General features: G+C 39.6%; 2 protein-coding genes and 2 pseudogenes across 2 annotated transcripts; all 4 read left to right on the top strand.

Annotated features, from left to right (window-relative positions):
- The first annotated feature begins 37,851 nt into the window (after positions 1–37,851).
- LOC149255957 (uncharacterized) lies at positions 37,852–38,376 on the top strand. The gene has a single exon (XM_089455165.1). The coding sequence runs from the start codon at positions 37,852–37,854 to the stop codon at positions 38,374–38,376; it is 525 nt and encodes a 174-aa protein (XP_089311291.1).
- A 12,898-nt stretch (positions 38,377–51,274) lies between these two features.
- Positions 51,275–58,907, top strand: LOC149255955 (nuclear pore complex protein NUP88-like). The gene is made up of 2 exons (XM_089457342.1): positions 51,275–51,740; positions 58,831–58,907. The coding sequence occupies exons 1-2, from the start codon at positions 51,284–51,286 to the stop codon at positions 58,905–58,907; spliced, it is 534 nt and encodes a 177-aa protein (XP_089313468.1). The 5' UTR covers positions 51,275–51,283.
- Positions 53,110–53,667, top strand: LOC149255956 (18.1 kDa class I heat shock protein-like; annotated as a pseudogene).
- Positions 58,908–69,249: 10,342 nt separating the features above from the next.
- LOC149255954 (21.7 kDa class VI heat shock protein-like) lies at positions 69,250–69,809 on the top strand (annotated as a pseudogene).
- Positions 69,810–72,089: the final 2,280 nt, after the last annotated feature.

Genomic DNA, 72,089 nt, shown 5'->3' with positions numbered 1-72,089 from the left:
ATCCTCTGATACCAAATGTTATGAAACCAGCTCACAAAAACATAGAAAAGATAGATCAACAACTTAGAAATCAGCCTCTTCGAGGGGGAAACCTCCTTTACATTACACAAATGAACAATTCTTGGATGATACAAATGACAATACCTCCTTTCTATATATAGGAATCTAAGGGGTCATAATATAATCAGAGTCGAAACAATAATAATGTAAGGGCACAACAATAACAATAGTGGGTTTCTATGGGGCACAATAATAACAATATGGGCACTACATGGGCACAACAATATAATAAGGGCATTGCACTAATAACAATGTGTTACACTAACATATACCCAAGATGGCACCACACTTCGAGAAAACATAGCAGTTTTTCAATAGTGTCCTCAATGAAGATTTTATGTTTACCCATCAATATCATATTAAGCTTTAGGATATGTCCATTAAGTTGGAATATATCCTTTAGATCAATATGCAACAATCATAAGTGTCCCCCAAACACTATTATGATAAAGTGCAAACATTTAGCTGGTGCTCATTTTTATAGATTGGTCTTCTTGATGATGATCTTACTTTCTCTTTTTGTTTCAGCTTGGATGTTTATGATGACAATGGAAACAACATAAATTATACACAAGAAGTACATGGTACTTGTATGATGTCAAGCTCAAAAGTCACTAGCATGGCACATTCATCTGAATCATTCTCCTTAAGCTCACCAACAAAATTTTGTATCCTTTTGGCATCAAACTTCTTCATACATTCTCTATTTGCAACTTAAAGCAGGCATGTTGGAGCTTTGTATTTCTAGTTATGCTATGGGTGCCCATGGTGATTTGGATATCTTTGCTAGTTGTCTTGAAGAGTACTTTTGGCTGTGAAAAAACACCCCTCTTGATGCCAATGTAATGTCATGGTGGGACTATCAAATCACAACAATGGGAATCATAAATGTGAAACTTGAGTACATGAAGGAAGTATTTACAACACCTCATTGGATAGTGAGAATTTATAAAGATAATCCACCTCATTTCCACTATAAAACTATCTCAAGGTTCATTTTCTAGGCCATTCACTGTTAGTCTCATAGTTGGCCCACAATCATTACGGGGTATCTCTATCCTTAGACCCTTGTTCATCATGGTTATGGGTCACCTAAAAACCCAATATTATGGGTCAACCACACGAAACCCTTGCCATCGAAGTCCATTTTATAGGCTGCACACTGTCAGTATCACTGTGGGCTCATCAACATTATAAGGTATCTCTATCCTTGGATCTTCGTGCATCATGGTTATGGGTCATCGACAAACCCATGGTTAAACGTCATCCACAAACCCGTGGTTATGGGTTTACCACACAAAACCTTCTCTTCAACAAAAGATTCTCAGGAGGGGACTCTACACAAATGAGACCATTACTTCCTAAGGAGGGAGGAATGATATGAATGGAAAGTCTCATCCACCCATGGTAGTTACCCATATTATTTTCCCATGGTATTTACCCATGGTAGTTACCCATGTTATTTTCCCATGGTAGTTACCCATTATAGTTTCCCATGGTATTTGCCCATGGTATCGAACCATGGTAATTACCCATGTATTATAACTCAAAAGGCTATAAATTTGGGTGTCAATTTATAAAAGGACATAAGGGTCCACACAATGTAGCTGTAACATATTTTCCCTTATTTTAATAAAAGGTTTCTTTGTGTGTTCTCTATGTTTTCTTCTTCTCTTCATGTTCTCAGATCTTGTCTCCCAATATTCAGGTCACTACAGGTTTATAAATAAGCTTTATTGAGAATCTTGGTTGTATACCCTATTTGTACAAGCACAAAAAAGTTATAGTCTTTCTTTAATGCAATAAGACAGATTCTAGTTCAAAATCAACTCATCCTTTCCCATGCATTTTTTTTTTTTTTTTGTAATTAGTATTTTAGCAGTGCTTTAATCATGTTGTCATTGCTAGTTAAATGATCATTTTGTATGCATGAGATATATATTGGTTCATAGGGGATATTAACATCATTTTCCATGCATAAACACTATCTCCTCCAACACTCTTCCTCCCATTTTCATTTGTTTCTCCAAAGTATCTACACACAAAAAATTACATTACAGAGCTACAAGAGATTGTTAGTTTTCCTTTTCCCTCGTGAAAGATGGGCTACTTAGTATATCTAAACTTGGAAAGGTCCCTTACACTTTTTTAAAACTTCCTACGACCCTCTCCCACCATCATACCACTTCTAGAACCCTTAGATCGCTCTTGAATGAAATCATGTAGCAATACAGGGCATCCTATAGCAATCATGTAGCAATCTTGTAGCATTTAACATAATTCATCATAACACACCCAAATTTCCCTATAAAGCTTATTTTTTTCTTCTCATCACTCCAAAACATCCTCTAAGCCTCGAAAAAAAATTTGAGAAGACCAAACCCCCTTTTTATATCTTCATTTCATCATTGTAGTTCTACTTTTGCAACTAGGGTTCATTGTTTTGTTTATGAGTTAAGTAGCATAAAATAGTTTGCATTGATCACTTTTGAGCATTTGATGGTGTTTGAAAATAAGGTAGAGTGTACCTTGATTGAAATAGTATATATTTGATATATTGCAAGATAGATTAGAGTCACTACTTTCATGCAACTAACTTAGGCTTACTTTCCTGTTATTTATCTTCTGAAAAACAGTTTAGGATTTTTTTCTAGACTTTCTTTAAATGCAAATAAATTAGTGTTTCTTTAATGTAGTAGGACAAGTAATGCTTCAATTTTCTCTTTGCTTGCAAAGTTAATTTCAATAGTTTCCCTTCTTTGGAATTTTGCGAAAATGGTCTCTGCACATTTTAGTTTAATTCATTGTTTCAGAGCAGCTTAATTAGAATCTTCCTTACTGTGCATATAGCATTTTCACCTCTTAAGTTTGTACAAATTCCATATTAATAAATTAAAGCCGGTATCCATAGGATTTGCAACATTCTTGTTGTAACACCAAGACTCATCATAAGCCATGGGTCAACCTAGAGGAGACATCAGTGCCCCTTGATCAGATTAGCTCCACCCATGCTCAACTCCAACTATGCTTGTTCACATGGCCATGAGTTGTATTGACCCCATGAATATTTGAAGAAGTCAATGTTGAAAATAATACAAAGGAAAGGTGTTACGAGGCATTTATCCCTTTTAGCCTAGTAGACACACTAATGACTTTTGACTTGGTGATATTTATGAGTTATATTAATGTCATGGGTGGAAGAGATGCTTAAAAGTGGTTTACCGTGTATTTTTTCTAATATTAAAGTCACTTGCACTTTATAAAGTGATTTAATGTGTAAAGTACATAGTTCACTTTTCTAATATTAAAGTGAATTGAGAAAATCACTTTATGAGAAAATTTAAAAAATGTATACAACTTGAAAAAGGTACTAGGAGGATTTTAAGTAATGTGGCCAATGTATGAGGGGGGTCATTTTGGAAAAGTGATCTCAACCACACATTTTGAGATTTGGAAATTAAAGCTCAACCATTGAACCCTAGGGTTAGGGATTAAATTTTTTCCAAAAGACAAAAGGAGAAAAGGGAGGTTCATTCTTCACTTCACACTTGAGAGAAGGAGAGGAGAAGAGGAGAGGATAAATTCAAGGAGAGTTTGCATCTTGAGTAGGAGAGCTCGAATTTGTAGGAAATGGAGGCATCTACACAAGCACAGAAATCGAGGAGCAAGATAGCCATAGAGGAGCATGAAAATTGAGGCAGAGAGAGGCATAAATTTTGAGGCTAAGGGTTGCATGATTTTTGAGGAGATAGCTGCGTGAATTCTGAGAATTATGGGCACGAAACTATGAGAAGGAACAACATAGAAATTTAGGCATTGTCAACATAAATTTTGAGGCACTACTGTCACCTTTAGGCATGAATTTCAAGGAACCTTCAAGGTAGTTTTCGAGGCTACCTAGAACAGAAATTTTTAGGACACTAGGGCATAGAAATTGAGATAGAATAACACAAAAATTGAGGTTGTTGTAGCACATATTTTGAGAATGATTTATGAGCACAAAAATCGAGGAGATGAGTTGTGTAAAAATGCAGAAAATTTTGGGCACTCAAAATTGTGAAAATCTGAAAAATATCAGTAGGCACAATTTTCCATATTTGCATTTAATGCTTCAACTGAAGGGAGATAAGTACTATGTTTAATTTTTATGTACTTAGACTAATTTCTCAAGCAATAAAATCCTCCTTTGAAGATTAGTTTTCCCCAAAAGGTTATGGGGTTTTTCTGGGGTAAGTGTCGCTCATTCTTAAAATGCTTGCATAAATTTTGATTTAATTATAGCTGAGAAGGACATGAGAAAAGTGAAATGCTTTGCTTATGGGAAGATGGGTCACTATGTCGTATAGTGTCCCAACAAGAAGGGTATGAAGAAATAAGGAGTTGTAGCTATAGTAGATGTGGATGAGTTTGCAACTATGTTTGAATCAGAGTGTGCTTTGGTGGTGAGTTTAGCCACTCATGTCACATATTCACATGCATGGTTAATAGATAGTGGAGCATCTTGCCATATGACAAGAGTTAGAGATCACTTCACGAGCCTTTTGGAGGATGACATTGACTTGGAGGTTGTGCTTGGGGACAACTCCAAATTCAAGGCGATAGGTATGGGGACAGTATCATTTCAGAGGGAGTCATTACCTCCTCTGAAGGTGACAGATGTTCTTTATGTTCCAGGGTTGAAGAAGAGTTTGATATTAGTTTCTGGCTTGGAGGATAGGGGTTGTGAAGTGTTTATCCATAAGTGACAAGTGATATTGTATCCTATAGGATCTAGTATCACATTTTCTTAGGTGATTGGAGCTCATAGTAGGGGACTATACAAACACATGTTTCAACCTCTTCAAGCTTAGGTGGCTTAGACTAGTAGTAGTGGTTTATGAGAGTTGTGGCATAGGAGGATGGCCCACTGGCACCTTGGAGCTTTCAAGATGTTGAGGGAGATGGTTACCAGGTTGTCATACTTCAACACTGATCGTCATGATCTGTGCATTCGGTGTTCTTTAGGAAAATACACCAAGACATATTTCAAGAGAAGTGACAACAAAGTTGCAGGTGTCCTTCATTTGATTCATTCTGATGTATGTGGTCCCATGCCTCATGTATCATTGAGTGGATATTAGAACTATGTGACTTTCATTGATGACCACTCGAGGAGGACATGGATTTTCTTTCTGAAGACTAAGTATGAGGCCTTCCGATGATTCCAAGAGTTTAAGGCTCCTATGGAGAACCAGACAGGGAGGAAGATCAAGATGTTGATATCATACAATGGGGGTGAGTACACTTCAGCAGAGATGAGAGAATTTTGTGGGAGTGTCGACATAAAAGGGGAGCTCATTGTGCCTTATAAACCTCAGCAGAATGGGGTTTCAGAGAGGAAGAACAAGACCATTGTGGGTGCAGCTAGAGCGATGTTACATGATCATAGTTTACCTTTTGGACTGAGGTGGTTAACAATGTTGTTTATTTGCAGTTTTGGAGCCCACACGGAGTCTTGGGGAGCACGACCGTTGAGGAGATATATGCAGGCAAGAAGTTGGAGGTTGGGAACATCTAGATTTGTGGGTGCCTTACATATTTACACGTCCCTAGGGAGAAGAGGACGAAACTGGAACCCAAAACAGAGAGAGGTATACTAATGGGTTGTAGTGAGACCATCATAGCCTACTACATATTCCTTCCTACACAGAGGAAGATTGTCTTGAGGCGGGATGTGAGATTTAAGGAGGAGAGGGCTTTGAGGAGTTCTCGGGAGATTGATCAAGTAGAGTAGAAGGCTCCTCAACAAGAGGCCACACCACAAGTTTCAGGAGCATTAGGTGGTACACCAGGATTAGGAGGTCCACCTTCTTCAGGGGTGAAAAATTTACATAGCATAAATATTCCTCGTACTAGATCACCTGGTGTAGATTCATCAGGAATCGTATCTCAGATTTCGGGATCTCATTTGGTTAGCTCAGATCCTTCCTCGCTAGGAGGAAAGGCACAAGATGAGGATTTTCCCATACCTCCACGGGAGACTACTGTAGAGAAGAGGAAGATAATATGGATTCAGGAGACCCTCAAGGAGGCTCAGGAGGTAGTGGGGAGACCCAAGTGATCAATGAGGGAGAGAAGACTACCAGAGAAGTTGGGTGGCTTTGTGGCAGACGTTGTAGAGACAAAGAGAGATTGTTTTGAGGAGGCTACTAGAAAATAGATATGGAGGGATGCCATGATCGAGGAATATTTTTATATCATGAAGAATGATATTCAAGAGGTAGTGCCACGTCCTGATGGAATTTAGTTGTGACTTCTAGGTGGCTCTACAAGATCAAGCATGTTGCATATGACAGCGTTGAGAAGTTCAGAGCTCGGTTTGTGGTATGGGGGTTCTCATAGATAGAGGGATTTGAATATGAGGAGACGTTTGCACCAGTTGCTTGTTATAGTTCAGTTTGTGGAGTGGGGGTTCTCATAGATAGAGGGATTTGAATATGAGGAGACCTTTGCACCGGTTGCTTGTTATAGTTCCATTAGAGTAGTTATATCCATAGCAATTGAGATGGGATAGAGGATTCACCAGATGGATGTGAAGACCACCTTTCTAAATGGTGTTATACAGGAGGAGGTGTACATTGAGTAGCCTGAGGGATTTGAGTTGCATGGGAGTGATTCTCATGTATGTACAATGAAAAAAGCCTTGTATGAACTGAAGTAGGTTCTGAGGGTATGGTACGAGAGGATAAATACATACTTGCAGAAACTGGGTTTCTAGAAGAGTGATGTAGATCTTAACCTACACTTTATTTTGATAGGTAATGATCCACTCATTCTGGTATTGTATGTGGATGACTTTTTTATTATAGGGGAGGACAATCTCATCCAACATTGCAAGTTATATCTTGATTCAGAGTTTGATATGATTGATATGGGGCTGATGCATTACTTCTTGGGGATGGAGGTTTGGCAGGAGCATGGGCACATCTTTGTGGGCTATGGCATGTATGCAGGAGATATATCAAGGAGATTTCATATATATGGTTTTAGGCCTATGACTGCTCCTGTGATCACCAATTGGAAGAAGTTGCATGATGTTGATTCTGAGTTGGTGGATCCCACCTTGTATCGTCAACTAATCGGTTCATTGATGTATCTGGTCAACACTAGACCGAATATTTGTTTTGCATTCAATACATTGAGTCAGTATATGATGGAGCCTAAGAGAGTACACTGGGTGTCTGCAAAACATGTGTTGAGATACTTGTAGGGTACAATGGATTGTGGGTGGGACTATGTTAGATGCGATGGGGTTAGATTGATTGGTTGCACGAACTGAGATTGGGATGGTAGTGTAATGACCGGAAGAGCACTTCCAGATGTTGCTTCTCATTAGGCTCGACAATTGTGTCATGGTTCAGTAGGAAATATAAGTCACTAGCGTTGAGCAGCATAGAGGCAGAGTACATGACAACTAGTCAGGCACGATGCAAGGCATTATGGTTTTGTAATATGCTTGATGGAATATTTGGTCAAATGCTAAGACCAACTACAATTTACTGTGACAATCAGAGTTGTATTAAACTCTCTGAGAATCTAGTATTTCATGATCGGTCAAAGCATATAGAGATCAAATACCACTTCATCAGAGACTGAGTTTAGCAAGAGGTTGTGAAGCTTGAGTATATATCTATTGATGAGCATGTAGTAGACATTCTCACCAAGTCTTTGCCAAGAGGCAAGCATGTCTTTTTCAGAGACAGGATGGGAGTGGTGAGCAATACCTTCCTCAATAAGAGGGAGTGTTGAAAATAAAACCATGGAAAGGTGTTACTAGGCTTTTATCCCTTTTAACCTAGTAGAGACATTAATGACTTTTGACTTGGTAACATTTATGAGCTATATTAATGTCATGGGTGAAAGAGATACTTAAAAGTGGTGTACCATGTACTTTTTCTAATATTAAAGTCACTTGTACTTTGTAAAGTGATTTTATGTGTAAAGTACATAGTTCACTTTTCTAATATTAAAGTGAGTTGAGAAAATCACTTTATGAAAAACTTACAAAAATGTATAAAACTTGAAACAGGTATTAGGAGGCTTTTAAGTAATGGGGTCAATGTATGAGTGGGGTCATTTGGGAAAAGTGATCTCAACCACACATCTTGAGATTTGGATATTAAATCTCAACCATTGAATCTTAGGGTCAGGGATTCATTCTTTTCCAAGGACAAAAGGAGAAAAGGGAGGTTCGTTCTTCACTTCACACTTGAGAGGAGAAGAGGAGAGGAGAAATTCAAGGAGAGCTTGTAGCTTGAGGAGGAGAGCTCGAATTTCTAGGCAGAGGCACCCACACCAACATAGAAACCGAGGAGCAAGGCAACCATAGAGGAGCACGAAAATCGAGGTAGGGAGAGACACAAATTTTGAGGCTAAGGGTTGCATGATTTCTGAGGAGATAGTTGATTGAATTCCGAGAATGATGGACATGAAATTTTGAGAAGGGAAAATGCAAAAATTGAGGCACAATCAACGCATATTTCGAGGCACTTTTGTCAACCACATGCACGAATTTTGAGGCACCTTTAATGCAATTTTGGAGGCTACCTAGAGCATGAATTTTAGGGCGACTAGGCCACATAAATAGAGACATAAAAACACATAAATAAAGGTTGTTTATGCAAAAATTTTAAGGTTGTTTTAGGCACAAAAATCGAGGCTATTGAAACACAGATTTCGAGGCTAATTTCTGAGCACAAAAATCGAGGAGTTGAGCTGTGTAAAAGGGGAGAAAATTCTGAGCACTTAAAATTGTGAAAATCTGAAAAATATCAGTGGGCACAATTTTCCAGATTTGCATTTAATGCTTTAGTTGAAGGGAGATAAGTATTGTGTGTAATTTTTATGTACTTAGACTAATTTCTCAAGCAATAAAATCCTCCTTTGAAGACTGGTTTTCCCCAAAAGGCTATGGGGTTTTCCTGGGGTCACCTTGACCAAAAATAAGTGTCTCTCATGCTTGAAATGCTTGCATAAATTTTGATTTAATTACAACTAATAGGAAATGTGAAAAATAGTAGAAGCACTCATTAAATGTTTACAATGAATGCATACTGAAAATCATATCAGCATGACAAAACATGTGGGTTGGGTCAAATAAACACCTTGCAAAACTTTAAAATGGGGTTGGGGTGCAGATAATTAATTTTCTACAGTCAGTACACCAAATACATTCATATCCCCCATCAATGGGGATTCCCCTTGTGGCTATTAAGCTTTGTCACCACCAATGAAATTATTTCTTGATCATGGTACCCCACCTCGTGGGCTTAGTCAGATCAATAGTTACAACATCATCCATTTTACAAAATTCAAATATCCATCACTATACATGGCCTTGCACTATCATCACTTTATTTTATAATTTACTTTGACATTTACCATGAGCATGGGACATGCCCACCTTGTTTGTATCGAGAAATTTAATATCAATATATTTCGCTCGTGTGTACTAGTTTGTGTAGGTTGTAGCTCACTTAATCCCTTGGGCTCACCTGCCCTCTCCCGCTCTTTCTCTCTCATTGAAAACTTTAGTGATACCCAGTTGAGCAGTACAAAAACTCCTCATGTACTTCGGGTGTATGTTTCCATGCTCCCCATCACATATGAGTGCGTAACTATTATCCCAAAATTTTGTACACCTATTGTATAAACAATAGCAGGACAATACCATGTCAGAAATAAGTTTAAATGATAGTAAAAAAAAATACTTAATGAAAGAAATTCCTAAGACTACACAACATTCTGAATTCTCCCACGACACCATGCATATGTTCTTCAATAAACTCATGTGATCATGTGAATCCCAACAAAATAGTCGCACAATGGAAATTTCCACGTTTAAGACTATCGAGTCAGAGGATTTGACAATGTGTGATCTCACATGCTGAGATTGTTGCATCGGAAGCATTGACCCTAGCTCAAATTTTTCCACAAAAATGACATGTTAGTGATTATGGAAGGTTTTCCAAGAAAAGCTTATACACTCAAGCCTATAAAAAGAGGAGCTAGACTAAGGAAAAGAGAAGACATTTCGAGAAAAGTTATGCTTGTACTTTTATGCAAAATGAAGGAGGATTGGGAGAGAGAGAGAGAGGAGGAGAGAGAGAGAAGGCCCATCCCTCTGAAGAGATTGAGTTGCTCCCCTAGCAACCTTTATTACAATGAGGTGAAGTTACAATAGATTCTATCAACACTAGACTTATTTCTTGTATTTCCATTTGGGTTTCATCTGTAAGATGGTATCTGTCTATTTACTTCATATGAGTATAATTTTGCATTTTTATTATCTCATAAATCATGGATCTAACTTGGTTTTTATATTAACAATCATCTTATTGCATGTTTCCATCTAACAAGGCATTATTTTATCTTTTTCCGATACATGTTTGAGGGAAATAATCACTAACAATGTTCATGATAGAGAGATAAACATCTATTACATATAATTTATAACTATATATTTTAGATATGAGCAATTCCAATTAGAGTGGAGAAAATAAAAGAAGTTAGGCATAAGATTAAACTATGACATAAACACATATTGCATGGTGCTTATAACTCTGAGATAAATGCAAATTGTGCTCACATAATGAGACATATTAAGCCAATAGTGGATATTTGGGCATGCTAAAAAAGTTTGTCTCCATCTAACTCACATCATGGTATCCCACACCATGCACTTTGAACCCTAAACTCTAAGGCTTGGAGGTTGAAACTCATATTCTCACCCGTGGGCCATTTGTATGCTATATTAAACACTAACCTATGAATCTATTTTGTGGTTAAAAATGGAAATCTCAAATGGGTAGTTACCATGACTCCTATGCATTCCATAAATTCATAATTGAATTTGAACATGACAAGGTTTGGGCATCTTGAGATGCCAATCTCACTTGTTAAATAATGATGAATTTATTCAAAATACATACCTTGTGCATTATTATTGCATGAAATATTAGAATCCTTCCAAATCCCTAATTAAATTTAAAAATGGGTTCAAATTTGTTTTATTATTTATAAACTTGTTTTTCAATCCAACTTATCACTTTGAAAGTTGATGTCAATTGCTCCTCTTCAAAATACATTACAATTGGTGGGTTTGACCGTGGCAATTCAGAACTTTTGCATAATAATTTAGCATGACTTGAAAAGCTTTGGAATTACATAAACAACTACTATACATAATTTTCCTAAATCATTGATTAAATATGTAAACAATGACTCTACATAGTTTCCTTAAATCATTGGTTAGTTTTGCAGTATTAAACCCGATTCAAAATGTTTGTTTTCTAGCACATTAAATTTACTTGGTTTCACTTTGCTTTATAATCAAGATAGAATTGATAAGATAAAACAAGAAATTTATATAAAAAAGATTGCTTTGTAAAGAAAATGATATGATTTAAATAAAAACATAGTTACCAAATTCACCCATATTAGAGCAAAAGATAAGGAAATTCGCTAATTCGGTCCTTAATTCGCCCAAATTCGATTGGATTCGCACTATAACAGAATTAATTTAACTGGTTCATTCAGTGGCATAGCACACCTTTTTAATACAAGATTAATCGGTTAATCTAATAAATCATATTATTAGAAAATTTATGACTCAGATTAGTTAGTTATTACCGCTCGAACATAAATAGATAAAAGAGGGCATATATAGAAAGAAAGAAGATAAAAACGAAATTAGAAAACTCTGTTTTTTTCAGTCCTGGAAAGTTACAAACGTAGTGGAAATTTAGAAATGAGGAAAGGAAATAATGTCTCAAACTGATTTTGATTGTTTTATTCGCGAATTTTTTTTTTTGAAAAATTATAGATAAACCAGTTTGTGAAATTAGAAAATTCTGTTTTTTAAGTCCCTGAAACTTAAAGACATCCCGGAAAAGAAGAAGGTTAGAAAGTGATGGATTGTTTTATTGGTTATTGTTTTTTATATATGGAAAAATTATATATTGAGAAATTATAGATAAATTAATTTTGAATATATATTTTATTAATGTGTATTTATTATATGATAATTTTTTAAATAATTTTTTAAATTAAAAAAAATATTATATTTGAGAAAAAAAATGTTTGTGAGAAAAAAGATGAATGATAAATTTTTAAAATAAATTTTACTTGTAAAATTGTTATACTTTTCAGAGTTAATAAAAATTGTTTAAACTTTAAAGGAAAAAATTAACAAACACATCCCTTTTTAAGATATCTATTATGTAATTTTTTTAGAATGGAAAATATTCATTTGAATTTTTATGATATCTTACCGACTTCAAATTCAAACTTAGTAACTATGAATAAAAAACAAATAAATATAAAAGGCAATCTTAAAGAGAGACTTATCATAAAAAGTTTACAGGGTCAAATTTATACTCTGAACAAGACTGCTGACTTGATTCGATTCACAAATCTACGCGAGGAGAAAAGAACCTTTTTGGAGTACATGTATATAGAAAAACGTAACAGCTTATACTCTGAACAAGACTGCTGACTTTACTCGATTCACAAATCTACGCGTGAGGAGAAAAACGTAACAGCTGACTTGACTTGATGCACCAATTCATAATGTCGACTGAGTGATGAGAACGACAACGCCATGAGAGGCAGAAACCGCTAAAACAAGTCAAGTCAGCAGGGTCAAATTTATGCTCTGAACAAGACTGCTGACTTGACTCGATTCACAAATCTACACGTGAGGAGAAATTAACCTTTTTCTTCTACATGTATATAGAAAAACGTAACCGCTGACGTGACTTGATGCACCAATTCTTAATGTCGACTTAGTGATGAGAACGACAACGCCATGAGAGGCAGAAACCGCTAAAACAAGTCAAGTCAGCAGTCTTAATTTCATAGAATTTCAAAAGTATAGAAACCCGTATCTATCTATTGCCAAGTCAAGTCAGCAATCTTAATTTCATAGAATTTGCATACGGCAAGAGCTAACCAGCCTGCCAGAGGGCATTTAATGCCTCTATGATTGCTGGTTCACATGTAAATGATAGTCGTACATAGTATGGCAAAGATCAGGGAGTGGCGGTTCTTTTCCGACTGATGTGTTGGTCGACTACTCCGTCTCTCTAACGGCGTTCGTCTCCCTCCCGTTCCTTTTACGTTTATTGATAGAAAGTGCAGGTTGTCCTGATCCGGCGTTCGTCTCCCTCCCGTCCAATACTGTTCCTTTTACATTTATTGATAGAAAATGCAGGTTGTCCTGATCCGTGTGACAGGAGATGAGGATCACAAGGTCAGCCGTGGGCGAGCAATTGAAATTTGAATTAAATGATAAATTAAATAAAACTGCGATTGTAAATAAAAAGGAACTTGATTCTACGACAATGACAAAATCCTTCTTGTGTTTTGAATTTGCAGAGCGGATGAAAAGTAAAAGAGATGGCGAGTACGAAGGAGACAAAGAGCTCAGGTTTGGGAGGACCTGAATACTAATACAATTTTTTTTTTTACTGTGATTTTTTTATCTTCCAATTTCGCAAATCGATTTCTCCATTTTTCATTTTCCTTGTTTTGTATCTCCAACTCAGCGTTTGACGAAGGATGGAGTTTGCCAAAACTGCAACGTTGTGTTTTTCTCACTTTATATCTCGTTATCACAATCACTTAGAATACGCATCCACGTTTATACAAATCAAAAGAAACGCATCAATTCTAGCTGCTATTAATTTCAAAGTAAATTAAAATTTATATTAAATTTAATTGAGTTTAATTAACATATTTTGAAATCATATTAATAAAATTGTTTAAAATAATTGTTAAAATATATTTTATATTTTTTATAAAGTATAAAAGATTATATTAAATTCGTATTAAAAGGAAAATGAGAAGAAGTTGTGCTAATAAAATATTAATAATGAGGAAGGCATAAACTTGAAATCCTTAATATTAACAAATTAATGAAGAAATAGAAGGGTGAGTCATTTTTTTTAAATTAATTTTTTCAATCCATAAAAGACAGTATATTTTGATAATTAATATTATTTTTTATTAATCTTACAGTTATATAATAAATTATTTAAAAAATAAATTTTATATTATTTTAATGAAATGATATGTTATCTAATTTTAAGGTTACAAACAAGCTAGGCACCAAATTAGTGTATGAGACCTCTTATTTTTGGGACAAAGGATGCACCTTTGCACAAAGATTTGATTGCTAAAGTCTATGAAGGCATCCCCTCTTGCTTTGAACCTTTGACCTCTTACTAGGAAACACATGCTCTTAACCATTAATAAACAAATTCATAAATTATAGATTAATTGTTTTGTTTGGTGTTTTTTTCTCTAACAAGTTTTAGGGTTGACAATAGAAACCACCTTCTAAGAATTAAACTATCAAAGAGGGTCCAAACTTCATATAATCCATTTATCATTAAATGAAATAAATAACATATGTAATATAAAAATTAAAATATTAAAGAAAAATATAAATATACACCTCCCCTTTTTTTTTCCCATGGAAAAAGTCGTAATTTCTATTAATATATAAGAAATTACATTTTGTAGATGCCGAGGCATATGCATATGGAGGCATTACTTGCCTATCAGGATACATGTAAAACTGTCTAGATAAAACTTTTACTGCTAAATGCTGATCCTCCACGCAGGGAGTCTGTAATATCTATGTTGTATCAAAACTACCCTCAACAGAAAGAGGGAAAAAGGTGCAAAAATTATATCTTCTCTGCGCAGAGAGAGTATTATATATGCCCATACCAAAACTGTTGTATCTACAACCGAATAATAGATATGAGAAAATAAACATGTTTTTTACAATGAGATCTACAAAATCATGGGCTTAAAGCCCAATTTGTCCTTGTTCTACGAACGGTCTGTGGTAATATTGATGGTGAGTACCATCGATCTCCTCCTGAATCAACCAGACATTGTCCTGTAGATGCGTTGCCTCTTTTGAAAGTTGATCAGCCTCCGAGTTTTGTTCCCTGTAGATATGTCGACAGACAAAAGAGTCAAATATGTCTATCATTCTACGAGCTTCCCCTAGAATATGCCTAAGTGTATATGCATTGCAGTGTGATGCATTGTTGAGCCAATTACATACAATTTTAGAATCACCAAATAACTGAAGATGTCTGCAATGATGAGTTAATGCAAAATAAATGAGATGTTTTGCAGAGCAGAGTTCGACAAAGTTGTTGGTGCCCGTCCCCAAGTTTATTTGAATTTTAAACCAGTGGGTATCATTCAGGTATAGTATGGCTCCCCCACCACAGCCTGCTTCCTGAGCAGAACCATCAAAATATGCCCAAGGTTTAGATTTATCAATGGTTTCTGGGGTGATGGTGCGCTGAGGGGCTATGTTGTCATCCTCGGGAAGGAGATCATAGTCAGAGATAATGTGATGTACAATAGAAGGCCAGTGAGGATCCTTGAGATTGAATATGGACTGGTTCCTGGCTTTACCTTTGTGGGCTAGACACCAGGTATTCCAAGCCTCTTGGATGTTGTTGCCGTGCCAGGGGTTCAGGGAAGGGTAGTGGGCAGTAATACCGTTCCATAACTCCTTAGAGGACGGGCAGTTCAGGAAGAGATGTTCAGTGTTCTCTTCATCAAGTCGACAAAGATGGCAACGAAAGGGACCATGGAAGGATCTCTTCATCAGATTGGCACCAGTAGGGATCTTGTCAAAAAGAATGTTCCACAGTAACAGGCGGGTGCGAGGGGCGGCCTTGAGTTTCCAGAAGGTTCTCCAGTTCGGGTCAATAGACTGTGGTTTATGGGGATCCATGAGCCTGTTGTATCCTTCTTTTGGGGTATAAGTACCATTCTTGGCAAGGGCCCAAATAATTTCATCAGGATCCTCTGTTAAACGGATATGGGCCTGAGTGAGGGCTTCTATGTAAAGTTGCCAAACCAGTCTCCAATGTTCAGGTATGTCTAATTCATGAGCGGATTTCCATGCCTGATGAAGGACTGTAGCATTATTGCAGTCACCAATATGTTTGATGTAGATAATGCCTCTGTCATTTAGGAATCTGATTAATTCGGCTGGCAACCTGTGTGCATTCCCACATCCCACCCATGGGTCCGTTCCAATACGAACCGCGTTGCCTTCCTTTATTCTCCAGGTAATTCCTTGTCGCAACAGGGGGAGCGCATTCATCATTGCTTTCCATATGTTGGAGATATTACTAGTCGGGGGGTGAGTCTGTCTGAACCAATCCATCAAATTTAAAGGCCATATGTATTTTGCATGGGCTACCCGAGTCTAGAGACTATTTGAGCTAATGCGTTGCCAACCCAACTTAGCAGCCAAGGCTTTCGAAAATAGCTCAAGTCTTTTTATGCCCCATCCTCCCCATCGTTTTGGTATAGCGATGCGGTCCCATTTGACCCAGGCAAAAATTTTCCCAGGTTGATTACCCTTCCATAAGAATCTGCAACAAATATTTTGTAGTCTATTCAGTATGCCTTTTGGTATCCATGCGAGGGTCATCCAGAACACTGGGGTGGCCTCAATAATTGCCTTAATGAGGATTAATTTGCCGGCCCGGGAAAGATATTTGTGATACCGGATCTGTAAGTGTTTTTCCACCTTTGCGATAAGCCACGTCCAGTCTGTGATCCTGTATCCGAGAGGCTTTAATCGAAAGCCCAAATATTTAAGCCCGTCATCCAAATTGAGTGCAGAGAAAGGAAACCGCTGGGTAGTATATATGGACTCATGCTGAGAGCAACCGATAATGGTGATGGTGGATTTTCCTTCGTTAATCATCATCCCCGTTGCCTGTTGAAAGAGCTTGAAGATATTATGCAGTATAGAGGTATCGTCGATGCTACCATTTAAGAATATCAGGACATCATCAACGAACAATAGGTGGGTCAAAAAGAAATTATCCGATATCTTGATGCCAACCAGCTGATTTCTGTCCCAGGCTGTAATGATGGATCTGCTCAGTCCTTCCATAATAAGGAGAAAGAGTAGAGGGGAGAGGGGGTAGCCCTGCCTGAGCCCCCTTTCTGATAGGAAAAAAGGAGTAGCTTCACCGTTAAGTAGGACACTATAGGATACATCCTTTATGCAGCTCATAATCCATTTGATGTAAGCAAAAGGGAAGCCTAGGTGAGTAAGTAATAACCTGATATAGAGCCAATTTACTCTATCAAATGCCTTAGAGAGGTCCACCTTGAGGATCATGCCCTTCTGTTTGTTTGTCATGAGAGTGTGGAGTAGTTCCTGTGCAGTGGCGATCGCCTCATGTATCTGTCGATGCTGAAGAAAAGCAAATTGTTCAGGAGATACATGTCTAGACAGTATGGGCTTCAGGCGATTTGCAATGATTTTAGCAATAATCTTGTACAGAACATTGCAGAGAGAGATGGGTCTAAAATCATTGAAAGAGGTGGGAGAATCAGATTTCGGAATTAGGGCTATAAAAGTGGATTTGATGGCTGCAGGTATGCTTCCATTCCTTCTACTGTCCTCCACGATTCTGAGTAAATCATCCCCCAAGATGTCAAAGAAAGCAATAAAGAATTCGATGGTCCACCCATCCGGTCCAGGACTTTTGTCTTTTTTAAACCATTTTATGGTGGCCTCAAGTTCCTCCTTCGATACAGCCATCATCAGATTCTCTGAATCCTCCTGTTCTACATATCTGGGGAAGTATTCAGCAACCCGCATTATCTCTAGAATGTTAGCCTCACGTGGTGCCTTGTAGATGGATTTGAAGTGTTCATTAGCAAGTCTGGCCAGACCCTGCTGTTCAGTGATCATCTGTCCCTGTGCATTTTGAAGCTCCCAGATAGTATTAATGGCTTTCCTGCCATTAGCAAATTTATGGTAGAATTTAGTGTTATTGTCACCCTCAACCAACCATATGGCTCTACTTCTTAGGCGCCATCTCTCCTCTCTTTCCTTTAGAATTTGGGAGCGCTTAGAAATAAGAGTAGAGTATAGGTCTTTGTTGACCGGTGCTAGAAAGGTGCCATCTGACGAATCCTCAAATGTGGTAATGGCTCATTCTGCCTCCTTCAATATCTTATCATCGTTTATCCATTTCAGGTGTGCCCAATTTCTGGAGATCCTCTTGAGTTCAGATAATTTCCTTATAAAACCAGCAGCGTGTTCCTCCTCGTCCATGATAGGATTGGATCTCCAATAATCAGATACAAGCTGAAGATAGTTGGGGTCCTTGAGCCAAGAAGCATTGAATTTGAAAGGGCTTTTGATCTTCAGGATGTTGTCTGATAGTTCCAATAATATGGGCCGGTGATCAGATAAACCTCCAGAGCCTACCCACTACCTAATACGAGGGTGGAGGGTGAGGAAAGCCTCTTTGATGAGGAATCTGTCAAGTCTTCTAGCTAGACTATGATCGCCACTTCTACTATTAGTCCAGGTATATTGAAGCCTGACAGGAGGGATGTCGACCCATTGGTGTGCTTCGAGTAAGGTGGAGATTGAGTCAGAAAGGTTATCCACTTGGGCCAAGTGTCCCCAGGATTCACAGTACCCTAAGGAGAAATTCAAATCCCCTCCCAGGATGATGTTGTCCGCCCGGAGTAGTTCAAATGCGAGCAAGGATCTCCAGAATGGTTCCCTTTACACACAAGGTCCATATACATTGATGATATGAATATCAGCACTGAGAGAGTGGGCCAGTAAGTCCATACCAATGAATCCTCTGCCTCCCCAAGTATTCCGAAGCACCAAGGATTTGTTACAGAATCCGATAGCAATACCTCCTGATCTCTCGGATGCGTCCATAGCATGGAATGACCAATTCGGTAGCCAAGAGTGGAGGATAGGTATGAGGGTGGCAGCCGAGCAGAGAGTTTCTTGCAGGAAAATCACATCCAATTCAGTCGAGGTGAGCAGTCTTCTCAGGGCTAGTTTTTTGGGGGGGCTAGCAACCCCACGACAGTTGAAGGATAAGAACTTCATGGAGGGATAGGCAGAGGGCCATCCCTTGCTCTAAGGGCCCTGTCAATCGTTTGTTGTCGCCCAAGGGCAACTTCTTCCCCCGCAGTGTGTCTGGCTTTAGAGAGTCGGGAGGGGCGACCTCTAGCCGATTTAAGGGAAGTCGGGGGACAAATAGGATCAATACCAATCGCGTCAGCACCCTTAATGGAAGGGGAAGAGGAGGAAATTGGGGAAGGGGGAAATAGGGATGGAGAGAGGGAGGGAAAGGGAAGGGAGAAAAGGAGAGAGGAGGGGGGGTAAAGCCCAGAGGGAAAGGGGGTATCGGTAAGGAAACAGAAGGGATGGAGGGGGAGGAGATACTCATGCAAGAGAGAGATGCAAAAACATGTGATAATCCAGAGACAGAGGAAGAGACAGGGAAAAACATACCTGCAGTCGAGGAGATGTCTCTTGTAGTGCCCGAGCTGATAGGAGGAGGAGGCGAGGAAGGAATGGAGTTCGCTGGTCGCTTATTTGATGCCTCGGTGACAGGAGTGCCCAGCATATCTCTCGATTCTTTGGGTGCATGGTCCTCCAGGTGCTGTGAGGGTCCTCCTTCCATCTCCTGGTGTTGTAAGGGACCTCCCTCCCTCGGTTCAGGTTCTCGACTCTGCTCAGGGCCCCTCTTTTTGTGGAGGAGAGGGCAATCCTTGTATAAGTGCCCTACCTTATGACATCTGCGGCAGCGGTACGGGATACCTTCATAATCTATAATCTGCTTACGAGATGTGTCCCTCCATTGAATGGTGATATATTCCAGTAATCCTCCTCTGGTGTCAAGATTAATAAGGATGCGAGCGTATGCCATCATACCCGTATGAAGGTATGACTTGTCGTACTCCATATAGGTGCCAATCGCATTGCCAATCCGTTTGAAGATGTCCTCGGACTAGTATTGTAATGGGAGACCCGACAGCCGAATCCATACAGGTCCAATACCAATCTATTCAGTCTCAGGATCAAAGAGGGGTGTCCAACATTTCAGCAGTACCGGGGTGTGCTCGAAGTGCCAGTAGGAGGATAGGACCCAATTTGTGTGATCGGCACGAGCGAATCTCAGAGCGAACCATCCCCTCACAAACGTCTGCACGAATGGGATGTCAACCAGATGGTGACCCCATACTTCTGTTGCCCAGGCCTTCAGACGAGTGGCCGAGTAGTTTCTTCCCCTGATGCAACCGACGAGGACTCTGTCCGCGAAGTCCATGGCTTCTCCCCACTGAATGTCCTCTTCAAGTCTCAGAAAAATGTCGTCTGCTTTAGATTTAAAGCACTTGTACTTCTTCTTTGTCCCCTGTGGGGGAGGGGGGTGCGGTGCCCTGTTAGGGGGCGAGTCCGATGTAGCAAGAGGGGGACAATGGCTAAACAAGGAGGGGGGAAGACTATCAGCTGAAAGGTGGAATCCGGCGAGCGGTGGGACGACGGAGAAACAGCTGGAAGGGGGAGCCAGGGAAGAGAGGTTGTACGAAACAATAGGAATCCCAGTCATCGATGGAGGAATGCTAGGGTTTGAGCCAGAGTAAGGGGGGTCTAAACCAGGGTTAGGGTTTAGAAAAGCGGAGACAAAACCAAGTGTTTATGGAGATGCCGGAGGGGTGGATAACGCAGGCCAGGTGGGGGGATCGTCCGGCAGGACCACAGGGGGCCGGGAGGGTTCGGCCAGAGAGAATCCGGAGCTGAATCAGCCAAACGACATGGGAAAAGGGGTACGCCAGATGGAAACCCCTTCCAACAGGTCTTCGGAGTAATCGACGACATCCAAGTCCTCCATGTTGACAGTTGCACCTAGTAACGGAGAAACTCCTTGAGACTGCTGGAAAACGGAGGACAGGCACCCCCAAACCGGTCAAAACAGTAACTGGAAACAGGCCACGAAAGGTGCGGTTAGAAACAGAAAAAATAATCCCCGAGCATCACGCGCAGTACAGGTGCCACCGGTGTAAAGCGACCGCAACAGGTAGTAAGCTGAGGGAGGAATCACATGAAAACGACAGAACGGTAAGCAGACAGAGCGGTAAACAGCGGCTGTTCTGAATAACCGCTGCAGATAGAAACCCTAACCAAAACCCTTGTTTGCAGTCTCCATCCTTTCGAATTCTATTAATATTCTACACCTTCCCTTTTATTATATTAAAATATTTTTAAGTAGATATTGTAATGTAAATACATATATCTACATAGTTATTTGTATTTTTGTTATCATAAATATATATACAATTATTCAATTTTCACGATCATATTATAATTTAAAGTGATTTTTTTGTTACTATTATTATGTATTTAAATTTATTGCAAAAGCTAATTTTTTATTTGTATTTTTCACTAATTTTATTTTGAAATTCAAAGTTATACCACATCATCATGAGCTTATAATATTTTTGTAAATCTTTATTATAAAGAATGAAAATTATCTTTGTTAAAAAAAATTATACCATTTTTTAAATTACACATTTAAAATATTAAAATAAATTAAATAATTTTATTTTTTTAATAGATTTTCAGAAATCGAATTTATTTTTCTAATAATTTTAGTAAATATTAGTAATAAATAAAATTTAAATCTTCACTAATAATGATGAGTTCCAATATTGATTTGACAAATTTTTTTAGTATTTAAAAGAACACTAAAACATTACCAAAATAAAAATATTGAGATCAAAATTTGTAAACTTTTGTAATTGATTTAAATGTATATTTCATTGATAATGAAGTTGCCATAAAAAGGACAACTAAAAATGGAGAAATTGTTAGGAAATTTTATTAAAACTTAACCAATAATAGGTTGTTGATGAGCCAAAATAAAACATTTGAAAAAATCACTATTGGTGGCCTTTTAACCCCATCCAAAAATCAGAAAGAAGAATATGACATCTCTACAAGAATTTAGAAAGAAAAATAATTCATAGATTTGGAGGACCTTAGACTCTCTTGATAACGTCAAGTTCTATTAATATTGCGATTTATTTTCCTTATTAACCTTCTTTGCTCCTCCTCTACCTCACTCAAGTCAAGTCAATAAACTAGATTTTCAATTTTCCAAACCAACGAGCAATAATACCGTGTTATTGGTTATTTAATACACCAATAGGTATCCCAACAATACCATGATAGTACTTGATGGCATGCCCACCATACATACATGACCATGGTCATGTCTGACAACTCCAGGGTCCCTCGATTTACCGGCCACTCTGCTCCAGCTTTTTTGGTAGCTTGCTTTACAACTTTGACTCCAGATGTGATCACAAGTGTTGGACGATAAGACAAATCCATTATAACATTCAATGCTAGCTCTGTGCAAAAATTTCAAATGCTATCAGCCTGCCCAAGATTTCAAACTAAAGGGTTTCCCGCAAGATTTTTGAAATGAAATTTCAAACTAAACAGTTGCCCAGAAGATTTTTGAAATGAAATGAACCCATGGTAGGATTATCGTTGAGTTCCTGAATACGAGTTTATCCAGGATGTCATTTATGTCATTAATCGGTAGAATCCTGGGGCTAAATACAAGAGATCCAAAATGGTGTGATATTGAATGGGATGCAACAACCGGACCATTGCAGATGAACTATTATCCTCCTTGTCCACAACCATTTCGTACAATGGGAATGACTCCTCAGGCAGAATCTACACTCCTCAACCTCCTTTACCAGGGCCGAGTAAAAGGTCTTCATTTTTAGTTGTAGGATGAAAGATGGATTATCGTGCCTTCTATAACCAATTAATTAGTAGTCAATATGGGAGACTTACTACAAGTAATTGTATGATAATGATTTAAGTTGTTGTTTGATGGATTAAATGCTTAGATAAATTATGGTGATTGTTGCTACTTGCAGGTGTTGAGTAATGTAAGATGCATAAGTGTTGTTCTTAGGGTTGTACCGAATAGAAGAAGCAACATGCTCTTTATTACATATCTATGGGGTCCCCCTTCTATGAAAGTCATAAGGCATGCACCAGTGCTGGTAGATTTAGAGCATCCACTATTGTACAAACCACTTATGTGAGGCACAAGAGAAAAGAAGGCTAATAAGGAAATAAAAAACACAATATTAACATAAATTGACGTTATTAAGAGAGTCTAAGGTCCTCCAAACCCGTGAATTATTTTTCTTTCTAAATTCTTGTAGAGATGCCATATTCTTCTTTCCGATTTTTGGATGGGGTTAAAAGACCACCAACAGTGAATCTTTCAAATGTTTTACTTTTTCTCATTAACAAATTATTATTGTAGAATTGAGGCTTCTGTGATCCATAACAAGTATATGATAGGGGTTTCGGCGTAAATCACATTATTTGACAAATGATTGATAATGTGATTTACGCCAAAACCCCTATCATATAAATTATTATCGGTTAAGCTTTAATAAAACTTACTAAAAATTTCCCCAATTTTACTTGTCTTCTTTATGGCAACTTCATTATCAATGAAATATACATTTAAATCAATTACAAAAGTTTACAAATTTTGAAATCAATATTTTGATTATGGTAATGTTTTAGTAATTTTTTAAAATACTGGAAAAAATAGTCAAATCAATATTGTAATTCGTTGACGATGGTCAATACTAACAAAATTCACAAACCATTGTGACGCCTAAAATAATCCTCCCCTTAAATAATACGTCTTGTTAAAAGGCCTAATAGGTGGGACCTCTCTTAAAGATATACCTCTCAAATAATATTATTCAAGAAATAACTGATTATGATTAATTGTATGGCATCAGAGCTATGTATTATGGCTTGGATATATATGTGATCATATGGCTTATGGTATGATTGAAGGGTGGTTGAAGTTGTTGTTTAAGAGCATGAGAACAAACATTTTATATAAGATTATAAATTTATGCATTGTGAACATTATGGTAATTGGTATGTGAGTATGTTGTAAAGTTGTGTGTAAATTATATGTGCCATACAACAATTGGATTTCTGATGTTATATATCTTGCACGCCAACTATCAAATATTTCAACCTCTGATTGACATATGTTTGAGTGACATTTTAGCGATTTGTTTTCCGGAATCAATATATCAGAAATCCATAGATTAGTATTGCAACTATTTGTTTTCCGACAAAAAACTTTCAATTTAATTAAATGTTACACATTCCAATACAATGCCCATCCCATCGTGCCTTAATGCAGTGTTTTGATTTACGTTGATAGAGTGATGGGGCAAGTGATATGGCTCATTCTAATTGGTTTGATTGATCAGTTCATTGGTTCGCAGCTCTTCCGTGGCACGTTGTAGACCCAAGTTAGCTCCTTGACACGTAAATGTTATACTTTGGAAACTCAATACTTACCTTGCTTTTTCTCCAACATTCACTCTACCACCCTTCAGTTCTTTTCTCGATGCTTGGAATTTTGAAAACCCTCCAATGCCTTGACTCATTATGTTGCAAATTTCATTACCCCACGAGGTTGGTTTCATTAGATGCTGGTAGAAAAGTTCATTGCTTCAATGGTTCAATAACGCGATGTGGAATTGAGTGTATAAACACAGTTTCTTTTTTACACATTGCACTAGGTATGTATCTACACACCACCATTATTTTCATGTGAAGCACACAGATTTTTATTCCTTCCTCTTTCAACCTCTTCCCCTTGACTGTTTGCGAACTATGTATGCATGTTGGTCTTTCTTGGGCGATTATAGAATTCATTTGTTGGGTTGTGTGTCTCTTAGGGTTCAGTTAGAAAATATTTGCATGGTTTCATAAGCTTAGTCCCTGTGCATTAGAGACTTGGAGCCTTTGAGGCCTTCGAGCCTTGGGCTAATTGGTTTGGCATTTACTTAGGTGTTACCATAATGGTCATGGCAGTTTATGTGAATGTAGTTGTTAGTTAACAAGTAGGGATTAACCCCTACTTACAATATACCAGCCCGAACAAAAATGATATTATTTTCCCTCCTCAAGAACTGTCAACACATCTCGCTATATTTTGTGTCGTTACGATTTGTGTTTATGGCTAAAAATGGGTTTATTGTTATTATTCCTCATCGAGTGTATTGTTCTTTGTTTACTCTAATTAACTGCATGCAGGAACTCTAGGGCCTCAGGGTCCTGAGCACAAAACCCATGTGAAGGCCATGCACAGGGAACTGCTCAGATTTTCATTTGGTGTGGTCATTGGAAAATCTGAATGCACATTCCAACTGAATAAACAAACCCGCAACTCTGAGGGTTTATATGTTTCTTGAGCCATTATGGTATGGTTTTGTTAAACATTCTTTGAGTCTATTTTAGCCCCTGTCATATTACAATTACCTATGAGGCAACCCGTAAGCGTTTTACTGTCAAATCGTAATGGACCATTACATTAGGGTTCTTGATTCAACCTTATGTTGAAAATTGTATAATTTTGTTGTTGGGATCTTTCGATTATGATGTGTCACTTCGTTTTCATGTCCTCCATTATAGGTTTGTTCTAAGAATCGTAAAATAAAAAAGGTATGGACCCTTCATGTTTTTTCTCTTAGTTTTATTTTTTATTACGAACACTCATGATTCCATATATATGTTGGCATTTGTTTTTTTGTAAAATAAAAAAGGAGAAAATGCATCTACTTCGAATTGACCATCAAATTTGTTTAAAAGTTCATGTTGTTGCCTGGATTCATCTTTCTGCATACAAAGTTTTTCCCTATCCTTATTTGATTACTTTTTCCCTCTATTTTTTCTTCAAGCTCAGTGTTTCATTCTTGAAATAACAAATGGCATTGAATCATTAGTCGCATGTGTGTAATTAGTCATTCGTTTCTACAGAATGAGTTTTTTTAATATGAATAGAGGGAGAGGTAGGCAAAGAAGGACCAAAAATAGAGATCAACACTTTGGTGTAAGAAGGGATAGGAGACCAAGGGTCTCTATCCACTTTGATGCAGATCCCCAAGAACTAAGACAATTGCTTAACAATGGTGTTATTAATTTGCTGGGCTAGATAGAACCTCTATCTATGGTACAATCACAAACAAAACAACCTCCTTTGGTACAACAACCTTTTATAGGCGTTCTTGTTCCCCCACATGTTTCTTCCCTTGTTGTTAACCCAAATAATGACGATTGGGGATCAACGATTTCTGCACAACCTGTGCAATCTATACATGGTTGGCCCACTATTTTACCACCTAATCCCCCTCACCACTCCCACATATCACACTTACAATATGATGCCTCACGAATAGCTCACACTCCTCCTACAACACCCCTACTACTCATCATACTCCTTTTACACATCAGAATTCTAAGCAGCTTGTAATAATGGTTGGTCCTATTGCTCAGCCATCAAAATGCCTAGTCATTCCCATGCCAGTTACCTGTGAACAAGAACAAAACACATAAGCCTCACCCTATGGTTCTTCTCACACACCATCTCACTCAGTCACTTCACACCCACAACAAGAGGAGCAATAAGCAGAATCATCTCCTTCTCATGGGCAAAGGAAATGATCAGGGTTCTTTTTTATGCACTTCAGTTATGCTACAATACAAGTTACCTTACTTAGCTTGCAGTTGTGTTAATATGTTTATGAGGTGAGGTTATTCGTCTAAACTGATCACCAGATACTATGCTTATCATTTTGACAACTTATCAATTTGAGGAGAATGGTTATATTTATGTGCATATTACGCTTTGTATTTTGTGGTACCACTTGGATATGAGTTTTATGGAGTAGCAAGGAGCATGGAGGTACAAGGAGTCATTTTTTTTTTAGTTTATGTGATGATTACTTTAATGATGCATTATATGCAGTGGTTGTTTATATGTGATGGTTAATTCTTATTTGTGTTATATGTTACAACCAACAATTTGATTTGAAATGAAAAAGTTCAACAGATAAATGACACATAATGACTATTTATGATAAAATAAAGAGGAAACTTGATCGAATGGATTATAGAGGGTCCCACCTATTAGAGTCTAGTCTTAATTTAATTATTTTAACAACCTTTAAAATTTTCTCCTCTTATTTATCTAATCAACTTTGATTAGAAAAACTAAAGAAACTAATCATTTTAAGACTAAAGAAAAAATACCAAAACTGCTTGAAGCCTTCTTAAAAGAGGATAAATCTATGAAGGAAAAAGGAGAACTGTTGAGGGAGAGGTATGCTATAACTTCTAGCCACTATTTTTTATAGTTTCTCACAAACTCTGAAGCTAATCCTGATGGTGACAACAAATCTATATCATCTATGGGAAACAAGCTAGGTGACTCCTTTGAAATTACTAATTATTATTTAGGTATATTGTGTCTTTCTGATTATTTTTATTGTTGTTTGAAGGTCAAGCTAATCTACTTCCAGTGCTAACAACTAGTTATTTGCGGAAAAACAAGTTGGCCACATCTTACTCGCTTGAAGGATTTCATTTTGCTGCTACTCTTGTTTCTTGCTCGAATTATTATATATGATAGCTTTACATTGCAATAGTCTATGATTGGGTTAGTCAAAAGTCTTCACAAAGGATTGAATTTTAGAATTTTGGTTGTCTTTGTCTCATTTCAATAAAAATCGGCCATTGATTCATCAAATACCTGTTTATATACCTCTCTATGTCTGATTTGTTTTATACTATTTCTCAGTAGTTTACTTAATTTTTTTCGTAGTTTATGCTCTACATGATACAAGGTTGTTGCGAACTAACATATTGTGTTGACAAGAAGAGCAATCCGGGCTCTCGGCTCATGCCAGGGTTCCTGAGCAATCCTTGATGCCATGTTCCTCCGTGCCCATCGTTTTGAAGCTCGTTGCCTCGGGCCTCTCCTCCTGATTCCGTCTTCATGAATCTGCCATCCGTAGGGGTGGGCGAGGCCCCCCCTCCTCCCAAAGACTCCTTTACCTCGGAAAATGCAAAAAGGAACGCCAGCCCCAGCTCCACCCCACTGGCCGCCCATTTCATTGATCTGGCCTCTGACAAAGCTGGCAATAATGATGTAGGTTCTGCAGCCACTAAAGACAAAGGAATCGATCAGAATGCCTCGACATCACTGCCAAAGGTGTCCTCTGCCACATGCATCCCCAAGACTTCAAAAAGAACCAAAATAGATCTCCCTAGTCACAGAATCAACAGTCAAATCCAATATATGAGGGATCATGTAGAAATTTTGAATAATATGACACATATTCAACAGAGATTATCCTGATCATGTACTATTGCGGAATACATACACAATACATAAGCTCCTCTACGTTGATCATCAATATAACAACATCAATAACAATAAAACATCAAGAGCATTCACACATTAACACAGTATGTAACCCGGGGAAAGCATCTCGCTAAAAACCCCACACTATCTGTATATTAATGATTGAGAACATGTAACATTACAAAGTACAATGCTTATCACAAGCAATCCAGTACCAGCTCCACCTGTTACACACAATACAGCTCAGATCTGATCTCCAAATCTATTCCACTGCTTGCCTGCCTCCACAACTCAATACCTGCTCAAGAATTGATGAGAATGGTTTACCAAACTCGTATTTCATCTGCAAAGAATCACTCACACTATGGAAGACTTGAGCATAGGCTATAATTACTTGGTATTGGCCAATTCATTGCCATACTCAATCCCTTTGATTGTGCAAATCATCATCCACAACTATAGTCACAACTGATAGCAATCTGATCCTCTAACACCTGTCCCTGTTGAACTGAACATACACTGACATGCAACTGAGTTAACTGATGTATTCTATAGTTGCATTATGAGTTAATAACTTGTGAATTAATTAATAACTAATTCACCCAACTCATCTCTAGTCTATTTTCCAGTTAGACTAAATACAACCAGTTTAACAAAGCTAAACTGAACACAACTCCATCAACTATACCTCCAGTCCACTAAACTCAACTCACTTGAGTTCTAACTGAAGTCCTTCATGTAAAGATCAGTCATCCCATAGGTAACCACGTATTTCCTTCTGGGATCTGCATGTATCACATCCGTAGCTCATCCTGAAGTGCTCCAAGAGAATAAGATTAAGTTTATAGTCCAAACATTATTATGAGACAATAATATTTGACTGTTCTATATTTAGACTGAGCAGTCACTCCGCTATGATCTAAAAATAGAAGTCCATCTATTTTTCCCAACTTGACCAATCATCCATAAACAGCAACCTGCAATCCATAGACATGATCCATATGTCTAAAAATAGACTTGCGCCAAAAATAGCCTGCGGGCCCACTTAGTGAAGGCGACTCTTTTCACTAAGCTCCATCATCTTGTTGCAATCTCAACACTCCCTCTCGACAAGATATGGATTATCAGAAACCCCTATCCTGCCTCGGTGGTATTCGAATTTGCTCCTGGTGAGAGCCTTCGTCAGAATATCAACATCCTGATTCTCCGTTGGTATGTACGAAAGTAACATGATCCTCCACTGCACACAATCTCTGATATGATGGTACCTGATGTGCTTGGACCCGAACAACCCGACTAGGATCATCCTCATCCACATAGATCTCTGCTTCCTGCTGTACCAAGAAACTGTTGTCGATCCAATACTGAAGACCCCTCCTGATGTGCTCTTTCTGTCCGTTGGGCTACCTGCCCAATCTGCATCCGTGAAGCCACATAGCTTCACCTCATCCTCCTGTCTGTACCACAGTCCATATCCCGATGTGCCTCTCAAGTAGCGCAATACATGCTTGCCCGCCTTCCAGAAGAGATTGGTAGGCTTAACCATAGGTTGTGAAAGCTGGTTAACTGCATAGCATATATCGGGTCGTGTATTGAACAAATACATCAGCGACCCCACCAACTGTCAATAAAAAGTGGCATCCACTTCTTCTCCCGAAGTGGCATCCTCCTTCCTCCAACCTCCAGGAAGAGGAGTATCAACAGGCTTGCAGCCATGCATGTTGAACTTCTCCAGTATCTCCCAAGCATACTTTCCCTGAGAAACAAACAGTCCACCACTGCGCTGCCATATTTCCAATCCTAAGAAATAGTGAAGGAGGCCCAAGTCCTTCATCTCAAACTCTGTAGCAAGATCCTTCTTGCATGACAGTATCAACAGCTCATCACCCATTAGAATCAAATCATCAACATACAGTACAATGATAAGCAACTTACCCTCCACCACAATCTGGTATAGGTTAGGATCCGCCTCGCTCTTGGAGAATCCATGTCCTGTGAAATAACTGTCTATCCGTGTGTACCAAGCACGTGGTGCTTGTTTCAACCCATACAACGCTCTCTTGAGCCTGCACACATGCAACTCGCTGCTGAAGACCTCAAATCCTTTGGGCTGCTCAATGTACACCTCCTCCTCAATGACTCCATTGAGGAACGCAGTCTTCACATCCATCTGATGAATGTGCCATCCCATCTTCACTGAGAGAGCAAGAATCGTCCACATGGAAGAATACCTTGCGACAGGTGCAAAGGTCTCCTCATAATCGATCCCCCCTATCTGTGAAAAGCCTCGGGCAACAAATCTTGCCTTGTACTTCTCCACACTCCCGTCAGCTACCTGCTTAACTTTGTAGATCCATCTCGAACCCACCACTGATTTCCCTTCCGGTCTAGGAACAATCTCCCATGCACTGTTTCTGACAATAGAATCATACTCTTCCACCATGGCGTCTACCCATGCGAGATCATCCACATCTTCCTCGAAATAGGATGGCTCAGTCACAACACACTTGCTCATAAGAGCCATTTATCCAGTGTGCCGATCAAGTGACTGTCTCTACCTGCGTTGGGCTGCAGGTGGTCCTACAACTTTCTCTGCATCTTGAGCTAGTCGCTCAGCTTCTGTCAAGTGCTTTCGCCCTCTGATGGTTGGCACTGCATGAGTGGACTCTTCCACTCCATGAACCTCGTCCTGTGGCTGATCCACGTCGTGAAGCTCATCCTTAGGAACTAATAGCTCCTCATTTGCATGCAAGTGTAGCTCCCTCTCAAGCAAACACTTCATGGATTTCTCCTCCTAAAATTTTATATCCCGTCGCACAACAGTTTTACCACTGTCTGGCAAATACACACGATAGTTGTGGGGTGTATTAGTGTACCCCACAAATATCCCAACCTCTGCGGTCAGCTCCAACTTCTTCCTGGCATCCTTCGTCACATGCATGTAAACGTTAGCACCAAAAATCCTCAAATGAGAAAGATCAGGCTTCTTACCAGAATAAGCCTCCTCGGGTGTACTCATGCCAAGTATCCTATGAGGACAACGATTCTGCACATAAACTGCTGTATTGCATGCTTCCACCCACAAGTGAAGGGGTAGGCCCTGATCATGCAACATCGCCCGTGCAGCACCCATGATCATTCTGTTCTTCCGCTCAACTACCCCGTTCTGCTGTGGGTTATGGGGAGCTATGAGCTCTCTACGAATCCCTTCTACCTTGCAGAAATCCTTGAACTCGTCCGATATGTATTCACCACCGTTATCGCTCCTAAGAACCTTCACCTTCTTCCCTGACTCCTTCTCAACCAGTGCTTTGAATTCACAGAACTTTGAATATGTTTCACTCTTCTTCTGCATGAAGAAGATCCAGCACTTACGAGAGAAATCATCAACAAAAATCACATAATACCTATGTTTTGCTGTCGAAGCAACTGAGAAAGGTCCACACACGTCTGTGTGAATTCTCTCAAGGATCGTCGTGGCACGACTATCATTCTCGTGAAAGGTGGCTTTCACAAACTTCCCCAAAGTACACCCCTTACAATGATCTAACTGCGCAAGAGTGCCTTTAGGAAGCCCTGTAGTGATCTGCTGCAGTATCTTCAAGGCTCCATGATGAAGGTGACCCAATCTCCTGTGCCACAACTCGCCATCATCCCAGCTCACCAATCCTTCTGCCTTGCCTGCCATTGCTGCACATCCATCTACATGCAACTGATAAAGGTTCCTTACTCGAACCCCTATCTTCCGGGTCTCACCAGTTGTCTTGCTACGCAGGAAAGCTTTTCCCTCACTGAAAACAACATCATACCCCTTGTCTTCTAACATCGCCATAGAGATGAGATTCTTCTTCAATCCTGGAACATGCATGACTTCCTTCAATACGAAGGGTTTACCAGACTCCCTCTCAAAGGAAATGGTACCGATACCGGTCACACTGTATCTACCATCATCGCCCATCTTGATGTGCACTCCAAGATCTTTGTCCTCCAGATCAGAAAACAAATCTCTATCTCCCATCATGTGAAAAGACGCACCACTATCCAAGAACCACACCAATCCCATCACACTTGAAACCAAGCATGCAATCAATGAAAAATCAAGCTCAAACTGCAAGGCTAGAGCCTCTCCGGCTGAAGATCCAGCAGCCTGCTTGTTCTTCTTCTTCTGTGGACAATTAGTGGCATAGTGTCCGTACTGGTGACAGTGAAAACACTTCACCTTGGACATGTCCTGCTTCTTGCCTTTCGCACCAGACTGAGAAGCTTTCTTACTCTTCCCTTTCTTTGCTTTGGTAGCCAAAGCGTAATTCTCTTCATCAGATACCTTTGATGAAGATCCGTCCCTGGTACTCCGCCTGATCTCCTCCTGCACAAGATCTGACCACAGTCTTTCCCATCCTGGCAATTTCTCCCAACCATTGACAGAGTCCTGATAGGAATGCCAACTCTTCGGAAGACCAAGGAGAGCCAAGCTCACCAAGTCCTCATCATTGACAGTAACCCCCACACTTCCCAGCTCATCTCGACACTGAGTGAACCTGGTAAGATACTTGGGCATACTGTCACCCTTCTCGCATTTGATGTTTCTAAGTTTATCTTTGAGCACCAGCTTCCTTTGATCGCTCTTGCTTTGGAATAATTCTGTTAATGATTTCCACATCAAATATGGAGTAGCCTTTCCATGGAGGCTAGACACAATGTGATCCTTCACGCCCTCCAACAGAATTCTTCGACATTTTGCGGTCTTCTTTTGCCAAGCCTCAGCTTCAGCAGCATCAGTAGGTTTTGGGACATCCGCATCCACGAACTCCTTTAGCCCATTATCATTTAACACTGCCTCCATCCTATCCTTCCATGCAATATAGTTTGAGCTGCCCTTAAGAGCATACTCCAATCGCAATCCGTTGAAAGACATTGTTGCGTTGCCACCAAGAAAATACTGCTGCAAATTCGAATTCCACCAGCAACCAACTCAACCGCCTCGGATCTAAGATTCGTGAGAACACAATATTTCTCGTACAGAGATCGACTGTATGGGCATTCACCGGATATCTCACCTTCCGAAAGAAGGATGAATCCAGGGGCTACCTGGCCCGATTACAGACTCTGCCTGAAGAAATAGAATGTAAACACTTCCTGAATAGTAGATCAGATGATCAACAACTCTGATACCATGTAGAACTTCTTCTACAAATCAGCTAGCTCTGATACCATGTAGAAATTTTGAATAATATGACACATATTCAATAGAGATTATCCTGATCATGTACTATTGCGGAATACATACACAATACATAAGCTCCTCTACATTGATCATCAGTATAGCAGCATCAATAACAATAAAACATCAAGAGCATTCACACATTAACATAGTATGTAACCCGGGGAATGCATCTCGCTAAAAACCCCACACTATCTGTATATTAATGATTGAGAACATGTAACATTACAAAGTACAATGATTATCACAAGCAAACCAGTACCAACTCCACCTGTTACACACAATACAGCTCAGATCTGATCTCCAAATCTATTCCACTGCTTGCCTGCCTCCACAGCTCAATACCTACTCAAGAATTGATGAGAATGGTTTACCAAACTCGTATTTCACCTGCAAAGAATCACTCACACTATGGAAGACGTGAGCACAGGCTACAATTACTTGGTATTGGCCAATTCATTGGCATACTCAATCCCTTTGATTGTGCAAATCATCATGCACAACTATAGTCACAACTGATAGCAATCTGATCCTCTAACACCTGTCCCTGTTGAACTGAACATGCACTGAAATGCAACTGAGTTAACTGATGTATTCTATAGTTTCATTATGAGTTAATAACTTGTGAATTAATTAATAACTAATTCGCCCAACTCATCTCTAGTCTATTTTCCAGTTAGACTAAATACAACCAGTTTAACAAAGCTAAACTGAACACAACTCCATCAACTGCACCTCCAGTCCACTAAACTCAACTCACTTGAGTTCTAACTGAAGTCCTGCATGTAAAGATCAGTCATCCCATAGGTAACCACGTATTTCCTTCTGGGATCTACATGTACCACATCCGTAGCTCATCCTGAAGTACTCCAAGAGAATAAGATTAAGTTTATAGTCCAAACATTATTATGAGACAATAATATTTGACTGTTCTATATTTAGACTGAGCAGTCACTCCACTATGATCTAAAAATAGAATTCCATCTATTTTTCCCAACTTGACCAATCATCCATAAACATCAACCTGCAATCCATAGACATGATCCATATGTATAAAAATAGAGATAGTCTAAAAATAGACTTGGCCAAAAATAGCCTGCGGGCCCACTTAGTGAAGGCGACTCTTTTCACTAAGCTCCATCATCTTGTTGTAATCTCAACAGATCATGCCCTCATAAGCAAGTTCTTAGGACTCTGGCCTACTGAAAAGGCCTTGCAAGGATGGATTGCTTCCAAATGGAAGCCTAAAGGACAAGTTACCCTGCAACTAGGTCCCAAAGGCTTCTTCACTGCCATATTCAACTGTCTAGAGGACAGAACTCGTATCTTTGATGGAGGCCCATACTTCTTCAACTCTGTAGGCCTATACCTTCGGGACTGGATAGAGAGATTCAACCTAGACAAGGAAGACTTCAACTGGGCACCAGTATGGATACATATGTACTCTCTCCCCTTGGAATACTAGGACGAGGAGACCTTAAAGGACACAGGAAATGGCCTGGGGGTTTTTACCAAAGTCGCAGAGGAAACTAAACACCACAGATACACCTCCTATGCCAGGATCTGTGTCCACATGCACCTGGCCAAAGCACTTATGGATTTGGTAAGTTTATTCCATGACGATTTTGAATGGGTTCAAACAATAGACTACGAGCATGTTCCTTTTCGCTATAGGAAATGCCATGAACATGGCCACCTGTTCAGAGATTGCCTTCTGAATCTAAGGTCCAAAGCCCCTGTCCTGGAGACTAGCAAAGATGCTGAGGGATTCACAAAGGTCACTGGTAGAGAAAAGCACTCCAAGAAATCTCCTGTCGCCCCTGATTTTCTCAAGAAACATGACATAAAGAACAGCTTTGAAATCCTGACCTCTCAAGATGACTTGGAGGATAACCATTCAACCCCTTCAACTTCAGATCCGCCTCCAACTTCTTTCCCCCCTCCACCAAAATCTTCAGCTCCGCTATCAGCCTCCGATCTCTCCATCATCCCTGCCTCTGCATCCTATGATAATGGAGATCAAGACAAAGCCCTTCAAGCATCCATCATGGAAATCGAGGCTGCTCTAGCTCTCAATATCCATCAACAGCCAAACAAGGAAGAACAAAACATATCGATTCACATGGAAGAGGAACCAGAGAGTATAGATCTGGGAGATCTGGACATTCTCAACCTGGAAACAGCGTGTCGGTAGAAAGAATTTAGTGCTATACCCCCCCGACAAATAGAGAGTCTTGTAGTAGTATTAGCCAGGGAACAACAAAACAAATGTCTTGATATTCAGGCAGGCAGTCCATGGGATGGAAGAAAAATACTGAAAGAATCGAAGAAACGCAGGCGCAAAACGGATCTGCAAAGGAACATTATTATTGGAGATATGCTGGTGGAATCTGGGAGATTCCCCAAGCTGACCAGGTTTTACAAATCTCTCCCTCACGGTTCCTCATGAAGCTCATCTCATCGAATGTGAGAGGGCTTAACAGCCCTGCAAAACACAGAATGTTAAAAAATATGATCCAGCAAGATAAGCCTTCATTAGTCTATTTACAAGAAACAAAATGCAATAGCACAGCACTGGAAAAGATCCTAAATAAGGCCTGGTCTGGATGCCGCTCAATCTCAGTGGATGCATTAGGGGCTTCAGGAGGGCTAGCAATCATTTGGAATCCTCAAGTTCTTTCCCTTCAGGATTTCCATGCCTCACACTACTTTATTCAGTCAACTTTCCATCTAATCGGGACCAATATCCATGGTCATCTCTCTAATGTGTATTTCCCACAAGATTTACAAAAGAAGTTGGATCTGTTGGACTCTCTCGCAGCTCTCAACTCTGTCAGAAGCTTTCCCCTTTGGATATGTGGTGGTGACTTCAACATCATCACAGCTTTGGAGGAAAAATCAGGAGGCAGATCGAAGCTGGAAGGAGACAGCATTGGCCTCAAAGACTTCATACACAGAAATTAGTTAATGGACCTACAGACTTCTAATGGTATGTATACTTGGACCAATAAAAGAAGGGGACCACAGCATATAGCCTCCAGGCTGGATCGATTCCTTATGTCGGACAATGCTATTCACCTGGGTGGGGACTTTCACGCCTCCATCATGCCTCAAGTGGGTTCTGATCACTGGCCCATAATGCTACAGTGGTCGCGTCCGGGCTCCAGTTGTAATAGACCTTTTCGCTTCGAATCTTTTTGGTTCTCTCATCCTAATTTTAGAGCCGTAGTTAATGATGCCTGGAATTCCTTCACTCCCCCTGAAGGAGCCAAGATGTTCCAGTTTCAACAAAAGTTAAAACACCTCAAACAAGCTCTCAAATCTTGGAATCGCACTCAGTTTGGCAACATTTTTGACCATCAGAAAGCACTGGAGCAAAAAATGAATACATTACAACAATGTATCATCACTGAGGGAAGAACGGAAGACTATGCGCAACAGGAGGAGGCCCTATTGACTAAGATTGAAGCACGAAGGCAACAAGAAGAAATCCTGTGGCGTCAAAAATCCAGGATCAGATGGCTTAAGGAAGGGGAGAAAAATACAAAATTCTTTCACAGGTCTACTATTCAAAGAAGAATGCATAATAACATCGCTTTCATTAATAATTGGCATGGGGAGAGACTGGAAGTGCATGAAGAAGTGGAACAGGAATTCAAAGAGCATTTTAAGGACATTCTATGGGAGCCTCCGGGTAGCAGGAATCAGGCCATTAGATCAATTACGCAACATATTCCTAAAATTATTACGGCGGACCACAACAAAATGCTTCTCCAGCCTATCTTGATGCAGGAAGTGGAGGATGCTATGGCTCAACTCAAGGATGGAAAAGCGCCTGGTCCCGATGGCTTTACAACCAATTTCTATCATGCTTTCTGGGAGCTTATCAAAACAGAGGTCTGGGAGATAGTGGAAGAATCGCGATCGATGCATTGGATCCTTCCCTCCCTCAACACGACCTTCATAGCACTAATACCTAAAGTGGAAGAATCCAATACTCCTGACAAATACAGGCCCATCGCACTTTGCAATGTCATCTACAAACTCATATCTAAAGTCCTAGCGAACAGGCTCAAACCTCTGCTCCCTCTCCTCATTTTTCCAAAGCAGACAAGCTATGTAGAAGGGAGACAGATCATGGACGGGATCATTCTCTCAAATGAAGTGATCCACTCACTCAAGATACTAAAAAAGCTAGGTATGCTTCTCAAGTTAGACCTCTCGAAAGCTTTTGATAAACTCAGCTGGAGCTATATAAATTAGATGTTTTTAGCATTTGGCTTCAGTGCCACTTGGACGCATTGGATAATGAATCTTATCTCCTCCCCTTGTTTCTCCATACTCCTTAATGGTTCTCCTTCCACGCCCTTTCGCCCTTCCCGGGGAATACGACAAGGCGACTCTCTTTCCCCGTTCCTCTTTGTTATTATGGCCGAAGGCCTAAGTCACCTTCTTCATTCTGATATTTCTTCACACACCTTAAAGGGAATTTCTCTTCATGGTCTACCTCCCATCTCCCACCAACAGTTTGTCGATGACAATATGATTTTCAACCATCCTTCTGTTCAAGAGGCCTCTACCTTCAAGTCCTTGCTTAATCTCTTCTCAGAAGCTTCTGGCACCACCATCAATGCTTCCAAATCCCAACTCTTCTTCTTCCACACGCCCACTCTTACTCAGAGAAATATAGCCAGGATTATGGGCTTCCCGATAGCTAAGCTTCCTTCGAAATATCTAGGAGCTCCCCTGCTAGACTCAGCTATCAAACATGCTTCCTGGAGATCCCTCCTTGACCGGTTAGAAATCAGGCTCTCCTCCTGGACCTACCGCTCGCTCAACATTGCCAGCCGGCTCGTCCTTATCAAATCCATTCTCCAAGCCATGCCTCTGTATTTATTTTCTATATTGGCAGCTCCTAAATGGGTACTTAAAAATATTCGCAATCTTCAATGAAACTTTCTTTAGGGTTCTTCAGGACTCAATAGAAAATGGGCTCTTGTCAAATGGATTGAGGTCTGTCTTACGAAATCAGCTGGTGGGCTAGGTCTGAGGAATCCCCTACACAACAATCACACCATGGGAGCCCATATCTGGTGGCACTGGATATCCAAACCACACATTCCTTGGGCTCGACTCTGGCAGGCCAAATATGCGCCAGGCAGTCAACAGGAAGATCTCATCCGCATTAGCACAACCACCCCTGGCTCGTTGATCTGGAATGCTGCTAAGCAACATAGTGCCTTTATTCAAGTGCACAGCTTTTGGGAAATCCATTCGGGTACTATAGCTAGATTTTGGGAGGACTCCTGGCAACAACTTCCCAAACTAGCCTCACTCTTCCACAAACCCAAGTGGCAAGCTTCTATGCAGCATACTGATCAAATCCATGTCCATCAGTTTTGGTAGCAACAATCCCCTCAAGGTTTTCAACTTTGGAAATCAGCTAGCACCTGGCAGGCTAATTGGTAGGAGGAAACATATGAAGAGATCGATCAAGAGACCAAACTCAGGAAAAGCAAATACTCTGATCAAAAGGACAAAGTGCGATGGGGATACACGCCCAAAGGTATGTTTACTACCAAGGAAGCATACCAACTTCTCTATCAATCCACACAGATAACAAAGGATCAGCTTTGGGATCAGGTTTGGCAGCCATGCATCTGGCCTAAGATCTCTACCTTCCTTTGGCTTCTAAGCAAACAACGAATCTTCACTTGGGATAATCTACAAAAGCGAGGATTTACTAGGCCTTCCAGATGTCCTAATTGCAATCTTAACACAGAGACCATCCTACATCTCTTGGATACTTTCCCATTAGCAACACAACTTTGGGAAAGAACAGAACAGTGCAACAGAAGAATGGGCAGACGTGCGGGAGATATTATAAACACTATCAGAAACTAGCCTCGACATCCTTTCCAAAGCCTTCTTCTCAATTCCATTTGGATCCTCTTATCGGGCTTTGTCTACTAGATTATCTGGAAGGAGAGAAATAAAAGGATCTTCAACAATATCAGTAAACCCCTTGATACCCTATGGCTACTTCTCAAACAAAACCTTCAAGAAACTCTAGCTCTAAGACACTGGCAAGACTCGGATTTGCCAGCCTCACCCCAGGAATGCCTAATTTTGAAAAATTGGAACTTGGACCTCACTTCTTTAGCTCAAGTCAAGCCCAGCTCCTCCATTCATGCTGACTCTCCCCACTCCTGGTCTCCCCCTGCCTCCCTTTCCTACAAACTGAACTTTGATGGGGCTACTAAGGGAAATCCTGGGCTGACTGGCTATGGGGGTATTTTCATAAACGATTCTGGCTCAGCACTGTACATATATCATGGATCGCTTGGAAAAGATACCAACAATGCCGCCGAACTTGAAGGCATATGGAAAGGCAATTGTATAGTAGAAATGGAAAACTTTTTCCCTCTAGAGGTAGAAGGGGATTCTCAAATTTTAATAGAAGCAACTACTCGGATTCACTCAAGAACCCCAGCAGCAAAGATTGCATCAAGCTGGTGGCTTCTAAGCAGATTGGAACAAGTTGAAGAATGGCTCAGGGCAGCCCGAAGAATAACCTTCAAGCACATTTGGCGTACAACTAATAAGGTAGCAGATAGACTGGCTAACCAAGGCATCAATCAGTAGCTCCCATTCTTCTCTGGTCCAATAAGCGATTCCAATGATGCACAACTCAAACAAGACTGCACTCTTCTAGTGCAACAAGATATATCTCTCCTGGATGCGGGTGTGTAACGTGACAAGTTGTACGAGTGCGACTTGGTGGGCTGGCCCGTGGCTTACTACCACCGCCATCCGGCCTCATGTGAAGCTAGATTTAATATCTTCAGCGAAAAAAATCAATGCGGCATTAATGTCGTTCTCTCCCCCTCTCCAGTCTACAATTTCTTTAGGTATGGCGCCCCTCTTAAATTACACTCTCACTCTTCCCCTGAGCTCTTGTCATTCTAATACTGGCGCAGCGCTTCGCTCTCAAGCCAGTTCAGGGTATCGTTTTACTCTAGATTGCTGTGATGAGGTATCGCTCGGCTTCCACACTTCTCATACCCTGTTTGCAACTACAGCGGTCGCTCCTCCTTTGTTTTTCCTGCTACTCCCAGTTTAGCTCTTCTGGCTCATTTCAACATGCCTAGATTGCACTCGAGAATGAGCTGCAGAAGAGGAAGTTCTCGAGGCCGCGTAACCCGCCAGCCCTCCTCCACTACCTCAGACTCCTCGACTGAAGCCTCAGACTTCTGCACTGATAGCTATCCAGTTACCAGGCATGGACATGGTAGGGGTCAAGGGTAACAAAATATAGCAGAGCGCTCTCAGCATTCCCATTCTCACACTGCTTGTTTTCGGTTCCCCTGCACTCTCTGTAATTCCTCCTTCATAGCCTCTGTCACCATCGAGCTTCGGGAGGATTCTTTTGGTTCGGTTGCTGCCACACCAGGGGTGTCTCAGGAGATGGGGGTGGAGGACAATCATGGGACTTCTCAAATTGACAAGGCGCAGACTAAGGATCCTGGTGGCTCAGCCGGTCCAAGCGTCCCCACTGGCGGAGGTTCTTCAGGTAAAGAAGGCCATCCCTCCGAGGAAGAAGACCCCTACAAATATGGGTGTCGCATTGTTGAAGAGGCGCCTACCACCTCTCATGAAGCCTAATCAGGTCTACGCTTCTTGGTTTTTGTTTCTTTGTTGTTCGAAGCTGCTCAATTCCCTTATGGTTAATAGTCATCACATGATTTACAGTTCTTAGGCTCAGATTTTTATTCCAATGTCAAATGGTCGGTTTCCCCTGCGAGGGCGGCATTCTCCTGACTGTGTCATTGGGTCTCAGTTTCAGTTTAAGCTGTTCTTTGGGTCAGTCTCCAGTTTTGAAAGGGCAACACATAACTGTTTATTTGTTCGGGCTCAGTTAACTTGTCCTGGTCTAAATATTCCTCTGGTCAGTCTTCAGCTTCAGTCTAGGCATTTTCTGTTTCACGGAAGATCTACTAGTCAGTATTTAACAAGTCTTTTTGGTCAGTGATCAAGCGAGGTATTGTGAGAATGCCGCCTTTATGGGCTAGACGTTTCGAGGCCACTACCTCTTTGTAATTATAACTTTTTGTATCAATATAGGAGTAGACAAATTCAGAGAAAAAAAAAGATACAAGGTTGTTGCCCCAATCCTGATTAGCTTACTACCTTGTTTGTAATTATAACAACTTATGTTGTACAAAACCTTGGGCTCTGATTAGTTTGCTACTTTTGTCTAATCTTTCATTTTGAATTTTCTATTTATATGTTGCATATTTCTTTATTTCAATTGTAATTATTGTAGTTAATGTATATACAACTATTTTAATTGCTACTCTGTTTTTCTACACTTGATAAAAATCCAAAAAATTCATAAAATACATAAAATAATCCCACACCCCTTCATATACGAGCTAGCGTCTCATTATCTCGTTGTGAGAACAATATTCGAGGTAGTTGATTTGTTAATCTTATAATAACATCAACATCTTTTTTGGCGACCATACTAGTGAACGATTCGTTCCCTCAATCTTTTGAAATCTCATTACTTCCATGACAATTCAGTCTCCAGAACAACCTAACCTTGGCTTTTGGATCCATGATCAAACTAACATTGTTCATTCTCTGCTTGATTTTATTTTGAAAAATTCACTTTCCAATGAATAATGTGCTAGGAATTGGGCCATTATTTCCTGAGACATTGAGTTAGAGGAAAGAAGATTAGCTCTACAAACACGAGTAAGACAATATCCCAATCATTTTTAATTTGATATGTTTAATTCATGACAATACAATCAAATATACAACCTAGTCTTATCCCTCGATTAAATGATTAAAGAAACATTTCCAGTTCCTTGATCGATTATATATTTAATAACACACTTACTATCTGGGAACTAAATCATGATTTTGCTTGGAAAACAAATTTTCGCCAAAATCCAACCATTTTTTCTTTCAAAAAAATCCAACCCTTAGGTTGTTTAAATACTTTTTTGATGGTGGAAGTTGATTCAGCACCATCAAAAACCCTCGGGCACCCAAAAGCATGAAGCTTGACAACTTTAACCTAGATTTCCCCAAAATTTTGCTGGATTTTAATCAAAATCTTGCTGAAATTTGCACTATTTTTCAAGTAAAATTGTGGCCTAGTTAGACTACTCTATTTGTTATTATTAAGGATTTCAAGTTTGTGGCTTCTTCACTATTAATATTTTATTGGGGCAACTTCATCTTAACTTTTTTTGTGATTTTGTTGCCTATCATCTTAACTTTTTTTTTCTTTTTTTTTGTTATTTTCCCTTTAAAATGATTTTAATATCTTTTATATTTTTTAAGAAAATATGATAATATATTTTAACAATTTTATTAATATGATTTAAAATATATTAATTAAATTCAAATAATTTAAATATAAATTTAAATTCACTCTGAAAAATAAATAGATAAATATATATATTAAATCAATTTTTTTTATTTTTTTAAAATAATTATTTTTTTATTTTTTTTAATAGTTTTATTATTATTAATATATCATATTAAGTATCATTTTTCCTTTCTTTACTATGTTAATCTTTAAAAAACACATATCTTATATAAATAATATAATTTTTTTATTTAATATTTAAAATAAAATTATTATAACCTTTATTCCCAATAAAATATATTTTTTACCATTTACGTTTATTCTTTAAAATATTGGGATATAATATAATATTGAATTAAAGAATGTAATACATGTGAAATGTTGTATGTGGGATAGTTATGTTGACAAAGACATTGAATTAAAAGCGAAGTTGATGTTAATTAATCATATAATCACTCAACAACTCAAATCAACATCACCAACAAAAAATGAGCAGAAGTATCGTATCCGTGTATATGATTATGATTATTCCATAGAGTTTAGATTTAGTGAGTAATTTAATTTAATATTCTACGTTAAATTTAAATATTTAAAAATAATATTAATGTTTATTTAACTTTGTTATTCAATTATAAAGGAGTTGTCTACTAAGGCAGAGGAATTGCTCAGACGACCAAAAGTGGCCGGAATCCGGGCAAAAAAATTTCAAAAAATCTTGTAGAGGCAGTGTTTGAATCTTGTTTTTGATGGTGGAAATAGACTCAACACTATCAAAAAATCTAGGACACCTCTAAAATTTTGAAGTTTAACAACTATAACTTAGATTTACAAAAATCTTTGCCGGATTTTCTCTAAATATACCCATAATTTCCATAACTTTCTGGGCAATTCCTCTTGCTAGTTAGAGTACGCGAATTATAAATCCTGAAAAATTGTTGTCGTCGAAACTCAATCTTTGTTAGGAAATAAGTTTTAAAATTTTGAATAACAGTGAGACTTGATGTGTTTCTTTTGATTCGTATAAACGTGGGTGTGTATTTTAAGTGATTGTGATAACCAGAGATACAACGAGAGATCACAACGTGGCAGTTTTGGCAAACTGCATCCTCTGTCAAACGCTGATTGGAAATGAAAGATGGAGAAATCGATTTGGGAAATTGGAAGACAGAGCTCTGAGTGTATTGACTTGACTTGAATGAGGCCAGGAGGCCCCTGGGCCTAAAAATTGACTTGAAGGGTGAAGAACCTATGAAGAAGTTTCTTCCTAATAAAAAAATCACAGTAAAAAAAATTGTAAGTGGATTTGGGAAATCGGAAGACAATTACAGAGCTCTGAGTGTATTGACTTGACTTGAGTGAGGACAGAGGCCCTGGGCCAAAAAATTGGCTTGAATGGGCAGAGGGGTGAAGAACCTACCAAAAAGTTTCTTCGTAATAAAAAAATCACAGTAAAAAAATTGTAGTAGTATTCAGAAAATTTAAGGTCCTCCCAAACCTGAGCTCTCCGTCTGCTTCGTACTCGCCATCTCTTTTACTTTTCATCTGCTCTGCAAATTCAAACACACAACAAAGATTTTTCATTGTCGTAGAATCGAGTTCCTTTTTATTTACAATTTCAATTTATTTATTTATTACTTAATTCAAATTTCAATTGCGCGCCCATAGATCTCTACCGTCCAAATTCTACTTCTAATCGACGGCTGACCTTGTGATCCTCATCTCCTGTCACACGGATCAGGACAACCTGCACTTTCTATCAATAAATGTAAAAAGAACGGTAGTCGACGGGATGGAGACGAACGCCGGTAGAGGGACGGAGTAGTCGACCAACACATCAGTCGGAAAAGAGCCGCCACTCCCTGATCTTTGCCATACTATGTATGACCATCATCCATGTGAACCAGCAATCATAGAGGCATTAAATGCCTTATGGCAGGCTGGTTATCTCTTGCCCAAATTCTTCACCTTTATGGATGGTTGCAGAAAGACCAAAATAGATTCCCATTGGATTAAAGAGATGCTGAATTGGGACATCTATACACACCCTGAGGCAGAACAGTTTGGTCTCAGTCACACAGTTGAGGAAAAAATTAGGCTATCTTAAGAATGGAAGAATTATATGGAAAAGACTAATTCTTGGATTTGCTTTTATGCCTGGAAAATAAAAGTGTAGTCAGAAAATGTGTTGATGACTGACACAACATCCTCCTCATCAGCCAAACTTTCCTGGTCTACTTTAGATGGTAATAGAGTTGAAACACCATCTACATTCGCTCCATACAAAGGTATCATCCTAGGAGAAAATCAAAATACTGCGAAGGCCATTCCTTTAGTTCTCAAGGATGACAATGCATTGGATATAGATGGAAGAATACAGAAAGCCAACAAACAAATCAACTGGACAAATACTGCAATTAAGGGTCTGGAAATTAGTTCTGCAAAATTTGTTGGAATAAAAGAATAGTTTGATACTGTTCAAGTCTCTCTGAATGATGTAAATAAGTGTCTTAATGATGTACAATATTCATCTTCTGTTGTTAGATCTTATGTTAAAGAATAATTGGATAAGATTGAAGAAGTAGAAGAGAAAATGGTAGTTCATATTGATACTACTAAGGGATTATTGACAAATCTAACAGAAAAAATTGACCAGATAAACTTGTCAAAAATAGATAAACCAGTCCCTACCTTTTTCTTATATAAAAGAAATGTACAGATACAAAATCCTATCAAGCCTGTTGACAGATTCCCCCATTTATTTCTAAAAGAAGTAGCTCAGTCCTCCTCAGATAAATTTGAATCTACAGAATGAGTTTCCATTACTTCTTTGTTCAAGGAAGAAAAGGAAGAAAAAGAATTAGAATCTCAGATTCTGTACAATCCATCCCTCTCCTTGATCCAAAACAATTACAAGTTGAAGCCAAGAGGCTTAAAACCAAATACCTTCATTTGGGATGTATCAGAATCAGCATAAATCCTCTGACCCACCAAGGCCTAAATACCTTTGTGTTAGCTACTATCAGAGACTTGACCCACAACAAATACACTGATTCATTAATAGGAGGAATAGTTGCACCTTTGTCTAATGGCCCAGTCTATTTTGACTGTTACCCAAACTTTTCTATTTTTGTCTTCGATGAAACCATTGACCAAATATTATAGCTGCAAATCCAGACAACTGGATTTGACATGCACAGAAAAAGACATAACATTGCTATATAGACAAGAGGTTGTTTTCGGCATACAAACACTCTATATCCTGCTGTCCTCCACACACCCAGTAAAGACTCAAAGTCTAGTGTTGTTGGTTTAACTAATTCCAAAAATCAAAATATTGAACACTAGACCATTCGATGGGAATATCTCACCTTCCCTGAACACTGGGTTGTATCAAACCCCAAGCCTCCTGCTTTAAAAAAGATAACCTCTGTAGACATCCAGGAGAACTAGTCCTCTGCTATCTTATCTTTTCCCAGAAGATCAAATATAGATCGCAGACGAATAGAACAAACATGCAAAAGTTCATCAGCATATCGATATCCAAGCATTGTAGATACCACTTGCTCCAGTTCCGTTCTAAATTCATGTCGTCTCATCTCATGTCGTGTCCTGAATGCCACTCATCTATAAATCTGAGTCTTCTTGCTGAGTCTGTCATACATGAGAACCACCATCCTCGAACCGATGAAGCACCTCCTCCCACCTCTGTAAATCCCTGTCCAAATCCAAAATGTTCATACATCCCATTTCCCCATGAGTCTGACCATGTTCTCATGATGCACGAATTGCCTTCTTTGGAAAATGAAGATCCAAGGCTGACAGAAATGTTCAACAAAACGAGGCCAGGCAACATGCCCAGATATGGCCTAGGATACTTTGAACAAATGAATGATCTTATTCCACAGTCAAGATTTCTCTCACTACCAGTTGACTGCAAGAAGCCTTCTGTGCCTGAAATGCACAAATTATTCACCTTGATGGACGGTTGCAGAAAGACCAAAATAGATTACCATTGGATTTAAGAGATGTTGAATTGGGACATATATACACAACTTGAGGCAGAACAATTTGGTCTCAGTCACACAGTTGAGGAAAAAATCAGGTTATCCCAAGAATGGAAGAATTATATGGAAAAGACTAATTCTTGGATTTCCTTTTATGTCTGGAAAAGAAAAGTGCAGTTAGAAAATGTGTTGATGACTGACACAACATCCTCCTCTTCAGCCAAACATTCCTGGTCTACTTTAGATGGTAATAGAGTTGAAACACCATCTACATTCCCTCCATCCCTCCATACAAAGGTATCATCCTAGGAGAAAATCAAAATACTGCGAAGGGCATTCCTTTAGTTCTCAAGGATGACAGTGCATTGGGTATAGATGGAAGATACAGAAAGCTAGCGAACAACTCAACTGGACAAATACTGCAATTAAGGGTCTAGAAATGAGTTATGCAAAATCTGTTCAAATAAAAGAATAGTTTGATATTGTTCAAGTCTCTCTGAATGATGTAAATAAGTGTCTTAATGATGTACAATATTCATCTTATGTTTTTAGATCTTATGTTAAAGAATCGGTGGATAAGATTTAAGAAGTAGAAGAGAAAATGGTAGATCATATTGATACTACTAAGGGATTATTGACAGATCTAACAGAAAAAGTTGACAAGATAAACTTGTCAAAAATAGATAAACCAATCCCTACCTCTTTCTTATATAAAAGAAATGTACAGATGCAAAATCCTATCAACCCTGTTGACAGATTCCCCCATTTATTTCCAAAAGAAGTAGCTCAGTCCTCCTCAGATAAATCTGAAGCTACAGAACGAGTTTCCATTACTTCTGTTTTCAAGGAAGAAAATGAAGAAAAAGAATCAGAATCTCAGATTCTTCCCATCTATGAACCACTAGAGAGTCGGTTCAATAAATATTGAACTCCGGACCTAGATGGAAAAGGAAAACTTCCAAATACATACACATTATTCCCTGATTCACATAGGGAATGGAATATAGATGACCTCAGTGTTGGTCAAATTAGACAGATGATTGACATGATGTTTACAGAAAACAAATTAATGTGTCTCAGAGGAAACAATGAAATTGAAGCCTCCAAAACTATCATACAATGTTTCACTGGAACACTTCTTAGATGGTGGGAAACGGAATCATCTCCAGCACTGCAGAAAAAGATGGATAGCGAATTGCTTAAAGATGAAGCTGGGGATATTATTCATAATCCAGATGGGACTACTCAGAGTAACATGATTGGAGCTCTGACTTCAATGATCTTAGAGCACTGGTGTGGCTCTGAGATAGAGATTGCTGATAAACATGAGGTTATTCTAATGAACCTCAAATGTAATAAAATGTCACAGTTCGAAGACTTTCGCCGAGATTGGATGCAGAGAACATATGAGGTGGAAGATTTAAAAAATATGTTGTGGAAATAGGTATATCTTGCAGTCTTGCCTTCTAGATTTGTTGATTATATCAGACTGCAAGAAATATTTCAATTGCCATTTGAATCATATACCTGGGGAGAGATTTATTCTCTCATTACAAAAGCATTGGTCAGTCTGTGTACCAGTTCTAAGGTAAATAGATCCTTAGAAAAATTGTCAAGGCTTCCAGATAGTAAATCTATCTGTAGTAAATATGGTCTAACCATTGATGATCCTTTGGTTAAAATAAGGAAAGCCAAAAAGCGCACCAAGAAAGAATATAAATAGATTGCCAAATATCACAAAGGAAAAATACATGCCTCAGGTAGACACACGGCCTTTGCAAGGCCTAGAAAGGGATACTACAGGTATATCCCTAGAACACACTACTACAAGCCTTCTGATATACATTTACATACCTCCAAATAGGAGAAATTGAAAAAGCTTACTTGTTGGCTTTGTGGTAAGACTGGACATACTTCCAATAAATGTCCATTGGGAGAAGAGTCAAAGAAAAATAGAGGTAAGAAATCTCAACCTCTGTACGGATAGGGCAAAGCTGTCAAAACAGAGAACCAATTTTAGTGCCTAAAATGTGGGTCAAGAAGCCATACAACGGATCGTTGCCCTAATGTGGTGATCAGAGAACAAATTCAGCAACAACAACTAGAAAAATAATCTATTGACTCATTTAGCTCCTCTTCTGAGTCCTCATCTGTAGAAGAATTAAACACTCACATGCAGCCTTGTGATTGTTCAGATTCAGAAAACTGTAAATGTCGATTTTGTTCTGATTCTGATTATGAATATTACACTGAATCCTCCATTAAAGAAACAGATACAACACCACAAAAAGAAAAAGTGTTGATGGCACAAACAGAGGAATAAGAGATGAAAATTCTTTCATAGATTCACGCCATGGAAGAAGGTGACATGAAGAATAGACTCACTAAAGAATTTCTTTATCAGTTGCATTCTTCAAGTTCTTCCAAATGAATTGCTAAAAAGCCTTTGTCTGTAGACGCCTCCTTTGAGCGAAATACTCGATCCTTCCAAAGACATCAACTGCAGGATAAGGTTCGCTCACTCACCTTGGGGGAGATAAGTAGAGAGATACATAATCTCAAAACTGAAATCTCTGTTTTAAAGTCTAAAGTAGCAGAAATGGAAAAGGGTAAGCAGCCCACTGTTACAGATGCCTATGAATGGGATGTTTCACCCACCTTCAAAGAGCCAAAAGTAGAAATCATTGAAGGAAAGAAAGATCCTATTATAGGATTCAGAGAGATGCGGATTTTGGCTATTGAATATCAGCAGCACCATGTATAGGTAAACATTTGCATACAAGGTGAAATGTATTCATTAACTGCACTACTTGATTCTGGTGCAGATGTAAATATATTGAATACAAAAGTCATTCCAGCAAAATACTGGATCTCTGCAGACAAAAAAGTAATTGGTCTAGGAAACAAAACACTCAGGTATGAAGTACTCAAAGCTTCTATTTGTTTTGACCAACATTATATAAAGCTAAAGTTTGCAGTTGCAGATATACCAATAGACTGTATTCTAGGGAATATTTTCTTGGCAGCAGTAGAACCCCATGGTTCAATAAGTTTGAAGGAAAACAGAGCTGACTATTTTATTATTGTTCCAACCTCTAAAGGGAATTAAAAAAGAATTGAGATGCCTTACATCTCAAACCCGAGAATTTCCACCATGGTCCAGACAATCAAGGCACTGGATAAAGTAGAATATCCCAATGCTTTCTGGCACAGGAAGCAGTACACAGTTGAACTTCCCTATAAGGAAGAATACACTGGGAGGCCCTGCAAAAGCAGAGAAATCTCAATGAATAGAGAATACAGAGAACTGTGTGAGAAAGAAATTAAGCAGTTATTGGACAGAAAGTTAATCAGAGAATCAGATAGTCCATGGAACTACTGTGGATTTTATGTAAACAAAAGGTCTGAATAAATCAGGGGTATACGAAGTCTTGTGATAAATTATAAGCCTCTGAACTTCGTTCTTGCTGATGATACATATCCTATCCCTCACAAAGGAGACCTCATAGGAAGGATAGCTGGAGCAAAAATATTTTCAAAGTTTGATTTAAAATCAGGTTTTTGGCAGGTTGCCATTTCTAAGAAAGATAAGTTCAAGACAACCTTCAGCATGCCTGCAGGACATTACGAATGGAACGTAATGCCTTTTGGATTGAAGCATGCTCCCTCCAAATTCCAAGAGGTAAAGGATTCCATCTTCAAGCCATATTTTGACTAGCTTCTGGTTTACATTGATGATATTTTAATTTTCTCCAAAAATATCCAAGACCACTTTAAGCATATTCAAACATTTGTACAGTTAGTGAAAAGAAATGGATTGGTCTTGAGCAAAAAGAAAATAGAGGCATTTCAAACTTCTATATAATTCCTTGGCCATGTTAGACTCAGTCTTGTCGGTCCTCTGTCATAGTCAAATTCACCAAGGTTCATTTCTCATCATTTGCAGTCGTCAAATGCCATTTGGTCAAAAAGAGTCATTTTAATTCTTGAGTCCAGGGTTTTGTCTCCAGAAGTGTGAAATAATGCTTGCAGTCCAGAGGGAGGTTCAATAAGTTTTTATTTCAGGAATGCCATCGTCAATAATGTCTTTAATGGCAGCAGCTATAGCTGCTCCTATCCCTGCAAAAGCACAAAAAGAAAGAACATCATCAGCATCGAGAGACAAAGAAAAATCAAACGAAACAGAGTTTGCATTCAAATGCCAGAATGCAAAAATTATACAACTTGGTTGGCCGAATATCAGAAGATGAGGTTAAGGAGGTTAGTGTGCTGAGTGCTTCTGCAAACAAACTGGCAAAGTTGAAGGAGAATGTTGCGGAATATGCTGGTCTCATCATGGAGGAGCTTGATCCAGATCATTTAGGATACATTGAGATATGGCAGCTTGAAACCCTGCTACAGGGCATGGTGAACACTTATGGGAACGAAGGATGTGTAAAGCACAGCAAAACTTTGAACATTGCAACCCAACATGAAGGTGAACTTTCCTGTTCGCTATCTGGCTATAGGCAGAACTGGACAATCTGTGGTCCTTGCCAGTGATGGAAGCATAATGGTTCTGTATTTGAATGACCGAATAGCATCTCCTGCTGATGATGGTCTCTGCAGAGCAATTGCTGTTGGGTCTAAAAGAATTTACTCTTCCAAAGACAGTAAAACTTTACGAATTTTACAAGTGACATGGCATCCTCACAGTGATACACATTTGGGGATTCTTTCCTCCGATTGCGTTTTCAGACTGTTCGACTTATCTTCAAATTTGGAGATTCCTGAGCAAGAGTACCATTTACAGCCAGCTACTCTTCAGAATCTAATGAGTGCCGTTGCAATACGTCCTGTGGCATTTGCTTTTGGAGGCGAACATTTATGGGACAGATTTACTGTGTTTGTTCTTTTTAGCAATTGCTCTGTTTATGCTCTTTGTCCAAGTAGTCCCTTTTGGAAGCATCTACAACAGTTCAACTATTGAATATATTTATAAAGATGCTTATATTTTGGGTGTACGGTCATTTTCTATTAGTTCTAAGGATGCAAACAATGTCAGCCTTGATATTTCTTGGTTAGAATCAATATTTCCAGAATTAGTTAATTCAGCCAATGATCTAACACGAGAAAAAGTGCTTCACTAGGCCCCTCGTCCGTATGCTCCATTCAATGCTTCTGTTTCATTACATGGGCCTCTTTCTATTATGTTAGGTGGCAATGCAAGCAGTGGCAGTGATGAAACTAAAGAACAGCATGTGCGTGCAGTCAGTTTTCTGTACAACACAGTCAGTAAGGATAGCATTTTAGCAATTGGCCTGAGTGATGGCCAAATGCGAATTTTTGCTCTTGCAGATGAGTTGCAACCTGTTTGGAATTTTGGGAGTTCACCTCGATTACGAGTAGACAATGATGGCAACTTGCTCTCAGTTGCCATGGTTGTGGAGACAAAGTTAGGAAATACTTTAGATGATAGCACTTCGAGTGTAGAAACATCTGATAGGAAAAACAAAGTTTTAGAGGCCGATTGTGTTGAAACGGAGCTACGCGGCGCATAGGAAGAAGGCGCGGCACACATGGGCTGCGCGGCACATGGGGCGCTCCTTCGCAGTGTAAAATTAACACTGGCGCGGCGCATTCACCAAGCGCAGCGCATTGGGAGTGCGCGCACCGCACAGAGCCCCAAGGCCGAATTTTATCATCGATTCATCAAAAAATTCAATTTGTTGTCGGCATCATTTGATACGTTGCCTATTCTAAACTTTGACGGGGTTAATTTGAGCTCAGATGAGAGTTGATGTGTGTAGAGAATATGTTCATCAACTTATTGTGTGGAGAGCATACAACTAGCATGGACAATGGAGAGCTTGACTGTACATGCCTGTCTAGCGAAACTGCGTGCTTGTGTAGCGAAACTACGTACTTGTGTGGAGAGACTGCTCGCGTGAATCTAGAATGGAAAATAGAGCTCACTGTATAGGTTTGAAGTTCCAAGTCTCGGTGATATCCAATTCAAAACCAGCATGCTTTGGAATGTTCGCCATTCGATCGACCAATCTAATATTTTCAAGGAGTCATCACACAGGATGCCCACAGTCATTGATGGTGACATGGTCTTGACCCTTTCTGATGGTAAACTTGCAGAATATGATGAACCTGCAAAACTTATGGAGAATAAATCATCATTATTCGCAAATCTTGTGGCCGAGTATTGGTCCAATTGTAGCTACAATTTCATGCAAAATTTGGCTAATTACAATGAGTATTTGAAGAATTGAGCTGAGATCAAGCTACACGACAGTTTTTCGTACAACAATGGCTCAGTCTAGTGGGAGTCGCTGTAGCGAAGCGGAGAGGCGGAAAGAACCTCTGACTGAAGCATCATTCAATTCATTCTTCTCGTCAAGAAGGGATGTGTTGGATACGTATTTCAGGTCTGGTTACTTATTCAATCCCTTCCTGTTCGGGAGATTCACGGATCCCTCCGATCCATTCCCTCTTTGGAATTACACGCCATATACCATTTGGCCCAGAGAGACTGCCTCTTTGTCCAAGTCAAGAGTAGATTGATCCCAAACAGATGATGGCATATTTATGTGCGTTGATCTCCCTGGGCTAAAGAAATATGACATTGATGTTACTGTGGAGAATGGACGCGTCTTGAAGATTAGCGGGCAGGGGAATCAGAATAATCGGCTAGATGTTTGTGGAGAGTGGTGGAAGGCGAAATACGTAAGAAAATTTTGACCCGAAAATGGAGATATTGAGCAAGCACATGCCAGTATGGATGATGGTATTTTTGAAATTAGAATCCCAAAGACCAAACAGAAAAAACAACCACCCATACTCCAGTTAGTGGAGGTTACAAACTAAGTATACAGGGCACTTGTGAATGCATTGTTTACAGGACTGGAGAGTGACCTTATGTAGCTAGATAATTATTGAATGTGTCATCGCAATTACGAGCAGGTTCATTATAATTTATTCCCCCATTTGAGAATTATAAGAGATGAAGAATGACCCCAGAAGGCAACATAGAAATACCATGAAGACTCCCTTCCACATGGAGTATGAGAATAGATGAATAATGATGTTAGGAGCAAAGAAATTTAGTGAACAATAACATTAATTTGACCTTTAAGTTGGTAGCGAACTTATTACGCAGTTTCAATGGAATAGTAATGCATCCATATGATGGAGAGAGAATTCAAATCGTTGGAAGCAAGTGAAGCAAAAAACACTGCAACCCAAGCAGATGTCACCGATGCACCTGAAATTTCAGGGGATAAAATGCCAAAGAAAATAGAGTCAAAAGATAGGAGCAAGAATAAGAATAGGTTAGCAGTGAAAGATCGATCCAGATTCAAAAGGCCCAGGTAAATGAAAAGCGAACAGTCACAGATTGAAACGCCTACATTTAAAACAAAAACACTTGTCATAACAGAGAAACAGGAACCGACGGTCTATTTTTAACTGCAGTTACAAATCAAAAGGATTTACATCTACAGATTCCACCTCTCCATTGGTCATCAGAGATTTCAAAGGAATAATGTAACGCCAGCAACGAATGTGCCATGGGGTTATTGCGGCTTAGTGAAATGGTGTTGGGAGAAGTTTATGAAATAGAAACGACAGAGTATATGGAAAGGGCTCCAACAGGGAAAGTGAAAAGTCCAAAAATCCAAAATTAGAATAAAAATATCTATCACAACGGAGCAATCGGTTGGATGGTTGGATGGTCTACGCCACAGATTCCATGGTTCATCAACAAATTTGAATTAAAAAGTGTAACACTACTCCCTTTAGCGATGAATGGCTTTTCATCTTCAGTTAACAATGATTAAATCATCCCATATTCTGAGTCGATTCATTTTTTGATATGGTGAGTCTATTTATTGTAGGAAGAATTATTTGTAAAGGGTTCTGAGTTCTGGCAAACAGTGGGAGAGCTGTGAAGGAAAACTTCACTGTACAGTTTTGACAGGGATTTAATAAAAAGATGCAGCTCTGACCCCTGAGATTCTTGTGGTGTGAATTTAACATTTGTCTCTTCCTTTGTTTCATATGTGGCTTGGTTATGTTTCCATTTCATTTCATAATCATTTCTAAATGATTACTTTTAAGTGAGAAAGGCAGAATCAAATTTATTGCTCTGTCTTGGGAAAGTGTTCATATTTAATGTTTTCTACTGTTTGACAAGGATTCATCTTCTATGCCCTTGTCAACATCTCAATGGTTCACCCACTCCACAATGTTTCAAATTTGATGTTAAATCTATTGCCTATCTTGCCTCAGGAGATATCCTGTGTCTTTGATTATATTTCCCTGTTCAAGTTGTTCCTTGTCCCATGCAGCCCATCAACTTAGTCATTAAATCAAATATCTCTCGTTCAAATTCATTTTACTAGCCTAAATCAGTTATCATTTAAGTCATCTCGCACCCTATTGCTCATTTTATCGAGATTGACTGGAGAGAGCCCTCTCCTGTCCTCGTAGGGCTAGCTACGAGGCTGAGCTTGGTTTGATGTTGCCTTGAACCTCGCCTTCCTTCAGCCAGAGGTAGATTCGAGCGCTAACATAGTGGCGACTCCGCCGGGGACAAAAAACGGTTTGCTTGAAGATTGTTTTTCCCCAGTACATATCTCAAGTTCAGAGCTGATTGTTGATGGTGAACAACGATCAGACATAAGAAGATGGCTGAAATCATTCACCTGGCGACTCCATTCACTGAAGAATCCAACAATTAATCCTTCATGGTGACTCCACTGCAGAGGGATCAGTAGCTTTGAGATTTCTCAAGATGGATCGGATTGCAAGAAGATACGCTCCCATGAGCCGAGATCACATCCCAGGTTTTCCAAATAAAATGCCCAAGGTAGATTGGTCAAAGAATTTGCCTGTGTTCAGAAATGTGGAAGGTAATGACGCTGCTCTTCATCTGGTGAAATTTCACATTCATGTGCGTAGATTAAAGATCAATTTTCCTGAAGATTGTTTGATGAAAATGTTTATGGCTACTCTGGAAGACGAAGCCCGATCTTGGTATGAAAGTTTGCCACCTGCTTCCATTTATTGTCTAAAGGATTTTCATTCAATATTCTTTGAGAAGTATAAAGAATTTTATCCATCATTAAATTTAGTTCAGGATTGTTGCAAGCATGCTTCTACTTTTATTGAGAGCCTTGAAAAATACTACGTGGATGATAATTTTATGGATGATGAGATCATGGAAGCATTGTATGAGAATCCGTTTCAGCAGTCTACAGAACTCTTAGAGGAAACTTTGCAGCAGGATAGAAATTAGCAGGTTGAAGAGTTCCATATGGCTGAAGGTGATGAAAGAAAAAGTGTCAGTTCAGATCTGTCAATAGAAGAAGACGGCATGCAAGTAAGTTCAGTCCCAATTTCAGAATGTGATAATGTCAGGACAACTATTTCAATTCCAGGTTCAATATGTGATGACCAAGAATGCCTAGTACGAAATCCTATGAAAGAGAACTTTGCTGTTGAAACCATCTGGGATGCAGAAGACATAGTTATGGATCCAAATGCTCTCAGTTCATTAGAATATAGCCTTCCTACCAAGGTAATCCAGTCAATTCATGAACAACAAGAGGATACCTTCGTTCAAGTAAGTGAAAGGGTTCCTTTGGATGAATCTTTAGTAGATGGTAGAAATGTCATTTGTGCGCTTCAAGAATCATATGAAGTTTCTCTTCTTATGATTAATGAATGTAATAAGGAACAAGAAAACTTGGCTGTCATATCATATGAAAATGACCTACAGTACATTCACACCACAGAAGATCAAAACATTTAGGATTTCCATTCAGATTCTTCTTCATATGTTTCATGTGTTGAAATGTTTTTCCAAGAAGATATCTGCTCATCTACCTGTTCAGAGTTTTTTGAAGCCCAGGAGCATACTTTTACTGAAGTACATGATGAAGGAAGATCAGAATTTGAAGCAAAGGACACCTTGTTTCTTCAGTAGGAGGTGGCAATAGCAAATCTTCATGTTTTTCATGATCCAATGGCCAATCTATTGCAGTCAGTTGTGAAAGTGTTTATTGCAGTGTTCAGTGATGAAGGAGATCATGGTCAACTATGTTTTTGGATGCCCAGTGATTAGTTTGTACTGTTGACCAAAAGATCTGATAGGAAGAATCAGTCAAGAAGCCATCTTCTTAATTGGTTGCATTGGCATTTTGATATAGTTTGAGGATATATTGTCTTGTAAGAAACACAGGTGGCCATGTACTGCCACCCAGCTTTAAGTTTTAGGTTCAGGTCTTAGTGTTTTTAAGTACAGCTTGTCGAGTCAGTTTTTCAGTCATTTCGGATTTACAATTGAGTCGGTTTGAGTCCTGTTTCAGTCAATAAATGCGTCAAAATCTGTGTTGGTTGTCGAAAATAATGACTCCATAGCCCAATGGACGAAGGCACTGCTTGCTCACCCAAAGATCTGCAGTTCTTGGCACCTCCACGGAGTGGCATCTGCCATCCCAATTGGAGCCAATGTTAGACTCAGTCTTGTCAGTCCTCTGTCATAGTCAAATTCACCAAGGTTCATTTCTCGTCATTTGCAGTCGTCAAATGCCATTTGGTCAAAAAGAGTCATTTTAATTCTTGAGTCCAGGGTTTTGTCTCTAGAAGTGTGAAATAACGCTTGCAGGCCAGAGGGAGGTTCAGTAAGTTTTTATTTCAGGAATGCCATCATCAATAAGCTCTTCAATAGCAGTAGCTATAGCTTCTCCTATCCCTGCAAAAGCACAAAAAGAAAGAACATCATCAGCATCGAGAGACAAAGCAAAATCAAACGAAACAAAGTTTGCATTCAAATGCCAGAATGCCAAAATTATACAACTTGGTTGGCCGAATATCAGAAGATGAGGTTAAGGAGGTTAGTGTGCTGAGTGCTTCTGCAAACAAACTGGAAAAGTTGAAGGAGAATGCTGCGGAATATGTTGGTCTCATCATGGAGGAGCTTGATCTAGATCATTTAGGATACATTGTGATATGGCAGCTTGAAACCCTGCTACAGGGCATGGTGAACACTTATGGGAATGAAGGATGTGTAAAGCACAACAAAACTTTGAACATTGCGACCCAACATGAAGGTGAACTTTCCTATTCGCTATCTGGCTGTAGGCAGAACTGGACAATCAGTGGTCCTTACCAGTGATGGAAGCATAATGGTTCTATATTTAAATGACCGAATAGCATCTCCTACTGATGATGGTCTCTGCAGAGCAGTTGCTGTTGGGTATAAAAGAATTTACTCTTCCAAAGACAGTAAAACTTTATGAATTTTACAAGTGACATGGCATCCTCACAGTGATACACATTTGGGGATTCTTTCCTTTGATTGCGTTTTCAGACTGTTTGACTTATGTTATATACCTAGGGGGGATAATATGGGGTACCAAGGGAGGTACCCAAGGTAATAATGTAATAATGGAATGGGCCATAGTAATAAATAAGGTGGTTAACCCATGCCATGTAAGGGACCACAAGCAGTTAATAATAATGTAATGGGCCCATGGTATTAGTTGATGGTATGAGGAAACCATGGTAATGATGCATGGTATTGTATGTATGAGGCCTATATAGAGGAAGAAAAGGATTATTGTATGAACAGGCATATGGCTTGTGGAGTGTTCTCCTTCTTTAAGGAGTGAATGTATGGTGTTGCCCTACCATAAGGGTTTGATCAATAAAGAGAATCATTTCATATTATTTCTGGGTTATTTGCATTATCTTATAATTTCATATCAGATCTATAGTATTTCCGGGTTAGATCTACAACAATTGGTATCAGAGCTACAACAATTGGTATCAAAGATACAACAACGTATCTTCAAATTTGGAGATTCCTGAGCAAGAGTACCATTTACAGCCAGCTACTCTTCAGAATCTAATGAGTGCCAATGCAATACGTCCTGTGGCATTTGCTTTTGGAGGTGAAAATTTATGGGACAGATTTACTGTGTTTGTTCTTTTTAGCAATTGCTCTGTTTATGCTCTTTGTCCAAGTAGTCCCTTTTGGAAGCATCTACAACAGTTCAACTATTGAAGATATTTATAAAGATGCTTATATTTTGGGTGTATAGTCTAATTCTATTGGTTCTAAGGATGGAAACAATGTCAGCCTTGTTGTTGCCTGGTTAGAATCAATATTTCCAGAATTAGTTAATTCAAACAATGATCTAACATGAGAAGAAGTGCTTCACTAGGCCTAAAGGCTCATCCGTATGCTCCATTCAATGCTTCTGTTTCATTACAGGGGCCTGTTTCTATTATGTTAGGTGGAAATGGAAGCAATTGCAGTGATGAAACTAAAGAACAACATGTGCGTGCAGTCAGTTTTCTGTACAACATAGTCATTAAGGATAGCATTTTAGCAATTGGCCTGAGTGATGGCCAAATGCGAATTTTTGCTCTTGCAGATGAGTTGCAACCTGTTTGGAATTTTGGGAGTTCACCTCGATTACAAGTAGACAATGATGGCAACTTGCTCTCAGTTGCCATTGTTGTGGGGAAAAATGCCTATGTAGGACGATCCTATCCACCTAAAGTGTGATAGTACTTTAGCAACAAACAGAGACAGCTATCTAGATATTTCTTCCTTTGTGAAATGAAAGAGAGGGAGATCAATGGACCTACCGATGTCTTTCGTTTGTCCCTCGATCTAGCTCCTCTTCCTCTTTGGGTGTTTGCAGCCACTTGCCTCCTCGCTTGCCCAGCTTCAAGAGAACAGCTACTTGATACCTGCGGGATCACAAGAGAACAGCTACAAGAACACAACTCAAAGATAGATATTCATATTCACAAATGATTCAGGATTAGATAAATCAAATACACTAATGTAAACATTCATCAAATAAACATCAGCATATAGGAGAAAACAAGATAGCTTTATTGATGAATAACAAGGGTTTGAGAAGAGTTACAACCCAAAGGGCTCCAATCCAGCGCCTCTTCCCAGCAAATGAAATTCCTATCTTCACCCCCTTTCAAAGCATTAAGCACCCAATGATTCAAATCACAAACTAGCAGCAATTCTTTGCATTCACAACATTCCAGCCTCCCTAGACCTCATGGGAGAGATCTATATATAGGAGTTTTGGAGAAAGGATGAGTCAGCTTGAGGCTGGTATGAAGCTGACTAGTGTCCTCTCCCACTTCAGTTCTTGAGTCCACTTGGAGGTTCTTGCTTCCACTTGGAGAATTGGAGCCTCTTACTCATCACCAGTCGAATTCCTTGATGCAAGTGTCATTTTGGAAGCTTCCTGGGCATTGACACATTGAGGAATGAGCCTGCCACTTGTCCAGTTGCGCTCAGCGCAGGTAGCCTTTGTTGGAGTTGACATTCAACGCAGGTAGACAGTGGAGCAGTTGACATTCAGCGCAGATGCTCAGTGGAGCAGTTGACATGATCCAGAATTGGCTTGTTTTGAGTGTTTTTCAGTGGAGAACTTTTGTGAATTGCTGTAGTTTGCTAGCCTTGTTCCTCTAGGGGTAGGAACAACATGTTTAGGGACTTTGGATCCCTTAGATTATGGACATTTCATGCTCAATGTTGCAAGGCACAAAAATGTCTATAACAGTTGCCCCCTAAAGTATGAGGTTGTTTATCGAACGAAATGCTTTATCAGGGGGATCCGAAGTTCATTCATTGCTGGTAGGAGACCTGTAATACAATACAATACAATACATTATTTTTCATTCTGCTTTCATGATCTAGCTGAGTCGGGCATTTCCCATGCTCAGCTTTATAAATACATTTTCCTGTACATAGAACAGACAATCGTCTGATGGTAGACTGATGATTTGCTGAAATCATCATCCTTTTCTGTAGGATGATTATCTGTTGCAATGCTGTACATGTCAATGTCTTTATTTCCTGAATATATATCGCAGCCCAGATGGATGAAACTAGATCCAGGGTCTTCAATCTCGTCCGATCTTTACTCGATGTACAAGTCGATCCATGTGAGAATTATCTGAAGTCGAACATGGAAAGACATCGCTTGATTACCGGTCAATGATGTAAACCGTTAACAAGCGCGAGAGGAATCACCGATAAGGATGATGACCCTCAAGGTACTGCAGTACAATTCACGTGGTGTGAATAAAGGACTTGGCGTCGAACACCACACAAAATCTTTCGGTCGAAGGTCATTGATGTATACCTGTCGCCGGAAGTGAGAAACTTGCCATTGAGGCATGCAAGCTTCAAAGTACTGAAGGGGTTGTTCCTAGATCAACTCCTTGGATAATGAGCTGATGTCGACAAGGAGCGATCCGTCAAAGGAGGGCCTTAATGAATCCCACATCAGTGACACGGAACGGAGCTAATGATTTTTATGAGGTGAAAACAATCTGTGAGATATGATTCAGGGTGGCGGTCATGAATGGATGAAGGATAATGTATGGTAGTGGATGGGACACGGTTGACTCTTTTCAAACGACTTCTCTTGAACATATAACGACACTGATGCGATGGATCGGTAGCATTACCCCAAATGTGGATGGTATGGCGAGACCATGGATGTGACCGGTGAATGAGACAACCCAACCCGATGTACGGAGGAAAAGTGTCATGTTCAAGAGCGACTTGCTACCATCAAAGTTTTCTTGTTTCTCCCAATTTTTCCCCAGTCATTACTGACCAGTACCTCTTTATTTTTGTCAAGCTTGAGGAGGATAACATATGCTTGTTCTATAACCTGCCCTTCGGGCAAGCCCATCGCTATGTTTTAACGAGCCTAGCGATAGGGAAACTCGTTCTCGTCTAAAGACAAGTTTGTCGCTATTTAATGCATTTAACGAGTCTAACGACAAGGATAACTCGGTCCTTTTCAATTTTAGAGAGTCTGAAAAGGTACATAAAGTTAACTCCAAAGTTCCTTTTTCGTCATCTAATCCCTTAAGTCCGAAAAAGTATAAAACAATACAGAAGGGATGAATCTTCGATAGTTTTAACGAGCCGAACAAAACAAGCGCTCGATCTTTTTGTGCAATAATCCCTCAGGTCCAAAAAGATTAAAATCTAGAGGAGGGATAGCTCTTCCGGTCGTTTAATGAGCTGGTAGGCCAAAACTCGGCAATCTTTTCATATTTTACGAGTCAGTTGAAAAGAGCTTAAAGAAGACTCGTCTTTTGAGGAACGAGTGATGAACAGGGCAGCAGCAGATTCCAGGTACAGTTTGGAATATTCCAATCACGGCAGTGTCACAAGGATGGCTTAGTGAAATCACTCTTCGCAGCTGTTCCTCAAAATGGGTAAACAATCATATGGAGGTGAACGGTCGGCCAAATGAAAAGTGGAGGTGATGGTGCAAACACGACCAAGGCTTTTATGGCTGTTAAGGTTACATTCTCAATGGTTATTTACTGGGATAGGTTCATTTTTTAACGAGCTTGAATTTGCTCAAAGCTTATGTTTATTTTTTAACGAGCATGAATTCTGCGTTAAATTTGCTCGAATCTTTGCGTTTATTTTTTAATGAGCATGAACTATATGCAAAAACTGCTCGACCATATGTTTATTTTTTAACGAGCATGAACGATTTCGCTAAAAACTGCTCGAAGATAAGTTTGCATGCCCCCAGCATAACAACGCAAATCGAGGTGCATGCCCCCCAAGCTTCATTGCATTCAACTTGATGGTTGGAATGAAGGTTTACCTTTGAGATTTGGAAAGGGGATTTGTTTCATTTTTTAATGAGGTTGACACGACATAAGAACCGTCCTCGGAGCCCACTGCATTTACAGTATTTCTATTAGGGTGATGATCCACGTTGACAAAATGTTTAGGAATCTTCCGAATCCATTAGATATAGAAGATTTCATATTGTAGGTTTCCACTGTGGCCACTTCTGCCAGATTACTTGCAGGCGATAGGGCAAAAGTACCCATTAAGGTAGGGTCTTTTAGGAGACCTACTCCAATATTTTGAAGCGAATAATTGCTTCCATGGATCATTGGAATGCTTCCCGTAACTTGTGAACTGTCGGGGAGGAAAGTTTGTTGGTCGACGACTGTAATTCCTCCTTGAAAGGGAAATGCAATCTTCCTGAAGTAGGTCGACACAACTGCAGCCATGGCATATATCCAGGGCCTTCCCAGTAGGATGTTGTAATCGAGGTTTCCATCAATCACTTCAACATCAATTCCTACTGTTTTGCCCCCTAGTTCAACTTGCAAGTTACTTAAAATCCCGTATGGAGTGTATGATCGTCCATCAAATGCTTTTAACGTCGTTGACGATCTCGACAAGGGTGGTGAGCCTAAATTCTTCCAGCAATTCATCGACATAATACACGTAGATGCCCCCTCATCAATAATTGTTCGATGAACAGTTTTGTTGAGGGCTTTCACTTGAATAAGGAAAGCTAGTTGAGCTGGTAACTGAGGGTCATATCCTTTATGATCAAAGGCCACAAGATTGGAATCCCTTGGGCCAACCCCACCTATTGCTGATAATAAAGCCTACTCTTGGGAGAGGCAATTTTGCGGTACCTCAAGTGTCGACATAGCGGACGGCGATTGGGCCAGGTCCTCTACTATATTATAATTCTGTGCTACTTTGGCACAAGGATTAAATGTCGATTTGTGTACTCCTCCCTTTGGCGACTTTATCATTGGTTCAGGAATGATAGGTGGCACAACTTCGGTTAGAGTTGTCGTCGAACTACTAGATTGTTCATTAGCCTTGTTATTCGACAACTGTGGATTCCCGTAATCTTTATTCCTTGTCAAAGCGTCATTTTGCTGCTTTGAGACAGACAACATAAGCACTTGGGATCGGGAAGTATTTTGATTAGCAACCAGTTTGGTTCTCGGGTTTGGAAACGGATCAGTCAATACTGCTGAGGTTTTTGAACTCTTAAAGAGTTTCTTAACTTCAGCTATATGTGGACAATCTCTCGTCCAATGATCCTCATCGCATATATGACACCCCGCAGGGGGTTTCCTTTTTCTCCCTTTCTTTTTCTTCTTGCCCCCTGGTTGCTTCAGTTGTTTGCCTTTGTCGGTCGACACGACATTTACTTCCGAGGCAAGAAGTTCTTCATTTGCATTTTGATCTGAAATCTTACGGGCTTGCTTGGACGTAGCCTTTGTCGACTTTGCGTTTGTCATGCCAATCACGCCATCGCCGGCATGAGAGTCATTGTTTGATTTAGGTGGAGGAGGAATTGAGAATTCCGGTCTAGGGGCGTCAGGTATTTTGTCGTAGAGCGTGCCAAACTGAGTATAGACCAAGTCTAGATATTGCGCACGAGCGATAACTTGCTCTTCCGTTACAACTCCCCCTTTCGCCACATCTTCCGTGATGGCAGGAAGTAATGAATTGATAAACCATTCAGCTAATAGCTGATCGGGAACGTACGTTTTTACCATCCTACGACGACGTCGCCACTCATGTATATGATCAGATATGTGGGTGGCCGTCGCCTGTTTGAAGTTGGTAAGGAGTTCTGTTCCCGTTTCATACCTTATCGGTAATTGAAAATGGGTTAAAAAGGTTGTGGCTAAGGTATTGAAGTTGTCGAACGAAGCTCTAGGCAATTCAATGTACCATTTTGCCACTGGACCCGTTAACGTCCTCTGAAAAAGGCGAAGTCTTATCGAATCATCATTCAGGGTGTTTGATGAACACCATAGATGGAATGTCATCACATGATTCGACGGGTCTTCACCCGGATTTCCATTAAATTTAGGAATATCTGATGGAATTTTATGCGGAATCGCTGGCCACCAAGGGGCATAAGCAATTGGATCATTCGTCAGCCGGTTTAGATCTGGTAATTCTAGAGTTGCTACAAAGGGCAACTGTTGATTCAGGTTAGGCGAAGCATATCCAGGATAAGATGGAATCGCCTGAGCAGTGGGTCTTTGCATACCAGCATAATGTTGGCAACTTTGACAAGGTTGATGGGCATAACCATTATAGTATGGTTGCCCACTACTTACAAAGACTTGTTGCTCAGGTTCTTGATATGATTGCTGGAATGGCGGTTGTTGAGTTCGAACCAGCTCTGGTTGTTAGACCATTTGCTGATGCCCAATACTGGATGATTGACCAAGATGAGGAGTCACAGTACTTGTTTGATCCTGAGTCGCTCCAGATAAGGAGGCACTAACCTGAGGTTGCGATTGAGTTGTCGTGACAAGAGGCTGTTGTATGGCAACCTGAGAAACTTGGGGTTGACATGCAACAGGTAGCGCTTGTACTTGCGACGCAATCACCATACCAGGTATAGTGGCAACATTCGACACAGGGTGGACGGGTTGCATTGAATATGCAACCCTTGGTTGCTGAGGCAGTATTGGTACCCATCCGCTGGATGTAATTCCAGTTTGACCTGAACTTTGTTGTAAACTCCCATATGGTTGTTCTCCGGGGGGAACAATGAAAAGGCATACTGTCCTCCATATGGTGGCAATCCAGTACTTAAAGGGTAGATTGGCCTTTGAAGACACATTGGATCGATTTGTTGAGTTTCAACATAAGAAATACCAGATGATAATCCGGATGAAGCAATAGGAACTAACCATGTCGTCGAAACAGTCTCTTATTGGACTCCGGCTTGTTCTTGACAATTGGCCGGGACAGATGGTATACCAGCGAACATCGTTGGAGTAGCAGTAGGAGGCTCTGCCGCTGCTGCGTCTGATGACACAGTCCTGGATGTCGACAGTTGTTCAGACATTTTGAGTCTATCCAAAAGATTACCTAGCGATTCTACAGGAACTTCCACTTGTGGTAGACTAACTTCGAAGATCAACAAGGGAAAGGTGATGATTATTCCGTTTAAAATAAATTTTAACGACGCTTAGACACAACTTGCTTTTTCAATTTTAAAGAGTCGAGAAAAAGCTAAAGATGACTCTAGTCTCCTTCGATTTTTTAACGAGCCCGAAGTGACAAATGCTCGGATGGACTTTTTCCGTTATAGAGTCTGAAAAAGGCCAAAAGGAACTGCTCTGGAGTGCTAGGTAAAGGGTGTGCCAAACTTTTCGCAAAACCACAGAATACTTTTTATGGTACGGGTGGTCGATCTTTGTGAATGCTGTGTTCACTGCAATGCGAATTGTAGGGCGGCCGACACGGCTTCCTATGGATAAAGGCTTTATTCCTATAGGGGTCTCCCAATATATACGCGACGGTACGTGGGAGCACAAGTCCGTATTGATACTTATCGCTTCACCGTGGAGGAATCACCCAACCACTCAACGGTAAGATACCAAGTTTTACGACGCCGGAACACGTCTCTAGCCTAGACCTCTATGTTTGCGTTATGTTACAAAGCGTTGTTAAGTTCATTCGGTTTATTTTAAGGTTGATCTTGTTTAGCAGTTTGCCTTTATGGATCACCATGAGATGTATTGTACAACTTCCTAAATGCAGTCTAAAGATGATAAGCAAGCTTTATAATCTTTTCAACAGATGAAAATCCTAACTACAAGGGAAAAGAAAGACATCATCTTTTCACAATGAGCAATCAGCACACTCTAATGCACTTTTCCTAAATCAGTCATGCAAACTTATCAAAATGCAAAATGCACAATGCAGGTGTTTCTTTTCTGCTTTCTTAGTATTGATGCCTACAAAGAAAGCTTTTTGTACAATTTTGAATTTGCTTTTAAATGATCAATACAAACAAGATTACTTTTTCCGAAATCAGCAAGGGTAGAAGAGATTACAATCACTTAACGATTTCTTGAAATGAATACTTGTTTTGACATTCAAAAGAGACAAATTAAAACCATAAACAAAAGCAAATATGGATAATCAATTTGCAAACAGCCAATGAAATCTCTCCTAAGATCACAAACAGATCTGAATCAAGGGCTACAGGATGATTACTTTACTCTTGCAAAGGAAAACTATGAATGAGGTAAAAGCACATAAAAACATTCAAAGTCTTTTTTGTACAAAAATGAGGTGGAATGCAGGCAGAGAAAAGGAGTTTTCAAATCAGTACCAATGCTGGTTAATGGCTGCAAAAACAGAGAGCAAAACAGGGCAACAGAAGGCAGAGAACCCCAGTAGGACTAGGCCAAACTGGATCAACGCAGGTACAACACTGTCAGTTTGACATTCAGCGCAGGTACTCCCTTCGGGAACTGCGTTGAAATGCAGACTGGCTTCACTGGGTCTGCGCTGAGAGGAGAAACTCTCGTTTCCCTCAAGTTCTGGGTCATAGTTTGCTCAAAAATTCACTGTTTCAGGCCAAATCAGAAACACAGGCAAGGTAATATCAAAGGGATGCTTTGAGGGGTGTACTAAGATCTATCACAAGGATCATCAACTCATTTTGTGAGTCTATTGTTCAGATCATAGACTCATCCAAAGACTGGATCAAGGCAGCACTATCTACTTTGCAATCCGTGAAACAGATGCAGTTCGATTGTAGCTGTTGAGTCTATAAAATAAACAAATAATGGAGACACAAAATAAACTGACTAAGACAAGTTCTTCCCCAGCAGAGTCGCCATTTTGTTGTGGGGAAAAATGCCTATGTAGGACGATCCTATCCACCTAAAGTGTGATAGTACTTTAGCAACAAACAGAGACAGCTATCTAGATATTTCTTCCTTTGTGAAATGAAAGAGAGGGAGATCAATGGACCTACCGATGTCTTTCGTTTGTCCCTCGATCTAGCTCCTCTTCCTCTTTGGGTGTTTGCAGCCACTTGCCTCCTCGCTTGTCCAACTTCAAGAGAACAGCTACTTGATACCCGCGGGATCACAAGAGAACAGCTACAAGAACACAGCTCAAAGATAGATATTCATATTCACAAATGATTCAGGATTAGATAAATCAAATACACTAATGTAAACATTCATCAAATAAACATCAGCATATAGGATTAAACAAGATAGCTTTATTGATGAATAACAAGGGTTTGAGAAGAGTTACAACCCAAAGGGCTCCAATCCAGTGCCTCTTCCCAGCAAATGAAATTCCTATCTTCACCCCCCTTTCAAAGCATTAAGCACCCAATGATTCAAATCACAAACTAGCAACAATTCTTTGCATTCACAACATTCCAACCTCCCTAGACCTCATGGGAGAGATCTATATATAGGAGTTTTGGAGAAAGGATGAGTCAACTTGAGGCTGGTATGAAGCTGACTAGTGTCCTCTCTCACTTCAGTTCTTGAGTCCACTTGGAGGTTCTTGCTTCCACTTGGAGAATTGGAGCCTCTTACTCATCACCAGTCGAATTCCTTGATGCAAGTGTCATTTTGGAAGCTTCCCGGGCATTGACACATTGAGGAATGAGCCTGCCACTTGTCCAGTTGCGCTCAGTGCAGGTAGCCTTTGTTGGAGTTGACATTCAATGCAGGTAGACAGTGGAGCAGTTGACATTCAGCGCAGATGCTCAGTAGAGCAGTTGACATGATCCAGAATTGGTTTGTTTTGAGTGTTTTTCAGTGGAGAACTTTTGTGAATTGCTGTAGTTTGCTAGCCTTATTCCTCTAGGGGTAGGAACAACATGTTTAGGGACTTTGGATCCCTTAGATTATGGACATTTCATGCTCAATGTTGCAAGGCACAAAAATGTCTATAACAGCCATGGTTGTGGAGGCAAAGTTAGGAAATACTTTAGATGATAGCACTTCGAGTGTAGAAACATCTGATAGGAAAAACAAAGTTTTAGAAGTCGATTGTGTTGAAACGGAGCTGCGCGATGCATAGGAAGAAGGCGTGGTGCACATGGGCCGCGCGACGCAGGGGGCGCTCCTCCGCAGTGTAAAATTAACACTGGCATGGTGCACTCACCAAGCGCGGCACACTGGGAGTGCGCGCGCCGCACAGAGCCCCAAGGCTGAATTTTATCATCGATTCATCAAAAAATTCAATTTGCTGTCAGCATCATTTGATCCACTGCCTATTCTAAACTTCGACGGGGTTAATTTGAGCTCAGATGAGAGTTGATGTGTGTAGAGAATATGTTCATCAACTTATTGTGTGGAGAGCATACAACTATGCGTGGACAATGGAGAGCTTGACTGTACATGTCTGTCTAGCGAAACTGCGTGCTTGTGTGGAGAGACTGCTCGCGTGAATCTAGAATGGAAAATAGAGCTCACTGTATAGGTTTGAAGTTCCAAGTCTCGGTGATATCCAATTCAAAACCAGCATGCCTCAGAACGTTAGCCAGTCCATCAACCAATCTAATATTTTCAATGAGTCATCACACAGGATGCCCACAATCATTGACGGTGACATGGTCTTGACCCTTTCTGATGGCAAACTTGCAGAATATGATGAACCTGCAACACTTATGGAGAATAAATCATCATTATTCGAAAAGCTTGTGGCGGAGTATTGGTCCAATTGTAGCTACAATTTCATGAAAAATTTGGCTAATTACAATGAGTATTTGAAGAATTGAGCTGAGATCAAGCTACAGGACAGTTTTTCGTACAGCAATGGCTCAGTCTAGTGGGATTCGCTGCAGCGAAGCGGAGAGGTGGAAAGAACCTCTAACTGAAGCGTCATTCAATTCATTCTTCTCGTCAAGAAGGGATGTGTGGATATGTATTTAAGGTCTGGTTACTTATTCAATCCCTTCGTGTCGGGGAGATTCACAGATCCCTCCGATCCATTCCCTCTTTGGAATTACATGCCATATACCATTTGGCCCAGAGAGACTGCCTCTTTGTCCAAGTCAAGAGTCGATTGATCCCAAACAAATGATGGCATATTTATGCGCGCTGATCTCCCTGGGCTAGAGAAAGATGACATTGATGTTACTGTGGAGAATGGACGCGTCTTGAAGATCAGCGGGCAATGGAATCAGAATAACCGGCTAGATGGTTGTGGAGAGTGGTGGAAGGCGGAATACGTAAGAAGATTTTTACTACCCGACAATGGAGATATTGAGCAAGCACATGCCAGTATGGATGATGGTATTCTTGAAATCAGAATCCCAAAGACCAAACAGAAAAGACAACCACCCATACTCCATTTAGTGGAGGTTACAGACTGAGTATACAGGGCACTTGTGAATGCATTGTTTACAGGACTGGAGAGTGACTCTATGTAGCTAAGTAATTATTGAATGTGTCATCGCAATTACGAGCAGGTTCATTATAATTTATTCCCCCCTTTGAGAATTATAAGAGATGAAGAATGACGCCAGAAGGTAACATAGAAATACCATGAAGACTCCCTTCCACATGGAGTATGAGAATAGATGAATAATGATGTTAGGAGCAAAGAAATTTAGTGAACAATAACATTAATTTGACCTTTAAGTTGGTAGCCAACTTATTACGCAGTTTCAATGGAATAGTAACACATCCATATGATGGAGAGAGAATTCAAATCATTGGAAGCCCGTGAAACAAAAAACACTACAACCCAAGCAGATGTCACCGGTGCACCTGAAATTTTAGGGGATAAAATGCCAAAGAAAATAGAGTCAAAAGATAGGAGCAAGAATAAGAATAGGTTAGCAGTGAAAGATCGACCCAGATTCAAAAGGCCCAGGTAAATGAAAAGCGAACAATCACAGATTGAAACGCCTACATTTAAAACAAAAACACTTGTCATAGCAGAGAAACAGGAACCGACGGTCTATTTTTAGCTGCAGTTACAAATCAAAAGGATTTACATATACAGATGCCACCTCTCTATTGGTCATCAGAGATTTCAAAGGAATAATGTAACGCCAGCAACGAACGTGCCATGGGGTTATTGCTGCTTAGTGAAATGGCGTTGGGAGAAGTTTATGAAATAGAAACGACAGAGTATATGGAAAGGGCTCCCACAGGGAAAGTGAAAAGTCCAAAAAGCCAAAATTAGAATAAAAATATCTATCACAACAGAGCAATCAGTTGGATGGTCTACGCCACAGATTCCATGGTTCATCAACAGATTTGAAGTAAAAAGTGTAACGCTGCTCCCTTTAGCGATGAATGGCTTTTCATCTTCAGTTAACAATGATTAAATCATCCCATATTCTGAGTCGATTCATTTTTTGATATGGTGAGTCTATTTATTGTAGGAAGAATTATTTGTAAGGGTTCTGAGTTCTGGCAAACAGTGGGAGAGTTGTGAAGGAAAACTTCACTGTACAGTTTTGACAGGGATTTAATAAAAAGATGCAGCTCTGACCCCTGAGATTCTTGTGGTGTGAATTTAACATTTGTCTCTTCCTTTGTTTCATATGTAGCTTGGTTATGTTTCCATTTCATTTCATAATCATTTCTAAATGAATACTTTTAAGTGAGAAAGGCAGAATCCAATTTATTGCTCTGCCTTGGGAAAGTGTTCATATTTAATGTTTTCTTCTGTTTGACAAGGATCCATCTTCTATGCCCTTGTCAACATCTCAACAGTTCACCCACTCCACAGTGTTTCAAATTTGATGTTAAATCTCTTGCCTATCCTGCCTCAGGAGATATCCTGTGTCTTTGATTCTATTTCCCTGTTCAAGCTGTACCTTGTCCCATGTAGCCCAGCAACTTAGTCATTAAATCAAATATCTCTCGTTCAAATTCATTTTACTAGCCTAAATTAGTTATCATTTAAGTCATCTCGCACCCTATTGCTCATTTTATCGATATTGACTGGAGAGAGCCCTCTCCTGTCCTCGTAGGGCTAGCTACGAGGCTGAGCTTCGTTTGATGTTGCCTTGAACCTCGGCTTCCTTCAACCTGAGGCAGATTTGAGTGCTAACAAGCCAAACTATATTTAATGGCCAGATATCCCTACAAAAACATGCTCTGGAGTTTTCTGATAAATTTCCAGATGTTATCATAGCTAAAACCCAACTTCAGAGATTTCTGGGATGTCTCAACTATGTCAGAAACTTCTATAAAGATTGTGCAAAAGACAGAAGCTTGTTGAACCAAAGATTGAAGAAAGATCCACCATAGTGGACTGAGGCGCATACCAGAGCAGTCCAGCTTATTAAGGCCAAGGTAAAAACACTTCCTATTTTATATGTTGCTGATGATAATGCCTTTAAAATTATGGAATCAGATGCCAGCAACATTGGATGGGGAGGCATTCTTAAGTAGAGAAAGGACAGAGAAGAACAAATAGTACAGTTCGCCTCAGGAACCTGGAACCCTGCGGAACAAAACTATTCCACAATAGAGAAAGAAGTCAAAGCTGCGTGGAATTGTATAGATAACTTCAAAGTAAACCTAGTAAATAAGAAATTTTCACTGAGAACAGATGCCTCGACTCTAAAAAAGGTATTAACCAAATACATTAAGAAGTTGGGAGAAGCCAAGTTTGCTAGGTGGCAGGCTCTATT

The sequence above is a fragment of the Pinus tabuliformis genome, chromosome 7, assembly GCF_031772625.1.
Source record: "Pinus tabuliformis cultivar Carrire ecotype Pingquan chromosome 7, CPIR1, whole genome shotgun sequence".
Classification (NCBI taxonomy): domain Eukaryota; kingdom Viridiplantae; phylum Streptophyta; class Pinopsida; order Pinales; family Pinaceae; genus Pinus; species Pinus tabuliformis.
Note: the sequence above shows the minus strand (reverse complement) of the source record. Positions and strands in the feature narration are given on the sequence as shown.

Bases quoted from the DNA above. Each gene is read 5' to 3' on its own strand.
- LOC149255957 (XM_089455165.1), top strand. From the start codon at position 37,852: ATGGCCGAAGGCCTAAGTCACCTTCTTCATTCTGATATTTCTTCACAC.
- LOC149255955 (XM_089457342.1), top strand. From the start codon at position 51,284: ATGAAGGTGAACTTTCCTGTTCGCTATCTGGCTATAGGCAGAACTGGA. The intron at 51,741-58,830 runs GTAGTCCCTTTT...TCTTTGTCCAAG, and splicing joins TGTTTATGCTCTTTGTCCAA to TAGTCCCTTTTGGAAGCATC.